Below are 72,089 nucleotides of genomic sequence, written 5' to 3' on the forward strand. Positions count from 1 at the left end.
TGGCTTTATTTCATCAGGTTTGAGCTCAAATCATCTTGTTGTTTGAATAAGACTCACAGTTGATGAACAGGCTGTGTTTTGCTGTCTCAGAGCTGACAGGGTTTCTATATGTACACTGATATTCTCCACCGTCTGATCTCTGCACTGGACTGATGGACACTGATCTGTTATCAGATGAGAAGATGATTCTGTTGCTAGGAGACAGAGGACTGTTATCTTTTATCCACTGCACAGAGATGATGCTGCCAGTTCCCTCAGAGATGACGTTAGCAGACGATTCTCCCTCTATTAATGATTCTTCTGGACCAATAAGCCTAACATTAGTTATAATTTCTGTGTGAACGAGAGAAAAACAAAGACACTGAATCTAAAAATTAATCTTTCACATTTAGTAAATACTGAATTTAATTCCACTTGTAAAAACAGTAAGAATTTGCTATGTTACATTAAAAAAATAACAATTATAATACTTGTTTAGCAACTTAGCAACTACGTTTATAAAAACACAGCAGCTTCATAATTCATATTTGAGGTCTGACTACACAGTCCAGAGAGGCAGCTGGTACAGAAGGCCCATCAACTATGATATACATTTCTATTTATTTTTGAATATGTGCACTTCATAGAAATATGTTTATTTCAGTTTCTATGTAAATTTTCATAATTTGTAACATATATTATTTATTTGAATGGATTTTAATAGTTGATAGAAGACTGAAAATCTCGATCCAAGTCAAAAGTAAAATAATAATAATAATAATGATAATAATAGCTAGTTTTATATTAATTAAAATAGTAAAACTTTTTCATGTAAATTATAAAGGAAGAAAGTTTCCAAGACCGTTTTAATGTCATTTCTACGGAGCCCCTATAAGAGCTCATGGTGGTGGAAAGATTTCGGGGTGGGTGAAAAAAAATTCGGTCTGGGAGGAAAAAATATTTTTCCAATCTTTTGCGTTCTCTCGCAAAACTTTGCAAAAAGGGAACGCAAAAGATTTGAAAAACATTTTTTTCACCCACCCCGAAATCTTTCCACCACCATGAGCTCTTAGGGGCTCCGTACATTTCCATGTTCCATGTTGTTTTTAAAGTTTAAATATAGCCTACATGGTTTTAATAAAAATCAACCCTTGGGAGCAGGGCCGGCTTTGCCGACAGGGGCGCCATCTGCTGGACGGGGCGCAAAATTGCAGAATTAAAAAAAAAAAAAAGTTAATTAAATGTATCGTATTATGAAAGCTGCGCACACGCTGTACACTTTTACTGTGCACTGTCCACACACTGCTTGTATTTGTCCATTTCTTTTACTAGATTATACAATCCTAAAAAGTCACTCTGACAGCTGTCAAACTCACGCGCGTTGCTCAGCAACCGGGAGTGGCGCAAAAACATCTGACAGCTGGTTTTAGCGCTTTAAATGATGGGGTAAAAGTTCCCCCCCTTGGCGGTTGTAGGCTATAAATGATCATATATAATCTTTTATAACTTTTTTTTAATAACTATGGAATAACTGTGAAGTTGCTTTTTCCTAAAGGGGGCTCTAAGATTTTTGCTTAATCGTACGTATTTTACGAGTTGCCAAATCGTATGAATTTGTAGGAATGACCTACACCTAACCCCGCCCCTAAACCCATCACTGGGGTTTAGACAAATCGTACTAAATCGTAAAAGTGAGGTCGTATGAATTCGTACGAATTAGCCACCTCGTAAAATACGTACGAATTGCCGTGAGATCGGGCTGGAAAACCACACAAATCAATGTAAATAACATCAGATATGTGCCTATCTTTACCTAAATCATTATTATTAGTAATATTACTGTTGTTGCTATTATTATTATTACATTCTCTTTAATACTTGCAATTGCTGTAGCCTACTCCCTTTCACAAATATATTTAATGAATTTGTAGGCCTACAATCATTAGGCCTATATAGTCTGTGGTAAATATACTAAAGCCTTTTTTAGCACACTCACCGAACACTTGTAGTGAAGTTTCTCCTGTAAGTGTCTCTCCAGCAGTAGTTAATACAGTCAGTCTGTAATTTCCAGAATCCTCCAGTCTCAGGTTCCGGAGCTCCAGAGCGAGAGTCTTTCTGTCAAAACTGACTCTGTCTCTGTATGCTGGGACTATTACAGCTGAATCAGGGGGTCCTGTCACTATAATAGTTGTTCCAAAATTCCACTGAATAGCCTCAATTAATGTGGATGGTGGGTTATCAGGAGCGAGCTTTACACTTCCTCCTACTGCTCCATTAGCCGGCTCAGAAAACAGCAGATCTTCACCTAAATATTGTCCTATGTTAAAGAAAGAAAGAAAGAAAGAAAGAAAGAAAGAAAGAAAGAAAGAAATATTTTTTTTTAGGTTTTTTTTTTTTAGTTTTGTAGTTGAAGTTTTAGTTGACAGATATATATATTTTACATATATTTTACACAATTAAAATATGCCCAACTAACTAGTTATTTTATACAGAACATAAATACCACACCAAAACCATAAACAATGTTTTTATATTTCTATAAAGGCTCACCAAAACACGACAATATCCACAGTGTCCAGTAAAAACCACGAGAAACCATGATCGATCTCTGATCTGTCAGGAGCTGCTGCTAAAATCATCTGAACTATTTAAACGACTGTTATATAATGTAGAGAGCTCACTGCGCCACCTAGTGCTCGATAATAACACAAGCCCAATAGTAATTGACCAGATTTATTCAAGTTGAAGAAATAATAAAGTATGGCTGACTCGATGGAAATGTAACATTATAGGCCTACTTAATTAGTTAGCGTTAGTTATGTTTTTCAACACTTATTTTAGCTGAACAACAAAAAGACTTTACAACAAAATATTAATATTGATATTAACTTATAGGCCTACTGGGGTCACCAAACGTGAGCAAATTCAAACAGTGTACAAGCCGGCATTTGACACAATTGTCCAACAAGTGTGACCAACACATACAAATGACTGGTATTACTATGCAACACTTGGTCCTCATAATGTAGAGAATACTTGGTACACACACACACACACAAAAACACACACTCTCTTTCACGAGTTTGCCTGCACATTCAGTCCTGCTAGAAAGGCCTAATGGTAAGCGAACTGGGCTTGCTGTCCTTAAAGGAGCAATAAATGCTATATATACAGTATAGCAGACATACAGTAGGTTGACTACAATATTTGGTGTATAATTTTGAATATCCTTGGTCACTCCATTTTTGCAAACCCTTGATCTTGTGAAAATCTTAAAATGTCAAACCAATCATATCAAATTTCTACTGTATAGATAAAGATTCTTTTAGATGTAATGTAATTTTTGAATGTTAAATCACAACAATAAAACCATTTTTGTGGAATCAATAAATTGTAGTCTAATATTTTTGTCTTGTTGATTAGAGTCATTAAATGTGAATTATTAGAAATGGATTATCACAAGTGACTCAAAACCAGAAACATAATGCAGCACCATTTTTCACCATCAATGCAGCTTAGGGAACCTAATTCTCAGCATTTCTGCTTTTCCTTCCTCTGTTTTAAAACAAATTCATCTACACGTTGTCAGGGTTGTAGGCAGCTGTTTTAATTTCCCTTTTTGTGATTGGGACTTTATGTGATTTTTTCTAGTGTTACGCAGCTTGTGTCATTATTCTATGGAAATGAAAGCTTATGATGGACTTACATAATGTGTTTATTCTTCTACTGCTGTCTTGCACCTCTGTGTTTACAGGTCAGTGAATTTTTACAGTTTTTTCATATTTTTGAAATTATGCAGTAAGTCTTGACTGCAAATAAAGGTAATAGCTATACGATCAAAACCCTTTGTGCAATGATTATAGTGCTAAATCTAGTTCAAACATAACTGTCATAACAGGGGTATTTATTTATATTACATCTAACATTTACAGACTGTCTTTACAAAGTTTGCTTTTTAAGATGGTGAAAATATGTTATTGATTTATTGATTTCAATCCTTTTTTTCCTTTTCATTTATTATTTATTCTGAATATCACTCTCACATTGATCTGAATTAATTTACATGTTGTTGTGGTTTTAATTGGCCAAGAACAAGACTGTTGAATAAACATAAAATTATAATTATATATTCCATTATATGTAATTAAGGAAATATATATTAGGCATAGGGAGAAAGCTGATTCTGCTAAACTCTTTCTGTACCTTACTTTATTTTATAAAGCATGTCCTATCATGCTGTCTTGAGAAATTTCCAGACTAACAGAATAAACTAATAAATCAAGCTTGATATTAGCAAACATATATTGTAATTAGATCCTTTTACAATCTTGGAATATTTTATATGATTAAAAAGGCTTGCCAGCTATGAAATGGTTGCTTAAATATACATATATATCTTTCTCTTTTTTCCAGTACTGCATGGACAGAAAGTTGTCACTGATCTTGAAGTTACTGGGTACCGGGGTCATGATGTCACACTGTTGTGTCAATATATCCGTGGAAACACAAAAGACAATATAGAACAAGTGCAGTGGACGTGGCAGAATGAGTCCAGTTCCAGTAAATATCAAATCATGGTCTTTCACATAAAGCATGGCCTTTCTATGCTTGAGACACCCCTGAAGGATAGAGTCAGCTTCAGTAAGAGCTCTCCTCCGATCGATGAGGCCTCCATCATCATCAAAGATGTGAAGAAGAGTGATCAGGGAGTTTACAGCTGTGACTTCACAACCTTCCCTAGCGGCAGTCATACAGGACAAACCACTCTTACAGTGTTAGATGGTACATAAATACAGCTCATTTAATTTGACCAAAGCATCTATAGAAACTGTTGCTGTTATTATAAGTAGAAGGCCTAGTAGTAAATTAGCCTGATAGTATAGTATTAAGCATTATAGGCTACTGTCGTTTATATATATATATATATGTGTGTGTGTGTGTGTGTGTGTGTGTGTGTTATATGACTTTTATAAATTATATAGGCTATATATCTTTTATGAATTATAATGCTGAGTCCATGCCATGCTGTAATTACTTTAATTATGAGATTCCAACTTGTAAAGACTGTTTATCGGTCTCATAAATACAACATGGGAACTGACTACTGCAGATTCACCAGAACAAACCCCTGAGTTAGGATAGGACAGGAATAAAACTGGAAAGTTTGGTGGGTGTATGTAAGTGCTACTAATAAAGCAAAGATTTCTTACTGAGAGCTGAAAAAAAAAAGAATAATAATATTTTAAATATAGATCTATATATTGTAACGGAAATCTCCAGATGCAAATAGATAGTAAAGTGCTATAAAATAAACAACTGAATGTGTATTCTTGTTTCCTTTCCACTAGTCTGAAACAACACTTCACAGAAGCCAAACAGAATCAAAAAGATTAAAATTGACCAGCACATAAAAAGGTTTTAGCCTGTAGAGTCTTGTGTTAATTAGCTTACATAATGAAGCATTAAGTTTAGTTATTTGCTATTGTATAAACAATGAAACAATTATAACCTTTTACCTACATTTTTAAGTTTTCTGAATAATAAAAATATTTGTTACTTGCTCCTGTTATAATGGTTCCTAAAAATAAGTCTGATTACTGTGATACATAATAGTGCACCTCTCCTTGACAAGCAGCACAGTTTAGGTATCACACTTGTTAGTATTACAAATGGTGTGGTATGACTTGCCAAATTTTGATACTTTGAGTCAGTGATTGCTGTTTCACCACTAGATTTCCTAAACTGCTGGTTTATTATGAGCTCCTCTTGCTGTCTGCAGGCCGTCCTCCTGTTCTGTCCACCGCTGAAGCTGTAGGGATTGTGACTGCTGTAGTGATCATCACTCTGATTATAGCTGTTGTGGGGTATTTATCCCTGCGAAACAGACGGTATGTGACTACAAAACATTTAGCAAATGCATCGAAATATGAAACAAATCATGCCAACAGCCAACTACCACAGCAAAAAAAAAACAATTACTCCTCAAATCCATTTCAAAGGTTCTCTAAGCTTTTCATAAAATTTATTTAAAATTGATTTCATATTAACCCAGCACTGTAGCTGTACATATATTAGAGGTAAACCAAGATAATGTGCCAGCATTAAGAAACACAACATACTCCATCATTATCTTTATCTTTTCCAAACATGAAACTAATAAAAAGGACATGATATTAAATACAGATTCAGTAAAACAATAGTAAAGTGAGTGAGCTGTAACTAATAAATTCATTATCATGTTCAGTATTCATCATAAAGTTATCACGAGATAAAAAAAACACCATTAACATTTCTCTTTTTATGTTTTGCTACACATGGCAGACGGGCTGGCAGTACTTTCACTTATTGTAAGTATAAATGTCATGCATGGGCTGTTTAAAATCTCCCTTTTTAAAGGAATCAGTGTGAAACTGAACATATTGCTAATGCTTGCATGATAAATTTATGTTTCTCATTTGTATATTGCTGTAGATAAAAGGTATCCTAAAAGACTAAATGTAAATAGGAACAGATTTTAAAATCAAATAATTAATCTTATACAAATATGAGGGTGCAGTTTTATGATCTGTAAGTACAAATTTCAAAATTGAGAGCGTGGCTTCAAAAACAATTGGTGAGTACAGATCATGGGGACAGACTTTTGACACGGGGTCGTATAGTGGTGCTCTTTACTTTCCTCCTTGCTCTTGGACTTTTATTAGGTCACACCTTTAGACTTTTAATTCCATTCCTCTTCTGTGAAACCATGTATCATGCTGCTATTTGACCTGTGTTTTTCCTCTTTACTAGACACAACTCAGAGCCCCAGTGACCTACAACAGGTGAGACTTCCTGCTGCTGAGAACAACTTCTTAACTGTGGGAGAAAAAAATGATTTAGTGAAAGATGCAATCAATCCTGAATCTCATAATTCATATATTTCACAAGTGTCAAACAGACCATGAGATTCAGTAAATGACTCAACTTCTCTTTACCTGTATTAGGATGTCACATATTCTGACGTCACACAGAAACCAGGCAAAGCTAACAGAAGCACCTCATCATCAGGGGACATTGAATACGCTGCGGTTTCCTTCAGTGGTTGGTCTGAATCAGCATCACTGCGAGCCTCAGCCAATCAGATGGCTTTAGGTTTCCACGAGGCAGAGCAGGACACTGTGTATGCACAGGTGAAAAAAGACTGATTTTGAGTACAAATGTCAGGTAACTACAGGTTTCTATTAATGAATGAGGTTTTGTACAGTAGAGAACTGAACAGGTTGAGCATTTATAGCAGCAGTCAATAAAACTCCAGCTTATAATAAACTCCAGCTTATAATAGTCGGCTTTTCCGATCCCACCCCCTTTCTCTCTCCCACTGTGCTTCCTGTCAAAACTTACTGTACTATCAAAATAAAAAAAGAAAAAATGCTTGAAAAAGTATGCTTGTTTTCAGTGTTGGGGGTAACGCATTACAAGTAACGCAAGTTACGTAATAATATTACTTTTTTCAAGTAACTAGTAAAGTAACGCATTACTTTTTCATTTACAAGAAAATATTTGAGTTACTTTTTTTTCCCATTTATTGACTGACAGTGCGCTGTGTGAACATGCTTTTAATGTAGTACTATACTAAGTGTGAATGTGCATTAATTCATCCCACTCGCAAAAAACAGATTTAGTATGTATCAAAATGAATTAAAATAGTGACATGCAAACTCAGAATATGATGCAAACCTGCAATAATTAAATATGTTAAATAACACAAATGTATCTAATCCCATTTGATTAATCAATGTGTTTGCTGCTGACCTCTGATGATCCAGTTCAACCATACTAATAAACAAACAACAATTGTGCTTCATTGTTTTTTTATTGCTGAAGAGTGTTGAACCTTCTTCTGCTGCGTTCTACTGTACAGACGTGAATTTACTTTTCCTTCAGCCTGACGTTTATTCATTACACTGTTTGGTGTGAAAGGGTTTTTACATTGTCTATAAATAGAACTTCTTATATTAAAAACAATCAAGCCCTCCTCATATTTAAAAAGTAACGCAAAAGTAACGTAACACATTACTTTCCATAAAAATTAGGGAGTAACGCAATATTGCAATGCATTACTTTTAAAAGTAACTTTCCCCAACACTGCTTGCTTTCTTTTTAGAGGTAGACTTGAGTCTGTATGCAGTCTATGCAGAAAGTTTTAGTACTTCTTAAAATTAAAGAAATGGGCTGATTTAAATACATTTCAATGCATACTCATTGTAAACAATTATTCCTAAGTGTCCCTTTATTTTCATCTGTTTGTGGGCTTTGATTAGATTTAGAAAAAATAAAATTGTCTGCAGAAAAACACAATCTAGTCTTTGCACAGCATAAGGGTTGACAATTAAAAAAAGGAAAGTAAAATAAAAAATGGAAAAATGCATGTTGAAGACAAGTTAACGTAGATTATTTTTTTATTCCAAAGGATATTCTTTGTCTATAGTTTTAACATAACATGATCACCTTGTTGGAAAAGCTCCTCAACCCCTAAAACTGACCCGCTGATAGATTCATTTAAAATACCCTCTGCAGCTTAAGATGTAATGTATTATTAATGTAAATAATAACCATCATTTTTTATGCAATAAACATTTGTATAGAAATATTTTTTTTAAATAATTCTAACAAAGAGGCTCTGTTTGGAATATCTGTTACTCTTCTATTTCCTTCTTTCCTCCATTACTCATTTTCAGTGCACTGATGTGTTTGAAAAATCTTTAAGCTTAACCACAACATCAAATGCCTGACTTTCTGTTTCTAAAAACACTGATCTGTGGTGAATGCAGACAAGCACGCATGTGCAAATTTGGGTTGAGGTATGTGGTGTGATTTCCAGCACTGTTTATGGACTCACAAGTTCTTGCAGACAAATCAAAGTCCACATTTTAATGAACACAGCTCCTCATTTCCAATAACATACATACAGAGTTGATCTCCTCGGTATCAATAAAGTATCTCTATTTTTAATTTCCAATTCAGACAACACAACCCCAGAATTAAATTACACAGACAGTGAATTTAAAAATAAGTATAGTACAGAAAAGTAAGAATATCTGTTTAGAATATCTTTTTAATTAACAAGTTTGTGTTTCATAGTGTCATTGTCCTCCATGTACATGTGTGCTCTCGTTCTGTCGTGTCTGGCTCTGATCTGTTTGTTATCATTGAGAGAATGACATCCAGAAGAGAGCGTGTCTGTGCTACTTCCTCTGTGACCTCTATCATAATATAGAAACCAAGTTCGGTCAGGGAAGGAAAGGCGAGTCTGTATCGCCGTCTGCCTCTGATTGCAAGCGGACGTCTGTGTGCTGCCTGAAGACCAGAATCACGGGGAAGTTTAATATCTCTGTGCTGCCTGTCGTGTAGCAGTTCTAAATCCAGACTGAGTAAATCTTTACTACCACATTTTCAAGGTTGCTTCAGACACAGTCAATGTTACAGTACATCGTTCAATAGTACAAAAGAATCATTGATGTGGCACATGGCTATCCAAAAGAAGAGGATAATTCTCTCGTACCAAATAAAAGATGGAAAGCGCATTTGTCTGTGATTTTGAACAAGAGGGTGAATATTGCAAAAATGTCACACTTCTGTCTCCCCCTTTTGTCAGTCCCTCTGTTCTCATTTCTGCTCTCCCATTAGGTCTGTGTTGTTGCTAGACTGAGGTGGTAGTAAAGTGCAGCCTTTTGCCGGCGGGGAGTGGCCTATCCTGCAAGGGCTCGGCCCGCCACCACCTTCGCTGTCCGTATTGGAGGATGAGTGTGAAGGGGGCGGGGCCAGGCGAGGCAGAGGGGCGGAGGAGGGAGGGATACGTGTGCAGGAGGTTGTGCGGAGACTCTGGATACGCCGGCACTCCTGGCAAATGCGCACGTGAGTGCAGCCCCGCGGCAGAGGCACTGTCACTGCGGGGGGACCCAGGGCCACTGTGGGGGTGCTGTTGGCACCTAACGGGTCTTCCAGGAGTCGCTGGGGGCCGGGACCCATGTCTGAGGGGCCTCCTCCTGGCCCTGAACTTCCTGTCAGGGGTCCGGTACCACTGTAGAGCTTTCCGTTGCTAAGGCGCATCTCTCGGACAAGGCGCAGGGGCCGCGGGGCCCCTAAAGTGATGCGGGTGGGGTGTCGAAGGGCCAGAGAGCTGGACAGGGGACGACGGCGGCGCAGACGAGAACTTTTCTTGCAGGAAACGGCGTTACGGAACTCTGTCAACATCTCCTGACATACAGACACCTGAACATTTACAAAAATATATTAAACGCTTGAACGAAGGAAGATTAGAATATATCACAGAAGTATATATCACAGCTATACACATATCACTATTTATCTATATACATAATATATAATTAAGATATATCTTAAAGGGGACATATCATGAAAATCTGACTTTTTCTGTGTTTAAGTGCTATAATCGGGTGCATCTATCAACCCAGAAAATGTGAAAAAGGACAACCCAGTAACTTTGTTTTGGTAAGCCTTTCTCTGCAAGCAATGAGCCGCTCAGATATCGCTCCCTAGTGACGTTGGACGGGGATCTTATTATATTACCACCCCTTAATCTGTATGTTTCCACCCACGGCACCGCCATGTTATTATCATCGCTAGAGCAGCTAGTGATATGTGTCAGCTACGTAAACATTATAGCTGTTCTGTTGTTGGTTGTAATAACATGTTTTCCATAAACTTCTGGCCTCTGAGCTACTGAGGACGTGGATTAATTTTATTCATGATGGGAATGTGTCCAAGAAATAGCTAAATTCGTATATGTTTGTGCAAATTGTCACGAGACTGCTTTGGAAACAAGGGTCATTAAAGCATCGCCTTTCTGAATATGTTTGTTAGTGTGCTGTATGGCTAATGTGGCTAAAGTTAGCTAGTATTCACAGAGACCTGAAATATATTGTTATTTATTTTTAAGAAGCAATAAATGTTCATTTATGAATTACACAGATGGTGAGAGTTTTCAGGTTAAAAATAAAAATAACAACATAGCTCTGGTCTCTGTGAATACAGTAAAGAGACAACATGCTAACAATCACTTTCAGAAAGGTGAGGTGCATGTCCTAAATATGAAGTTGGATCACAAACTATTAGTCATGATCTATCTTTGAGAATTTCTGTGGGACATTCTACATTTTTGTTACTGGAGTATCTGAAGCTAAAGGCCCTGCCCTCTTCTGGAAGGGAGGTGGGGAGCAGCAGCTCATTTGCATTTAAAGAGACACACACGAAAACAGGATCTTTCTGCTCGCACCCAAAAAGGGTAATTTTGAGCACGGTATAATAAATGATCTGTGGGTATTTTGAGCTCAAACTTCACAGACATATTCTGGGGACACCTGAAACTTAAATTACATCTTGTAAAAAGGGGCATAATGGGTCCCCTTTAATTATAATCTTAATAATTCCAAACCTTTGTATATATCACAGAAGTACATATTACAGATATATACACAAGTAGACATGCACACTATAACACAACCACTGAACTGGACTTTGACACACACTAAGGCGGGTTGCTTTGTAACCTACTGTAGAGTGACTGTGATATTGGCGGTCGCAGGAGAGAGGCCGTACCTCGTCTGTTTCAGCTGATCGGCGTGTGGACCACACAAACTCCATCACAGCCACAAACACAGCAATAATCAGTCCACAGATTAACACCACAAATATACCGCCAATGTTCTCCATCCCAAGACCTGCAACAGTGAATGAAACACTTTTAAACAATCTGTATCTATGAGGATATTTCATCACAGACATAGAATGTAATAAATATAATTTCCTAAAGTTGGCATGTAGTGGAAATGTCAAAATGTCATAACTGATCTTCCAGAAATGACAGACTTCTCTCTGGCTATGCATGCCAGACTTTTCCAATCATTTAGTCCACCTAAACCCATGCCCTTTCTTACAATTGACTCAAGCTCACATTCAGATCTGCCTCCATACATTCAACAACTGCTAGTTAGAACCAAGTCCCCACTCTAGAGTGGGTGTGTGAAATCCCTCCTGTGTTTTGGAACACAGTAGCTGGTTTCTAGCTGGTTATGAGTTGGTACATGCTGATAGTTTGTTTCTTGTCATCTTGGACCAGAAACAAACCAGCTACCAGCTGGTTTTTGGAACCACCAGCTGTTTTTTGGAACATTGTAGCTGGTTGACCAACTAACATGTTCTTTACAGCTACCGGTTCCAACTGAATTTTTCAGCAGGGATGAGAATGCGAGAAGAATATTGTGTTGAAGTGCAGGAGAGGTTCATGCCTTTGGCGCGGTGGTCTTCCTCTTTGGGACACTGCCCTCCCTCCCACCATCTTCTCTTCAGGATCTCCAACCTGTTATTCTCCTGCAACTGCAGAACTGCCAGACTTAGCTCATCTCTGAAAGGAGAACCTGTGAGACAGAATTATGCAGATGTCAGTGTTTTGTGATTAAGCATGAGGAAGTGTCAATGAGTTGTGCACATCATTGCACGTTTACTTCTGTAAAAAACAAGCCTGTCTGATGATAGTCAAATGAGTTCACAATTTGCTTATTTTACTGGTGATTTTATAGATTTTGAAAGTGATAAGGTTTGTTTTTTGGCAAAGATGTCATTTTTAAATGTTTTTATGGTTTAAAAACCTTGTGATTCACAGTGCTGCCACATTATTTGTGAGACTTCCATTGTACGTGTGTTAATGTGCTCGATTTTTACAGAATAAAGGATGAGTTGAGAACATTTTGCTGTGGTAATTATGTCCATCTCTCTCACCGAGAGGCATGCCGATTCCGTAACCCTTGGTGTCCAGCAGGCCTCCGATCTGGGTGAGGTTGCAGTTGAGGCTGCGATAGTACTCGTTCATGGTGCTCTCAAGCAGGAAGGCGTATTTAGAGTTCACGACTCGTGCAATGCCCTCCTCTGTGCTCTTCACAAAGACACTGGGCTGCTTAGAATACATGTAGTTCCACATCCGCTGATACGTCTGATAACGAGAGTTCTGACAGAGGGAAGGAGAGGATGTATCATCAGTGCATACATCATAAATAATTATATATATATATATATATATATATATATATATATTTATATATTTAACATGCAAAATAACAAAGAAAAAAGAAACAGTGACACGCACACAGATGGTAAAATCACTTGAGCAAACAAGACACTGAGAAGAAAATACATAGTCTGTAAGCCAAGGGTACTCTACAAGCAAGAAAATAAACAAGAGCGATACAAAAACCATCCAAATGCATATGCAAATATATGCCTGCTGGCACTTTCCATGAATATGGTACAAAACTGGGCCTGAAAAACTTTAAACATTTTTTATTTTTCAACAGATGTTCAGTGAAAGAAGTGCTTAAAGCATTAGTGGCATTGGAGTGTTTTTTGACTTGACACTTCTTAGATAAGTTATATAAACATAAACACTACAAATGACCCCCCCCCTAAAAAAACAATACAAAACAAAACAAAAAAACTGAAATTATAATTCAGTTTATTGTAGTTAAAACATATACACACACAATTGACACATATCATTCAGACCCTTTTTCACAGTGTCACAATTAAAAAAAAGTATTACATTTCCTAATTTTCACAAATACTGTACTCTTGAATGTCTTCACCAAGTTTGTCTGTTATGCAAGTAATTGTACTTTAATCTATAACTATAAACTAACATTTGGTCCAAAACTGATGATGACTTAATTTTGGCTAAATTTGCAAGCTAATTGTATATTAGCTGATTGCTAATTGTCTAAATTTGTAATTCATCCTTACTTATTTTCTAACATTGTAAATTTTGTCATTTAAAAAACAAAAATTACATAAATAAAGATCTATTTTCTACTTGGTTATCATTGATTCTGTTGTGTGTGCATTAATCTTTTAAGTTTGTTTTTACCTTGTAATTTAATGTAATGTCATAAAACTGTCCTAACTCGATCTTCGGATGAAACGACTCTCTCTGGTCATTTAGGCTGCTTAAACCCTGCCCATTCTTCAACTGCAAGCTCGTGTGAAGGAAATTTTAAATTTAATCGTAAAATCAGTTGATCATAAATGTTGACTGACACATATAGACAAAGACGAGATGGCTAGATGTCTGTCTGAAAATGAAGAGTTTATTTGCAGATAACTTAAAACAGATCAAAAAGCATGTTTTTTATTATGTTATCATGTTTTTATTGTGTTTTATTGTGTTAGTTAGCTGTTTTTTTTTTACTTATTTTTTAACCTATTCAAAATAACCCAACTACAGTTTGATTAAGATTAACTGGAATGCACAATGAAAAAACATGATTTCTGAGAATAGTTAAAAATTTAGTTATGTTTTTTTTGCAAATGAACTCTTCAAATATTAATAATCATATGGTTTTGTGATTTGGGGAACAAGAAATAGTAATCAGTAACAGAGGCAGGAGAATGATGTAATGTGACATAATGTTACTTTTGCTATGCACCTTTGTTATATAAACTCTTGTATTCTTTTGGTTGGGGGAATGTCTGTGATTGGAATGAGATCCTACCGGCCGTGATTAAAGCATATTAAAGCAAAGGCATTGTCTAGAGCAGGGATCCTCAAATCTGGCCCACGAGATCCACTTTCCTGCAGAGTTTAGCTGTAACCCTAATCAAGCACACCTGAGCATGCTAATCAATGTCTTCAGGATCATTAGAAAATCACAGACAGGTGAGTTTGATCAGGGTTGGTGCTAAACTATGCAGTGGATTGGCCCTCCAGAGTAAGATTTGTGGAACCCTGGTCTAGATTCTCTCTGGTTATTGCTGCACAGCAGGTGGGACTCTCTTAGGCTCTTATGTACTAAATTCTTAGCTGAATTGTCTGCTTAACATTTTCTGAAGTGTAGAGTATTTATGGAAAGTCCTTACTATTTATTATTCCCCTTTATCGCTCTCAAAACCCACAGCTGCCAACTCACTAACCCCTCCAGGCAGATGCTTCATAAGTGAACAATTACGTGCAAGCCAGCATGTGTTCTCTTTTGTGTGCGTATATTTGTGTGTATAAACGTAATATCATATGATATGTACCATAAAAAAGGTCATGGTGCTTCCTCCATGAATAGTGCCATACTGGATATTAGTTTGATCAGCCAGGTCATCGGGTGATTCGATTGGCACTTCCATTCTCTGCACTGTGAGAAACGCAGCCAGATTCGCTGTGTATGAGGAGACTATTATGAGAGTGAATGCCCACCTAAAAGAGAGAAGAGAGCGAGGACATAAACGATGGAAGCAGAAAGCAAAGAGCACATAGCTGTGCTGTGTAATGTGTCCATTGACTTAAAATGACCATCAACACATATGAAGCTCCAGCACACGCTCACACTCACCAGACCCCACTGACGCAGCGTGTAGAGAGGGCCCGGGGCATGATCTCTGACCCCTGCTGCATGAAGCCCCCCACAGGAAACCACAGGCTGTTTCCTAGCGTGTACTGATTTTCCAGCAGGTCTCCGCGCTCACGCAGACACGGGTGAGGGTTATACCATTCATACGGACTCAACCTGACAAATACACACAGAGAGATTTTGAGAAAAATCTTGCATTAAATAGTTATTTCCTCATTATACTACACAAATAAATCATTACATTTTGCTTGATTAATGTTTTAAAAAACTACTTGCCGATAGGGTAAGAAACCTAAACTTAACTGAAGATTTCATTAGCATCTCTGAAATAAAGTATTAATATCTTTTACAGTTTTACCGCTCAGATAAATTATTATTATTTTACAGAGCAAAAAAACCAAACACATTGATTAAGACAATGATTTTTAGCCGTGTTTGAGTATATGTGTGTGTAGGTGTGTGTACCTAGCAGAAAGAAAAAGCACACAGCTGACAGCGAGGTAAGCCAGCAGCATGAAGAGCCAAACAGCCGGTGAGAAAGGATCCAGGAAGGAGAAATAACCTGGCTTCCTGCCCTGAGAGACGGTGGAAGAGAAAAAGAGGTAAATGAATGCAGCTGAAGGAAGGAAGGTGGTAGAAATAAAAGCCAAAAGGAATTAGGTACACAATGAATATTCAATCTGATAATTACATATATGTAGCAATAGGAAATGCAGAACTGTATAATACATATTAAGGCATTTAGACAGATTTTATTGTACAGTATTGTCTATCTGTTTATCTATCTATCTGTCTATCTGTTTATTACCCTTAGTTTAACAGATTTTACACTGGGTATTATTCAGGACAGGACAAACAGAGAATATCACACTATTATCAAGTATTTGCAACAATGTAAACCCCCTCTCATCCCCTCTGTTCGTTCAAATGTATGTTTTATTCGTGCATGTTTTACTTCAGCCACAAGAGGGCGTTATTGATCAAAACAGCAAAGCAGAGTCACCAAAGATGGATTTTAGTACTCTTCCATGGAAAGTAGATCTTGCTGTTTAGTGTTTACCAAGTTAAAAGGTATAGGCAATATTACACTAACCAGTTTTCGTTTTCAGTAAGTGTGGGTCAGGGTTTGCTTATAAAACAGTTCATTTCTTTAAAAGGCCATTCATTATTCAAATTAATCACAGTTAATCACATCAATATTTGATGAGTAAAGCACAGAAATTAAGATACATTTCAAAGATGTTGTAAATGAATGAAGCATTGCATAGACTTTACAAAAAAAAAAAAAAAAAAAATTTAAAAAGGTATAGTTCACCCAAAAATTAAAATTATGTTCATTATTTTTGTTTTCTTTGCACACAAAAATGATTCTCATAGCTTCATAAAATTACGGCTGAACAAGTGATATCACATGGACTATTTTAACCATGTTCTCATGTTTCTGGTAGTTCTGCTGTTGTCTATGCAGGGTCAGAAAACTGACGATTTCATCAAAAATATCTTAATTTGTGTTCTGAATATGAGTGAAGTCTATACGGGTTTGGAACGACACGAGGGTGAGTAATTAATGACAGAATCTTCATTTTTGCGTGAGCTATCCCTTTAAACCTCAATATATCGTGTTGTGTTTTTTAACACAATATCATTGAACACAAGCCTATCACAATCTTACAGTCAACAGCAATACGTTTTCTTATCAAGTTTGTCCGAGGTAAGCTTAGGACTCATTTCCATAGGACATGTTTTTGTATTCCGTCTGCGTTATCTTTTAGTTGTTGATCTACGTAAATATCCAGATTGACGCTGTTGTGTTGATTCTGTGTGTCTGACTTACTATATGGACTCTGTAGAGAATACTGATGCCCAGGGTCATAAAGGGTTTTGAGAAGTCAATAACCTTCTCTCTCTCAGATGTGATGGTAAAAGCTGCAACAGCCAAATCAGCTTTCTGCTCCAAACAATGAAGGAGAACGAAGGATAGAGAAAGAGAGAACAACAAAACATTAAAGAGGGAGAGCATAAACTCTTGTAAAAGTCTTCTAGACACAATAAAAAGAAAATGACACAGAAAAGAACTGAACGCAACCATGTGTTTTTCAAAATTAATTCAGGAGGAAATTTATTAATGAGTATGACCACATACCCTGTTGATCAGCTCTCCCACCATGCCCGTCCATGAGCCGTTGGGTTCAGGTGCTCCATACAGGGCATCGTCTACCAGTTTGATGCGGTAGGTGAACTTAAGGATATCAGCCAGCTCTCTCAACATATCCACACAAAAACCCTCATACTGCTCATTCCCCTCAAACTCCTGGTAATTCACCTTTCTCATCATGTATGGGTTCTCCTGCACACACAAACACACAAACGTGAGTCATTCATTTTATACAGTAGTTTCAGGTCCATATCACATTTGTTTTACTGCATCATATAAAATATTAAACTCTATTAAACGAAGTTTAAAAAACAGCAGTGAATTTTTAATATTTTCACTACTTTGGTTTGAGCAGATGTTGCTTTATCATGTCTCCAGGTGACACACGTGAAAAACTTTCTAACATGTAAAACATTAATAAGAAACATTCCAGGTGTTTCAGTCAAACAAGTTTTTACTGGAAATCTTGTTTTATTTAATAATCAATATATAGTTTTCCTCATATCATGTAATTTGTAATAACACCTAAACGAACAAAAGCCGTTAATGAGTAAAAACGACAGGAAGAGACATCTTTTCTAACTGGAACACAACAGTACAAACATAAGCAAATTTTAGCAAGGTTTTTGATCAATTCGGTGATGTAGTTGGTTTTTCTCACTTTAAAACAAACTTGTTATGTGTTTTATTTTACATAAAATAGCATCATGATAGACATTCTGTTAACTATATGTCCATTGTGTAAGTTAAAATGAATTGTTTAAGTGGATATTATAGAGTTCAAAAGGTACTGTACACAGATGTGGTAAATATTGTGTGAACATAAGTGGGCTATATGGGTCTGCTGTGGTGCAGTTGGTCCTCACCAGTATAGTAGTGATGATGAGGCTCTTGTTAGCCAGAGTCTCAGACACGTTGATATCCAGACTGGTGGAGTTCATCAGCAGGGTGTTATTAGAGAACCAGATCCCAATCTAACACAGAGAAGGATGACAAATGGAGCAATCAAGATGTTGGCACTATTCAAAGTGTGTGTGTCTCTGTGTGTGTGTGAATCTACTTAACAAATCTGTACACAGAAGTGAGCTAAATCTGACAAAACCTTGTTTTAGTGATTCCTTTTTTAAATGCAAAAGTTTTCTCTTAGGGTTAGGATTAGGTTATATTATTTAAACTAACCTATATAAAAGCATTAGTTGTCTTTGGATATTCCCATTTAGAAGTAAATGTGTATGTGTTTGTGTGTCGTTAACCTCTTTGTGGCCTCCCCTGTGCTTCTCCAGGATGTGGAGGGTGTAATTGGTCCTCTGGCCTTTACTGTTGAACTCAACTCGACCTGTCAAACCATCATACTCCACCTGATCAAAACATGGGAACAGAGAGAGAAAGAGAATAGAAACAGTTATGTTACCTTAACAGTGGATGCTCTCTAATGCAGATAACAATGCTGGATGACTTTCAAGTGGTTGAATATATATTTACACACACACAAACACACACAGACTGACCATACGCAGGTAGTTCATGAGGCTGGTTCCGTGTTGCCAGATCTGAGGGGAGGTGCAGCTGAGAGGTTTGATGCCAATCTCCTGACTCCGGTTGAGTTCCTGCACTGCACTCACCACCACATGGACCGCATCAAACAGCAGGGCCGAAGACAGCTGAACACACACATACACAGTTTAGTGTGAGCAGTCTGTGTGTGATACATCGACAGGCTTCTGTATTGTGTTTTGTGTCTGTGTGAATCTCACCGCTGGTCCGGGGTACGGGTTAATGTCACAGCCCTCTCTCCAGGACAGGTTAAGGCTCCTGATAAACTCCAGGTAAAATGGGTGGGTGGTGTTAAACATTGAGAAGCCCACAATGTTTGACTGCTCATCCACTATATCATCTAACCATAGCAGCGGGAAGTCCTGCACACACACAGGAATTACATTATATAGCAGAAAACAGAGAACATCAGTCTGTGTGTAAGAAATAGAAATTTGAAAGAATATAGAGCTCAAAACAGAATAGTGACTAGTCCTGTGAAATACTACTGGTATATTAAGTGGTATTTGAGTAGTTAAGTATGGTTTGTTTGTAGACTGAATGAATGTTGAATGGTGCAGTTGAGTAGTGTGCATAAGACAAGCGATGTGTTAAACTGAACTATTAAATGTGTGTGAGTGTGAATGCATGCAAGGTTTGAGTAGCATGTAACTTGTTAAGATAGGCGAGTGATAAGATGGTTTTATAATAGGATGGTTTAAACTGGTTAGACTAGGGCCTAGAGTAGTGTTTGTAAGGTGAAAGTAACACTTTAGATTAGACTAGGAACTTGAGGTTTTAGTAAAGTATGTAAAGATCAGTGATCTGTTAGGTTAGACTAGTGACTTATAGATGTGTTTAAGGATTCCATAAAATGTTAAACTAGACCAGACGAAAGTTTTAGTAACGCATGTGATGTTTGAGTAGCGTAACTTGTTATAGTATACTAGTAATAAGGTGGTTCAGTAGTGGGTGAGGTCTGTGTAAAGTGGTTAGATTAATGATTAGAAGTTTTTCAGCAGTGTCCATAAATGGTTTAAGTATGTTACTGTAGGTAAGACTAGTGACCACAGTAGTGTTCGGTATTGTAACTATGGGTTTCAGTGGTTTGCATCAGGTTGGAGTTAAAACAGACTGTACAGTTCCTTAGTTGGTAATGTTTGAGTTAATTGGTTAGATAAAATTGTTAAATCAATGCATAAGGATTTCAGTATTGTGTACATTATGTGGTAACATGCTAGGTTAGACTAGTGACTGGAGTTATCAGTAGTGTATGCAATGCAGAGTTAGTTTAAAGTATGGATTAGTAATATGTGAATAATCGGTTATATTTACCAAAGGTTTCAGTAGTGTGCATTAGGTTTGAGTAATAAGTTAAATTAGAAATTAGAGTAGTGGATAGTATGTGGGATGAAAGTAAGATGTTAGGTTAGACTAGTAGAGTGTCTAAGAGTTCTGTAATGTGTTACGCTACACCAGTCACTAAATGCTTCAGCAGTGCTATAGCAGGTTTGAGTAACATGTAAATTGTTAGGTCAAACTAGTAATAATATGGTTTGATAGTGGTGTGCGTAAGGTTGAAATAACAAATTATACAAATTATATAGATTAGACTATACAGTTCATTAGTGGGTAATGTTTGAGTAAACTGGTAAGATAAAATGGTTAAATGAAAATATAGAGAATTCAGTATTGCTTTAACTAGTTAGGATGGCCTAGTGACTAGAGGTATCAGTGGTAGTTATGATTTCAGTAATGAGTTTGTTAAAGTAGGGACTACTAGTGCATGTAAATTATGAATAATCTGTTATATTTACTAGTGGTTGCAATAGTGTGCATCATGGCACATCAAGCCAACAGTCGGTCATCGTTAAGCGCCTACACAGTTGGCAGTTGACCGATTTCACAGAAAATCACGTGAAGTATTATGGGCACAGACTCTGATTTTTTAGATTCAGAATCGTTCCATCCAGTCAGAAAAGATCAAACATTTTATTTTGAGCTGATTTTAGAACACATTGTTTTCATCCTTCATGCACCTCCTAGCAACAAGGCACATGTTTCTGCGTAAGTTTGTTGCATTCAGAATGATTTGAAAGTCTGGTAGTGTTTTTTCGGCAAGTGTGTTTTAAACACAGTACGTCAGACTAATAACTAGACTTTTTAATAGTGTGTGTTGTTGTGTTTGTAGGTTACACGGTAGTATGTATTTAATGCAGTTCAAGCTGTGAAGGGGGTTGGCTTGAGAAGTGTGAGTGGGTTTGAGTAATAAAGATGAATTGTTAATACAGAAGATGGGGCTTCAGGCATGAATATATCTGCAGGAAAATAGGCCAAGAGCTCCTCCTCTATCTTACCATGGTTGTAAGGATGTACTTGTAAAACGCGGATGTCATTCCCAACTCTGACGCCTAAAAAGAAAGGCAAGAGGAACGAGACAATGAACACATTTCAATGTGTGCGAATGAGAGAGCTGCATGGAAAAGGAGAACATTGTATAATACAGTCCTTCAGCAGCATTATGATATTTAAAGCATCTATACATTAAAATGCAGGTATACTGAACAAAGCTGAATTACGGGGTGACGAGAGAACGAGAGATTGAAGTGGGCGAAGAAAGGAGAATGAATGAATATGAAATAAGCCAAAGCAACAGCATTTAGATAATGTGACTGTATGCTTACCTTTTTCAGTATAAGGTAAGATATAGATGCATTAGCATCAATAATTATTGTAGCTATTTTGTCATCACGAATCTCCTTCAGTAAAGGCGTGGGGTCAAGGTTGTCATCCAGCATCCTGATTGACAGCGTCTCTCGAGAGATCAGAAACCGCCTTATCAGCTCCTCCAGTCTCAGCAGACCTGCGGGGAACAAAGCGAGTTGTTGGCCGAAAGCATACGAACACTCAAACACCCGACTGGAATTGAAAGGGGCCAATCCGGGCTTCATGTAGTGTACCTGAGATGGCTTGTGTCTGAGGTTGTTTGTAAACAGCATGCATCTGTCCGTTTGCAATGCTGCTGTGAAGAAAGTGAGTCGGTGACAACACAAAGCCCAGTGAAAATGTAAATAACTAGCTGCGCTCTCAAGGGAGCCTGCATGCACAGAAAGAGCCAGTAAAGCCAGTGGCAAACTTTAATTAGCTTGAGGGAGGAGAGAAATCAATGCTCTCCACACTCTCATTCTCTCTCTCTTTCTCTCGCTCTCAATACCTCCCCTTTTTCTGTCTTTCTTTCACTGATTTCTCTCGTTCATTCTGATTTTCAGCCTCTCTGTTCGCTTCATTAAACTAAATTTGTCTCTTTTTTTGATATTTCACTTTCTTATTCCCACAGCTGTGTTATATAGTGAACCCAGATCTTTTGTTTTTCACCAGAGACCAGCGCTGTGACACACTGAAACAAACATTATCAGACCCAGACCAGCCTTGTGCTTAATGACTCATGTGTGACAGTGACTAGAGCTCTGTTCCAAAACCTAGCGAGCAGCCAGCATTGCAGGACATCATAGGCACGTTCCACACACAAAACCCATTTCAAAAGGTAGGCATTTTATTTATGAGATGCCTAAATTATAGCAGCAAGAAGGTAATCTCAGAATGCACTGCACCAAGTTCAAAGAAATGCATGCAGAATTGAGGTTTCATTTGAGTGTTTTAGTGAATAAATAAATCCAAGATGGTAGACTAGGCAAAATACTTATAGACTATTTTAATGCAATATTTGTGTGTACTATACTATAATTTTATGTTTACTGAGATGTGGTCACATAGTTTGTTAAACGTTTACAGTGGTGAACAAAAACTAAACCAATTATATATATTTGCTCCAAGAGGAAAAGAAAAATCCACAATAGTGTTGCCATGACATCACTTGCCATCACTCACTCAGCCATTAGTACTTATAAGTACTTATAAAGCACATATTCTGCGTGATCCCTAATCCTACCCAATTCCTATACCTATGAAAACTACCTTGCTAACTGTTAAATAACTGCAGCAAATTAGGAGTTTATTGAGGCAAAAGTTGTAGTTAATGGCTTGTTAATAGCGAGAACTGGACCTTAAAATAAAGTGTGACCCTGCTTTTCTGTTGTTTATCCATGTAAACATGCTACATGGTCATGGTCATGCTTGACCATTGCGCTTGTTCCTTGCACCTTTTGCAGCGACACATTGTTTTAAAATCATCTATAGAGTAGTTAAACTTTTAAAAAATGCATGTCCATATCTTGCACTTTTTTTTTTTCATTTCACTGGCCTGCATCTCATGTTTTTAAATCTGTATGAATCACTTCTTTGTATTCTACATATGCAAAGTATAGACAACAAGGCAGCTGGCTTAGTTTTGGAAGATATGTCTGCAGTAGATAAAAATAATGGTTAAATTCTGTTTAAAAGATTTGTAAAAAAAGAATGACTTAGAATGTGTTTACGCAGTTGTTTAGATGTTCCTTTCAGTCTGACAGACAAGAGGTCACCAGAGAAAAAACAGTTGAAGCTTACACAAAGTGTGTGGCATCAGATGACAGTTTCATAAATTAAAGGCAATGAGGTTTACCAGAGAATCTCCGCACACAACACACATGAAAACATTTGTCAAAACAGGCTTGAAAACTTGCTTTCTATCTGTTTAAAAAGAAGCGGCGAGCCTCTCTCCATCTCTTGCCACCATTTTAAATGAGCTTGATGAGTGGCAAGTTGCACCTACTCTGCTGCCATAGCAACCATAGTGCAGCCAACTGGGTCAGAGCTGAGCGTTATGTAGCGATGCCCTCTCTAACACACATGAACGTCCAAAAGCACAAACACACGCACAGCCACACACTCTGCATACGTGCTGGTGTCTCACACATTAACACGCGCTACATGGGGGAGATTTGTTCTTACGTAAACGTTATGTTGTCCAGTGACATGCTGTGTAATTGCCCAGCAGTATGTTTTATTGGCACAGCTACCTATTACAACAAAGTAATTGTTAGCACTTGCAGTAAGAAAGCACTGCAGTGTCATTATCAGAGTCTGTTCTCCAGAACTTCTGTAATTTCATCTCTCTCATCAGCCTTGAATACATATTGTAATTTGAGTGTTTGCTGAGAGAAAATGATTGATTGGGCGGATGGAGTTGAGGAAATCAATTTAAACGTTTTTTTTGGAACAGTGGAATTATTGTGCATCTCTTGAAAGATGCACCATCTTCTGAAGACTTCAACACTAACTTATAATTATTAAAGTATCCTATGCTAAAAAAGCATGTGTTGCTCTCCCTGTAGAATCATTTCACATATTCAAGCTTGAAGGAAGACCAGACCAGCTGATGAGCAGAGCAGAGGTCTCGGACTCACATTCGGCCTTGGAGCAGACCAGACTAGCCGATGGGTAACTGAAGGAGCGTAGGATGGCTCCGATGGCAAGGCTCAGATCCTCATTGCTAGGATACAGAGTCACAGATGCAAAACGCAGGTAAGGAAGCCGTGGAGTCTCTTCTGGACCAATTTTGACATGTGGAATCTGAGGGATTGAAGAACAAAAGGAAAGAGATTATGGTTAGCGAATATGCAAAAAAAAGTAAACATGGTATATTTAAATGAAGCTCACCTCCTTTTCCCCACAGATGTGACTGACTATGGAGCCAGAGGCAGGGCTGGATGCGGGGCCAATCACGGAGACCACGCCCTTCGGTAGGATCTGGCACACTAAAAAGTAAGACAAAAAAAGTAGTGCATTTCATTCCTCATAACCACTCAGTTTGCCTTTCTGAGTCACTGTATGCTGTACTGCTTGACTTCAAAAAAAATTTGTGTTGAGGGATGTGTGTGTGCGTGTGTGCACTTTTTAATGTATGACTCACTAGTATCTGTAGTCTCATACTGAGAGTCTTTCTGGAGTTCAAATATGTCGACCTCCACGCGAGCGCGGGCCGGGCCCTCCATCACACTGTTGATGTTCTCGCGTGCTAACGCTAAAGCTAACCGCTCCCCACGCCCACAGACAGAGCTGTCATCCAAAATTGCCGCTAACGGAGGAGAGAATGAGAGAGAGAGACAGACAGATCAGAAATATGGATACAAGTAATCTAAATGTAATTTATAAAATGGTTAGTTCCAGTCCTCTATTGTGATTGGTCAGCAGCTGTGTTTTATTCACGATAAAGCACAGCTACGACCGCTTCGGGGTATCACCAAAGTCCCTTTAAGGCAAGTCATGTCACTTGGCAGCCATCTTTGAAATGCCTCTCGGGCATGCAAGTGCAGCTCCTATCACTTTGAATGGGGAAACATCAAATTCTCCAAAACTGTTCACTATAAGCTTACGATTAAATTTCATATTTGAAATCACCAATGAAATCTGACAACAACTGTCTCATAAATGTGGATTATTTTGCTCAAATAGCATTAAAAAAAGCTTATTTCTTAGGCTAGACAGTGTGCCAGTGTGCATGCGTTCCTGTTTGAGCCTGTTTCATTCAGAGGGCGGGTCTTCCTACGATTAAGCGGCCATATTAAGTGTTGCATTTTTTCCCCATTCAAAACTATACGAGTGACATCTTGGGTAGTCTTTGGTATCACTCAAAACAGTGGTATCACTGCACAACACCATTAGCAACCACCCTTAGCAACATAGACAATAAATAATATAGCATCAAAACTGTTCCATGTATTATGCATTTTATCAAAATTAACTTTGTTATTTATTTAGTGAAGTATGAAAGACCCCTGCTGGCGTTATGTTGCATCATTCATCTTTAATTTTGAGACCTTGCCCTTCCCCCGCCAAAAAAACTCTTCTCCTGTGGGAGAAACAATGACGTGTTTCTGAAGTGAGGAGGGAATAATAAATTACTGTATTTATTAGTTTTCTGTTTAAGATATGATTCTGTATGTCCATATGTCCATTAATTTACACTGTAATGATGATTGTAAACTTGCACTGGTCTGGGAATCAGTCAGTTATAAACTAAAAGACGGAAAAGAGACGTTTTCTCATGCTGAGAGATAATAGAATATAAATGGCAGATATAGACAATATAAATGGCACAGCGGATGAGAAGAGTTCCTATTCTCTGTTTTTATTTGAGCTCCAAAGGATGAGGCATGTTACACCAGAACATTGTCTTGCCATTTACTGTTGCTGCCAGGAGCTATTTTTTAGCGGAACGACAGAATTAAACAAACTATCAATACATATCAATACATACATTTTTGGTTTTATTTTTTTTTTATTTTGTGGTAACAGTTTTATAAAAGCAATAATGTACTCAAGGTGTGCTGTTCTGTGAATAAGTCACAGCTGAAGGGGTTGAAGGCACTCCACGTGACTTATTCACAATACAACACGGCCTCTCGTACCTTATTGCTTACAATAACAACCCTTTAATATAGAGTCTATATAACATATATATAACAGTCTACCATGTCCAATAATAATAAAGTCAGTAATAAAGTAAATAATAAAGATCATTTATAATGATTCTGAATTTCCATAGCGTATCTAATAGGAACTTCTGTAATAAAGTAGTTATTATCATTGGTTCTGAAATGGTGAACCAAAAGCCCAGATTGTGTTGCAGGTAGATTCTGATAGATTTAGAGGTCAGCTGGAAAAAAATATTCTAAATGAAAATAATAAAATTCGACTATTTTCAGTTGAAAAAGATTTGTCGTCTATTCATTTTTTAGATGTATCGATATCTTAAATTAATAAAGTCATATCCACTTTCCTTTAAGCCAATTAAATAGACTAAGACAAATTTATGATACAGAAGAGGAATTTGATAAACAGTCTGAAATTCTTCGCCATCGTTTTGTTTCGAGATGATATCCTCTAAATCCATTTGGATTCAGGAAGCATTTGACAAAAGTAAAGAAATCAAGGAGAATTCAGTTATTAAAAAATGACCAAAGGAAAAAAACAATCACCTTCTGTTAATTACATTCTCACTTATACAAAGAAAAGTCATCAAATCAAATCTATTGAGAATAAATACTGGTTTATTTTAACTTCATGTCCCTTATTAAAAGAGGTTTTCAAATGTCTTCCAATGATCACTAATAAAATGTCTCACAATTTGGCAAATACGTTGATGAGACGTGGTATGAGATGACAAAAAAAGCATACATACAAGGTTGTTTTCCATGTCGAAATTGTGCCTCATGTTCTTCAGTGTTGCAATGCATATACTACATGTCTTTCCACAAAAAAAGTGTATCACAATAAATCTTGCATAACATGTTCTACTAAAAATTTTATTTATTTCCTTCAGTGCACTTGTCCATTGATGTATGTTAGAAAGACATCAAGGTCACTAACAGTAAGAGTAAGTGTATTCAAAGCTATTCGAAGACATGTTTTATTAACTGTACCCATGATATAGAACATGGGGGGGGCATTGGTTCAATGTTTATGAACGGCAGTTTTTGCCTGATGTATTATTGTTCCCATTATTTAATTCTTGATGTTTAAGTGGAGTCTGTGGATTGATTGATTAATTATAATCACCTGATGTATGTTGTCTGTTATATGTTCACTGAGAAAAAGAATTCTCACGCTGACAAGGGCAGATAGACGAAAAAATTTTATCTCCTGCTTTGATTCTAATAATAGACTTAATGACTGCAGACCAAACTTTATAATGCTTATCCACCATATGACAAAAGTCCACATGTGTGCGACTTACCCATCCGTACGGATGACAGAATGGGGGTCTGGCTCAGGGAAGAAGGCGGCATGGTAACCACGGTGACTAACAGGAAGCGGAAGTAAATCGACAGCAGGAGCGCTGGCAGTTCCGGCATCTTCTACCGCTCCTCATGGAGATGCCTTCTGCTGCCTATAGCACCCCCTAGATGAACACAGAAATGAGATGAACTTTTTTATACATGAGCACTTACAGATTTCAATCAGTTTTTGTCTAGACTACAAAAACATCTATTGTACATTTCCACCAAAGATACAGTTCACTGCACACACATTGACCTTTTGTGACAACTTGCCCCGGTAGTACACAAAACAATTAATCAAGAAACCAAAATATAAAAAGTAACATATAAAATATCAAACCATTGTTTTGTTTCGACCTGTATTCAGAAAGGCACGGAAAGCAAATAACTCGTTCTAATAAAATAACACAAGCCTCTAAACGGACATGGTAGCTGCTTGCTAGGGGTAGCCTGTTACATTACAGTACATAAGATTTCACTTACCACATAAACAGAGTAAAGAGAGATGATTGAGGACGATGGCGAATGATTTACAGATCCTGAGCACCACTGACAAGCATCTGATCTTGTAAAATGTGTGGTAAGTACTGCCACTCCATTGTATAAACCAGGGGTAGGCAACGTCGGTCCTGGAGTGCCGATGTCCTGCAGAGTTTAGCTCCAACCCTGAAAAAACCTCACCTGCCTGTAGCCCTTGTAATTCTGAAGACCTTGATTAGCTTGTTCAGGTGTGTTTGATTAGGGTTAGAGCTAAACTCTACAGGACAGCGGAACTCCAGGACCGACGATGCCTACCCCTTGTATAAACAGAGTACATGCGATCGCTAATCTCGAAAGTGAAAGTGAAACTAAAAAGCGATCATGCATTCGAAAGCAGTTTCAATGCCCAGCATTATAACTGCGCGAGAAAGTATTTAAATCTATATTTTCCCTGTGTTTCCTTCCTGCTGTGTGAGCTACTGAAATGAGCAGCACTGTCAAACAGCCAATCAGAGCAGAGCTCATCATTATTATTCATGACCCTTGCAAATAAGTTAAAAACAGACCATTTCATTCTAGGGACAGATCCTAAGGTTTTAAATAGACATGTAAAACCGTTTCTGGAGAATTTTTTCCCTTACCTAAGCCTCATACCTTATATGTAGATATCAGAGAATAATTTAAAATATTGTATCAATGAATTCTATGGCACCTTTAATATTTTTAGATATCATAGAATGTAGAATTGTGATATATTTTTTCAAGATTCTTGGATGAATATCAAATTCAAAAGAACAGCATTTATTTGAAACAAATCTTTTGTAACACAAATATCTTGTATGTTTGAAATACTGTCACTTTTTAATTAAACATTCAATTTAATGCATTCTTGCTAAACAAAAGTATTAATTTACAAAAAAATTAATAAAATTAAAATCTTACTGACCCGAATCTTTTGAACGGCAGTGTACTGTATGATGCTGTAACCCTGCGCCACGGTACTTTAAAGTTTACTGAAAAACACACTATACCGCTCAATTAGTTTTAGTGAAGTGAAGTGACATACAGCCAAGTATGGTGACCCATACTCAGAATTCGTGCTCTGTATTTATCCCATCCAAAGTGCACAGACACACCGTGAACACACACCCGGAGCAGTGGGCAGCCATTTATGCTGCGGCGCCCGGGGAGCAGTTGGGGGTTCGGTGCCTTGCTCAAGGGCACCTCAGTCGTGGTATTGAGGGTGGAGAGAGCGCTGGACATTCACTCCCCCCACCTACAATCCCTGCCGGCCCGAGACTCGAACCCGCAACCTTTGGATTACGAGTCCGACTTTCTAACCATTAGGCCACCACTTCCCCGCCTTCCCTTTTACTGCAACATTATGCATAGTTCGGTGTTATAATGGAGTGGACAGCGATGTGCGAAGCATCGTCACGAATTAGGGAATCATGACAGTTTGCTGACGCATGTCACAACCGTGTCACGCACGTCCCTAACAGCAGCACAGGGAAATCACACAGACATAAACACCTGATGTTCAGTACTTGATTCATACACACTCTCCCACACACACAACTCAAAGCAATCTCTGTGAACTCTGACCTTTACAGACCTAACAGGATTTATTTGACCACAGGGAAAAAATGATGGATGTACTTCTCTCTGTTTCATTGTTCATCTCTCCTCCCCCTCTTTCTTTCTTTCTCTCAGTCACTTTGGATGTGTCAGCAGGGCGCGAAAAGTGAGAAAGAGAGGAAATGAAAAGACAACATGTGTATACAGAATAGAGGAAGCCATTATTGTTCCACTGTAATTATTGCAGGCAAATACTAATGACCAGTGTCGCACATATAAATCTAAAGTTCACACCCGCTGTTTTGCATATGTGCACGCCTGAATGAAGCGATACTTGGCAGCCGGCAAGTAAACTGTAAAATCTAAATTATTTAGGGGAGAGGGTGGAAGCGCAAAAGAAAGAGGCGACCAGAAATGTGGAGAGGGGGACTGAAATAAAAAAGCAGGGTAACGAAAGGAGAACAAAGACTGAGAGAAAGAAAAAATAGAATGAAAGACAGAGAGAAAAGGAGACATTGAGAGAGAATATGCTTGAAGAGGGAGCCCTCGGGGAAAGGGAGGAGTAGATAGCAGGCGCTTCATTTGTTTCTTCTTCATCTTTGTAAGTAAGAAGTGAATCTGACAGTTATAATAATAGCAGAGTGATTCATTCTCCTTAATTGATTTGGATTGTGAAATGAGAGTGCTGGATGCAAGCATTGCCAGTACCGGTTGATACAGACACATTAAGATGTCACCAGGCTTCTGTGAGACGAAGAGGAAGCATTTTCCCTTCTTATCTTCGCCTTTTCCACTTGTGGAAAGATTCCAGAGCGGAGGCAGGAAAAGACACCCGTCATGTGTCCCTCCTGGCACTCCATGGGCCGAGAGCACAAGAGCTTAATAAAACCATCAAAAGCCCTCTTCATCAGGGGTCTGAAATCATCAGCGAATGCAAACACACACTGGCGTGCTGAGGGGCAATTGAATGAATTGCACTCAATGACGGTGCATTTTATTTGCACACGCTATCTGCGTGATTCACTAAAGTAAATACATAAATCTGTTCAAGCCCCAAATGCTCATACAGGCTTCTTGCGGGTCGGTTCAGAGTGCTCGGATGTGGAGGATGCAGCAAACTACTTCAATCTGTCACACTTTACTGAAACTGTAAAACAGCCCTCTCTACAACAACACTGTATCACTGTCAAAAAACTATTTATGTTAACCGAAATAAAAACAAAACTATATTCTCAGAAAAAAAAAACAGCTATAACTGAGGCAATACCAAAATATCTAACATATAGGTGCTTGTCCACTTTAGTAAATGTTGCTTTATGGTACTAACAGGCACATTTCAGATGTAAATAAAAGGTGTTCTTTTGAAATGGTGCTGCTGCAGTGAGAGCTACTATATCATTTTTTTTTTCTAAAAGTGTAGCATAACAAAATTGAAACTATACTAATATACATGTTCATGATTCCAGAGTTAAAAATAAAAATGGCTACAAATTAATGCTAGTTATATATATATATATATATATATATATACATAAAGTTTGAACTCTTCACAACTAGCCTGCTTTAAACATAAAACACTGTGACTAGTCAGAAATAAAACTATAATGTACTGAGAAATTTAACTTGGTTAACATCAGTTGGTACATTAGGTGGCCAACATTATTAGAACACTAGTATTTTCACCAGCTAGAAATGGTTTAAAGTCAGTTATTTCTATTTGCTGTAGTGTGTCAGTAGGAAATATCAGTTAACATTTCCAAACATTCATTTTGACATTAATTGTAATAATCCAGTGAGAGTTTTGTCTGACAACAGCCAGTGCTCCACACAGAGATCTGATCTGATCATCATCCAGTCTGTCTGGAATGACATGAAGAAACCGAACAGAGACTGACTAAATCCAGAAGAACTGTGGCAACGTCTTCAAGATGCTTCAAGAAACCTACCTGCAAAGCTACAGTACTGTTAAAGGTTTAGGCACTTGTGTAAAAATGCTGTAAAATGAGGATGCTGTCAAAAATAATGTCATAAATAGATTTTCTTTATCAATTAACTTCTATTAACTAAATTAAATCAACAATTGGTGTGAGAATCCTTTATGTTTAAAGCAGTTTTTGCCCTTGGTGCACTCAAGTAGCTTTGCAGGTCTCTTGAAGCATCTTGGAGACATTGCCACAATTCTTCTGGATTTGGTCTGTCGATAGCTCGATAGATAGATAAAGTATTTGATAGTGTAAGTATTCGCACATATGATCATTTTCCATCCCCATTTTCACTCTGTCAAAAACACATGACTGGTGAAGTTCACTGCATCCGATCTGCAGCAACGTTTGACGTGTTTTGTGATGGTCAAAGATAGCAAGCACTGTAATGGAGCCATACATGTTTGAGCTCAAAAACCAACTCAACCACAATGTTTGCAACAGTCTGTTTCAGCATGATAATTCATCAGGAGTGATCATATATTTCTAAACCTATTATTATAACTTGTTGTCAGACTGCTATAATTAATTGATATTTAGAAAAAATGGCAACATGTTGAGAATAATAAGAACAAAGTCCTTTGTGATGTTAGACGAACAAATGAAAAACATTCTAATTCAATCAGGCATGTCGTTAAAAATAAACGTCAGCCAATAGTTTGATCTTTTAGAAGGGAATGCATAGTTTTTTTAGGTGCTTGTCTACATCCAGGGACAAAACAATGTGGATGGTCTTAAAATCTTCCCCTCACAGCTGTATATTACTTGTGAGTGATGGACATACAGTACATGATTTTCCTTAAATCAAACGTTAAAAGGTTAATTCTGTTTATTATATAGAGTGACTGTATCTTTTTACAAGACTTGGAATAAACCCCTTGATTCATATGGATTTGTTTTATGATGCTTTTATGACTTTTTTGGATCTTCTAAGTTTTGGCTCCCCGGCCTTTCAATAGAGGGACAGAAACCTCTCAGATTTCCTTAACAATGTCTCTAATTTGTGATAATCAAAGTCTTATTGGTTTGGAACAGTATATGAGGGTGACAGATGATGACTTTTTTTTCATTTTTAGGGCATGTAGATGATAGTCATAACATCACAACTGGGGAGATTTCAAATCTTGTGTTTCAGAAGGATGGAAAACCAAAAACAAACTGGAGAAGTTAGCACTGAGGTATCATCCTGAGGCAGGATCTTTGTACCGCAAAGGAACTTTTTATACGTGTAATTATCAAAGACATTTATATTTACGCCCATTTAATGTAAATATGGTGCAGTGCAATTTAAGCACATTTAGAGCTCGGTTAAACTACACTGGCAGATGGTTAGGAAATAAGATGTGCGGTTTTGCTCTGAAATACCACATTCAGGCTTCTTGAGTCTTCTCTCAATGGGCAAATCAGTCAGAAACAGCTTGTCTCCCTAATTCTCTCCATCTCTTCTTCTGTCAGTTGATTCAGTGTACTTCTGCTCTCTGACAATCTTTTAGCGGCACGGCGCTTTGAGCCTCTTACTTTGTCCTTAACCCACCCTGTAACATACACACATGCGCTCTCTCACTTATACAAAGAGAAAATCCGCCAGCTTGACAGTCGATCCTTCCTTTTTCTTGCCTCCTTCTGATCCTAAATGTCCTTTTGCATTTCCACCAACCTCTCACAGTTTCACACACATTTCCATGCTTTTGAAACAGGGGGATGTTTCCGCTGTCCTTCTTGACAACATGGGTCACTGATGCTGTTCACATGTAACACACAAACACCAGTCCATGTGTGTTTTGACAGATCTGCTCTTCGACATTGGCAAGGCCTGCCCTGAGGTGCAGCACAAACATCTGTGTCAAATCCAGATTCATCACAGACACACGCACGCACACGGATGAACGGATGGATGAGTGATCGGCGCAGGCCTTGGACTTTGTTCACAGGATGCTGACTTACCTCACAGCAGAAAGCAATTCGTCTCTCTGCCCACTCACAGATAAACACCATGCAATTAAGAACCTAACAGTCGTGATCGCGCCAGTAACAAACCAGTGCTTTGGCAGGATTTGAAAGATGCAGGTGTGGTCGGTCGCTGCTGAATATTTGATGGCGTTTTAACACTTTTGGGCTGGTAAATTGTAAATACATGATAAGATATGAAGATGAAAGGCTTATACCGATGTGAAATCTTGTTCTTTGTGTCAGATGAATGATTTAACCGACCCTGCTGTGCCAACAGATTTAAATGAGAGCATTTCAGCTGTACGGCTCTTCAGCATTCCCTTTGGCAGAGTAAACAAACACGATGATTCCTCATGCATGACGTCTGCAGACGCTCTCGGGAGCCACGGCACTTTCAGGCTCCTGAGTTTATATGGGCGTGCAAGGTGCGGACCGCTGTAAATACATGTAAAGCGTAGCATAATGATAAAGGACACAGACGCAAACAACTGCGCTTTCAAGCCTGCAGATTACAAAACAATGTTAGCAAATCTGGTGATGAATATGCACACTTCATTACAAAACAAACACATACTGTAGGATCTAAAGAGCACATATCCATTCAAACCAAGTGGATGCTTGCCGTGGTAGAGCCATGTGGATTTCAGATACAACTTTTAACAAAAAAAAAAGTATTTTTGTTGTAGGTAAAAAAAAATTGTTTGTCTAAATTACTGTGGCATAAATCATAATGTGGTCACACTTCATTAGCTTCAAACTGAAAGTGCTGTCATCAGCTACCCACACTCTTGTCATTTCAAATTTTTAACTTTCAAACTTTTTCTCATGGAATATAATGATGTGGTTGTGCAATATCATGCATAAATAGAGAACAGTTACAGAACTGAAATTCAAATTTAAATTTAAAGAAGTACAATTAAAATGAACTGAAATTCAAAAAACTCCATAAAACGGCAATAGGGTATATATTGGTAAAGTGGGAAGCTTTTGAAAATTTTACTTTTCCTTGCACTAAAGACAAACTTTGAATAATGGTTTTGTCTTAAAGTTTAAAGAAGTTTATAAAAAGTCCTGAAGTTTGAAGTTATAGGCCAAAAACTGACTGATATGCTTGAAATGTCAATAACTTTTTACATAGAAATTAATGGACTATAGGTTGGAAGAACACATAATTACCCAGAATGTCATTATTTGTTAAATTAATCCGAAATGTAAATTGCACTTCTTTTAATTCCAATTCAACTCCATGTGGGATGTGGACAATTTCAATTCCAACTTATTAAAAATGAACCAATTCTTAAATTCAGAATTTTGCTGAACCACTGACTGTCAAGTGCAGTTTTATTTTTGTATGTTTAAGAAAAACTGTTAGGGCTGGATTATAATTTAACTACTTTCTTTGGTTATAATTTATCTTGCCGGGGGCACCAAGTGAGCCAGAACTGCCACTGGTCCCACCTCAAATGCATATCAAAAATAGGCACATGATGTGCCTTTCAGTATGTTAGAGCAGTAACTGTCAGTGTGTTTCAATGGATTACACTCAACCTTTACAATCACCAGTAATATTAAATCATATGAACTCTTTATTAGACATTAGGCTTTAGAGAAAAGCCCACTTATTGCTTGTTGAAGATTAAGTTAAATCGCAGCTCAACCAATGGTTTCTATGATACGTTGTGACATTCATTCTTTCTCTCCTGCTCTCTCTATCACACACACGCTCACACACATATTGACACCAACATTAAATGAGTCAATGATGACATTTGCTCTATCCGTCCCTTTCTCTCATAGCCAGATTATGCTGCCGTGGCAACAGGGTGAGATGGGAAGAAAGAGAGAATGCATCTGATATTTCAGGAAGTTAATGTTGGTTTTTCATCTTCTCCTTGTCTCTTACCTTTGAAGTTCATCAGTATGGAAATGGAACACAGTGAATTTTGATCTTTTCACTTGGCATAAAACCGAATATGATTACAGGGTTCTTTCCCATTGAGATTATTGTTTGAGCTCCTGACTCGCATTGATATGATGTTGCGGTTGATTCTCCATCTTATTCCATATTACTCTACCGAAAGTCCCTTAAGAGACTATGAATTCAATAATGCAGCGACTGTGTACAAGTGTAAAATAAGACAGATGCTATTTATGCTGTGCGTAAAAGAAGATGCGATTTAAAGCATCATTCACGAAACATTTGTGCCACTTTTGTATGTGGTATACCATTAATATGTTTTAATATTATTCACAAATCACCAGTAATCCAGTTAACCAGCCACAAAATTCAACAAAATAGCATTGCGGCTTGTCTATTTAAATTAAATCATTCTTTCAGACCAAACACGGCACCTTTCTGCGTAAATTAGGCTTATTATACATTGCGCCCACAAATTGCCTGCTGCAATTAACATCATGCTATTACCGCCCGAGTGATGTTTGTGTACATTTTCTATTGATCACAGAAGCAGTTATTCATGAAATGATGATCAAATGATGGAGATAAGCATTATAACCTGGCATATATCCAAATATCGCCTTACAAATTGTGTTCAGCCCCGATTTTGTGGGCGCTTATGCAGTTACCCAGTTTCTTCTAGTGAATCAGGCACTAAAACAATGCAGAGTGAATACCCCCCTCCTGAGAGAAAGTTAAAAATACTTTCAGTTTATTATCCAGACCTTCAGAAGTTCAGCTTTATCAAGTAAAGTAAATGTTTTGAGAACCAACAGATACGATGTGCACTAATTCCTCTAAATAACTTTTGACCTGTGAGAACTTGAATCTCTCTCTGCTGTACTCACAGACTGAGATACGCTAAACCCCGCGGGGGTCTCGTCTCAATTAGTCAACACCAAGCTTATCACCTTGTGCGCGCAGACTTTTAAAGCAACTTCACTGCTAAAACAGCTGTTTTAGACAGAATCAGGCCTGCAGGCTTCTTGCTAATTTCTTAGTATACACTGAGTATTCCTGGAGGTTCAGGGGGCAAACGCGTGGGACACCTGTTAGCAAGCACTACAGAATCTCATTAAATAAGCGACAGCCTGTTGAAATCCAGTTATCGAGCTCACTGAGGTCTAATTAAGCTTAACTAAACCAGCAGAATCCCAGGTAGAACTGAAGTTGACTTATTAAAGCCTGGATATAGTTCTGCAGATCTAACTCTCGAGATATTTACAGCTAAAATGTTTATCAGGCCACCAGCGATGTGTCATTATGGTAATGGGACATATGCTAAGAGGAAAAACCAAATAAGCGAAAAGACTTGGTATTTATGGAAGCACAAACATTTAATGTGAGATTAGCATGGCCTCGTTTCATAGCTCAGTGAGTCGGGACTAAGGGTTTGAACACATGCATAATGCATGTGTGTGTGTGTGTGTTGCCTTCCGAAAAAAGTTTCCACCATTCATAACAGATCAGAGGATGATCGCAGAAACTATTAACATACAAATTTCACAGTTTCTTTCTTTCATAGTGTTCAAGTGCCACAGCGAGACCCCTGGATTTTCTTTTCTTTGAAGTCAACAAATAATATTTTTTGTTTAGTATAATAGTTTTTGTGACCATTTCCACTATCTATCTTGCTCTAAGGATGAAAAACTCCATATTTTGCGACTGTGACTTTAAGAAACGCCCCCTTGACTTGAGAAATGAGAAACAGCACTGAGTTCTGCTGTGCTTCAGTCCTCATACACTGGCTTGCAGGTTTGCTGTTGTCAAATATAGTTTCTGACCGCCCCATCCATCAAAAACAGCCTCTGTGAAAAGCTATATTACATTGTTAAGTGAACCTTTCACTGTCTAAAAACTACCTGAAAAGTGCCGCACAAAATGTTAAGATCAAACTGAAATGATCAAGGATCTTGTCAAAAAGCTGCTCATTTCTAAGGTTGGGTTCCTTTAGCAGGATCTGCAGAGCAATAAGTGCTTAAACCTTTCTCTCATTTTACACTTATTTGTTAGTCTTTTTATTCCACTTTAATATCATCATGACTAGACATAGAAGACAGTGCCAAAATAAAATGACAGAATAAATGGTAATTTTAAATAAAAAATTTAATGTAAATAAGTAGATCACTCCTAAATGGATGAATTAATAGGGATATTTAAAAACATTTTTTAAAAATGTAGTGAAATAAAAATATATATAAATTAATATATTGACAAATAAATAAACCTATTTAAAACTACTTATGAAAACATTTTAAAATTTATTTTTCTAAAAATAATAATGTAAAAAATAATAAAGTAATACACACACACACACACACATAAATACAGTGTTTTTTAATAATATATATTATTAAAAAAATTAAATAATTTTTTTTTTTAATTGCCAAATGCTATTGGACAATTTACTCATTGGAACCAACTTGAGAACATAGGAATAAACATAAAAATAAACTTCAAACTCAAACATGTGCCACTCGAAGTTATAGATTGTCCAATTACTAAACTGATCATTTAGTCCTTACTCTTAGTCAACAATATGGCCATCCATATGGGCTTTTTTTCTTTTTTTTTTTTTAAATATTGAATGTGTTACAAATGTTAAATAAAATGCTAATAAATAAATAAATACAATTTATGGACTAGAGAGGACATTTTGAGCTCCAAAACTTACAGTATGTTTTCAATTCGCATCCATCTGTTTTATCTCAAAATATCCAGGGAAATCTGACGACCCCTAAAAAAACCCTGGATATAAAGCTCTGTAGAGACAGGACCAGATTCAAGACCCTTTTAATCAAACACACATGGTGGCATATAGGTGATTTATCGTGGGCCCCTCTCCTCACATTCATTGCGTTTAATCACACGGCCTTACAGCCAAGTATACAATCAATACTCATCACCTGACAGCGTATACACACACAATGCAGAGGATTACGTACAGCGAGAGGAAAATGAGAGCTCGCAAAGCTTCAGGAGAGACAGAAAAGAGTAAGCAGGAGGACAAAATGGGTGCTGTGCCACTGGTTAACCGAGTAATTAAGTGACAGGCGGGAATAAGAGTGTAAATCACATCCAGGAGGGAGAACGCGAATGAAAGCAGATAGAGATGAACGTGTGATAGAAAGAGTGAAGAGCGAGTTAGTGTGGAGAGATAGAGAGAGCAGGAGGGTGGAAGAGTGGGTGGAGATGGAGGAGTCTATATATATAACTGCAGGGTTATGGAATAAAAGTGAGAGATCATACTGTTGTGTTTGATTACTTAACTCGGACAGCCATGGTAACCAACTTAACAGCACATGAAAAGCACTTTAATGCGTGCACACATACATGAAATGGTTACCGACATGCTAACCAACACACAAGAGGACTCTTCCGAAGCCTGTGCCAACATAACACTATAAAAGAAGTAAGAGCAGCATCGCGCAAACATCTCTTTGTTTGCCACGCGTCCAAACCGGCAACAAAAATAACACAGACATCATAGTGCAGAAAAATCTATCAGCCTTTACCCCTCTCAAAAAGCTGAGAACAAACCTTCTTTCCCCAGCAGACCGATTCAACTCTCGCTCTCCCTCACCGGAGAATATTTATATAAGTATATGCAGCCGATTCAACTTACAGGAAGCGTATGTGTGTGGCGCACTCGAGATGTGTTATGGTGTGTGATTGTGTGTTTACTCATCCTGTGTAAATCAGCTGGAAGCGAATAAAAGCAGGGTAGTGATGCTCTGTGGGAACAGCATGGAAGGGTCACAGAAAGGATCTGATGCTTCTTTGTTTGTTAGTCTCTGGTGAGAGATGATAAACAATAAACAACCAGTGTCTGAGCGAACTCCACACTTCAGGCCCCAGCTGAGGACCACTATCCTGAGCTGCCTGCAGACCCAGGTAGCCGATACTGAGAAGAAAGCCGAGAATAAAATACATCCAAATGCAGGTAGTGAATGCTTACAGGAAACATTATTGAGAGACTGAACGCGGCAATGAAATCTGAAGAACATGGGTGAACAACGAGTTGGCTCTGTTTCTGTTATACCTCGATCCTACGGGAACTCAAACCCACAGACTCACGAATGCCAATGTAACATTAAAACAAAGAAAAAATACAGTGTATACAGCAGCACTGTTGATTTAAAGGGATAGTTCATCCTAAAATGAAAGTTTGGTCATAATTTACTCACCGTGAGTTCCGAAACTATATGACTTATTTATTTGAGAAATATCACATGCAATCGAAGTCAGTGTTGATTGGCTGCCATTGTTCTTCAACTGATAGTGTTCTACAAAAGAAAGAAAGTCATACAGGTTTAGAACAACATGGGTGAGAATATGATGACAGAATTTCCATTTTTAGATGAACTATCACTTAAAGGAACTTTTTTTTGAAAATAGGCTCATTTTCCAACTCCCCAAGAGTTAAACAGTTGAGTTTTACTGTTTTCGAATCCATTCAGCCGATCTCCGGGTCTGGCGGTAGCACTTTTAGAGTAGCTTAACATCTCACTCAAAAATGACCAAAGAGTTTCGATATTTCTCCTATTTAAAACTTGACTCTTCTGTAGTTACATCGTGTACTAAGACTGACGGAAAATAAAAACTTGATTTTCTAGGCCGATATGGCCAATCAAAGAAGGTGCAGCAGGTGCAATGATATTACACAGCGCCTGAAAGTAGTCCCCAGCTAGATAACTAGTTATGATATAGGTGGGGACTATTTTCAGGCGCTGTGTAATATCATTGCGCCTGCTGCACACATGGTACGGCAGCAAAGTTCCTTGATTCCAAACTTTGTGCTCTTGATCTCAGTCAATTCACTATGCAGAAAGTGAAACTGACGCCATATATTCTCTCAGAGTTGACAAGAGACAAATCTACTTCAGCATATGCTGATAACGGTATCGCTAACTGTTTTAATTTATTCCCTTAATATTTCTCTTGTGGCCCGTACATACAAAAATTAGAATAAACGTATTTCATGTTAAACAGGTTGTTTTTTGAAAGTAGGTGCTTGAATTCAAATCTTTTTATTTTGTTGATTTTATTAATGATGTAACAGCACGACCAGGCTCCCCCGTCACTCAACTCCCAAGATCTGCATCACCTGACTTCTAATCATGCACACCTGCACCTCGTCATCACCCTCATCACAGACACTTCATAAGCACTCACCCCAGCCACCACAGTTGTCCGATCTCGTTGCTACCAACTGGACTCTACTCTGAAGCTCTCCAGTCGATGAGTATTATCTCTGATTACTTACCTTGTGTACTAACCTACTGTTCTCCGTCCCATCCTCCTCTCTGTCTTCAGACCCGTCTGTGTGTGATCATCAGTCTGAGATCCGACTCCTCTTCAGTCACATTCCACCCGCCTGCAAGGCAAGAAGACCCGATTAGCACTGTCATCCAACACCCGCAAGATTCACGACAAAGAAGCTACTCACCTTGTCCCACGATCACCAGCACCCAAGTCCTGTAAATAAAGACACATTATTGCACCTACCTTTGAGTCCGTCTGCATCTGTGACAGAAGATCGGACCTGGACCGCTAACAACATGAGCACGCCTGATCCCTTTCAAGAGCTAGTCGACTCAGTGAAGAGGCTCCTCACACAAGCTACCACCTCTTCACCACCCACCGCTCCACCGAACCCACCAGCCATCAGCTCTCCTTCTCCTGTGATGTTTGCCAGTCCCATGGCCAGACCAGCGCCCTACTCTGGAGAACCTGAAGAATGCAATGGTTTCATTTTGCAGTGTAATCTCACTATCGATCTTCACCCACAAATGTTCACCTCAGATAAGTCCAAGATAGCGTTCATCATCGCCTCACTCACCGGTCCAGTGCTCAAATGGGCGGAAACTATTATGTCCCAAGCTGGTCCCGCTACTCATTCCTTCTCCCAATTTATGAGCCATTTTCGCGAAGTTTTCAGCCATTCACCAGGTGACTCCACGGTCGGCGAACAGCTGTATCGGCTGCGGCAGGGCTCTTTATCCACCCGTGAGTACTCCCTCAAGTTCCGTACCCTCGCGGCTGCGAGCGGATGGAACGAGCCCTCGCTTCTGACTGCCTTCCGCCAGGGCTTAAACCCCTCGGTACGCTTACAACTTGCAGCTTACGATGACAATTTCGGCCTGGAAAAATGTATCCAGCTGGCAGTACGCTGCTCAAACAGAATGCGAGCCTGCAGCCCTGAGTCCCACCAGACCCATTACCCCAGCACTCCATCCACTCTGCCCTCGTCTGGAAGTAACCCACCTGAGCCTATGATCACGGACTCCTATCACCTCACTCTCGTAGAACGCCGAAGACGTTTGCAAGGAGGTTTGTGCTTATATTGTGGAAGCAGCTCTCACCTCATCCTGGATTGCCCTCTTCGTCCCTCACGGCTGACGGTGAGTGGACTCCAACCTACCTTCCCGAAAATGAAACCTCTTACCACTCGGGCTCAACTAATCACCGACTCCTTGTCCCTGTCAGTCACCGTCCTCCTCGACACCGGCTCTTCGGGGAACTTCATCTCTGGTCTCCTCTGCAAGCAGCTCCAGCTCCAGACCACCAACACCGAGACAACTTACCAAATCGAAACCATAACAGGTAAAGCCCTTTCCCGTCGTCTTGTGAGACACTGTGTGGGTCCCTTACTACTACAAGTGGGCATCCTGCATCAGGAGGAAATTCATTTGCTGGTGTTAGAAGAGTCACGGGTGGATATCATCTTGGGTCTCCCCTGGTTCATTCAACATAACCCGACGTTGTCCTGGAGTACCGGTGAGGTTTTAAAATGGGGTAGTTGCTGTTTCCCAAGATGTTTCCCATCATTACCGTCGCCAACCTCTGAGACCCAAGTTTCTCTCCCACTCTACTCCACCTCCATAGAGAGCCCTGTCGCCCAGCAGTCTGTTGACATCCCAGCCGAATACAGCCAGTTTCAGGACGTCTTCTGCCCAAAAAGGGCTTCTCAGCTACCACCGCACCGGCCATGGGACTGTGCAATTGATCTGCTACCGGGTGAGTCAGTACCGCGGGGAAGGATTTATCCTTTGTCACTACCAGAGCAGAAGGCCATGGAGGAGTACATTGAGGAGGCGTTGCGACAAGGTTACATCACACCATCTACCTCCCCTGCTGCGTCCAGCTTTTTCTTCGTGGCCAAGAAGGATGGTGGCCTTCGTCCGTGCATCGACTACCGTAAGCTCAATGACATCACAGTCAAGTATCGGTACCCTCTTCCTCTTGTCCCTACGGCCCTGGAACAACTCCGCGACGCCACTATCTTTACCAAGCTGGACCTCCGCAGCGCATACACTCTCATTCGGATCCGAGAGGGAGACGAATGGAAGACCGCTTTTGTCACGCCCACTGGTCACTATGAATATAGGGTCATGCCCTATGGGCTCGTCAACGCTCCCTCGGTCTTCCAGGGATTCATGAATGAGGTGCTCCGGGAGTACCTCCATCGTTTCGTCATCGTCTACATCGACGACATTTTGATTTACTCCCTGAGCCTGGCCGAACACCGCCAACACGTTGCGGAGGTCCTTCAACAGCTGCGGAGGTTCCATCTCTACCTCAAGGCCGAAAAATGTACCTTTCACCAACCCCGCGTCCACTTCCTGGGCTATATTATAGAGAAGGGTGGTGTCCGCATGGACGGAAAGAAGGTGGAGGCCATCACCTCTTGGCCACAACCGAGTACCATCAAGGAGCTGCAGCGCTTTCTCGGGTTCTCAAACTTCTACCGTCGTTTCATTGCTCAGTACAGTACCATCACCAGCCCTCTCACAGACCTACTCAAAGGGGGAACCAAAACTCTTACATGGAACACCAACGCCACAACAGCTTTCCTGAACCTGAAGAAAGCCTTCACAACCGCACCACTCCTAGTTCACCCTGACCCGAATCTGCCATTCGTCGTGGAGGTAGATGCCTCCATCACAGGTGTTGGTGCGGTTTTGTCCCAGCAGCAGGGGACGCCTCCCAAGCTCCATCCATGTGCCTTCTTTTCCCGAAAACTCAGCCCGGCGGAGAGGAACTATGATATCGGGAATCGAGAACTGTTAGCTATCAAGCTCGCCTTGGAGGAATGGAGGCACTGGTTGGAGGGGGCCCTTCATCCCTTCCTGGTTCTGACGGACCACAAAAATCTTCAGTACTTGCGTGAGGCCAAACGGCTAAACCCCCGCCAAGCCAGATGGGCTCTATTCTTTACCCGGTTTAACTTCAAGATTTCCTATCGCCCAGGGCCCCGTAATTTGAAAGCAGACGCTCTCTCTCGAGTCCATGCCCCTGAGGAAGGTCCGGAGGAACCAGAGGGCATTCTGCCGACGGAGATGTTAATTAGTCCCATCCAATGGTCCTCCCCACCAGTCGCCTCAGAGAACCCTCCTGCCAATCCGCCGGGCTGCCCTCCAGATCGCCAGTATGTACCTAGAACTCAACGAACCCCGCTCATCTTCTCGTCTCATACCTCCCTCGGTACTGGCCACCCCGGGGCCAACGCCACCCTCTCGCTGCTACAAGATCGCTTCTGGTGGCCCAATATGGCCAGAGACGTGCGAAGGTTCGTTCAGGGCTGTCCGGACTGTGCCATCTCCAAAACCTCCCGTCATCTCCCCACTGGCAAACTCGTTCCACTTCCCACACCTAACCGCCCATGGTCACACCTAGGAGTGGATTTCATCACCGACCTGCCCGTCTCGGACACATTCACCTGCATCCTTGTCATCATAGATCGATTTTCCAAGTTCTGCCGCCTAATCCCGCTCACAGGCCTGCCCACGGCTCTTCAGACTGCAGAACTACTCTTCAATCACGTATTCCGCCACTATGGCATACCAGAAGATATAGTGTCCGATAGGGGACCCCAGTTCATATCACGTGTGTGGAAAGCCTTCTTCACTCTCCTAGGTGTGACCGTCAGCTTGACATCCGGCTACCATCCTCAGTCTAACGGACAGACTGAACGAAAAATTCAAGAAATCAGCCGTTTTCTAAGAACCTTCTGCCATAGCCACCAGAACTCTTGGAACCAGTTCTTGGGCTGGGCCGAGTACGCGCAGAACTCCCTACGCCAAAGCTCTACCGGTCTTACACCCTTCCAGTGTGTACTCGGCTACCAGCCCCCATTGTTCCCGTGGACGGGTATTCCCTCGGATGTTCCTGCAGTAGACCACTGGTTCCGGGAGAGCGAGAGGGTCTGGGACGCGGCACACCACCAGCTGCAGCAGGCAGTGCGCAGGCAGAAGATCCAAGCCGATGCCCGCCGCTCCGCCACACCCTCCTATCGCCCCGGACAAAAGGTATGGCTGTCCACTCGGGACATCCGCCTGCGCCTGCCTTGCCGGAAATTGAGTCCCAGATTCGTTGGCCCCTTTACCATCCTTGAGCAGATCAACCCAGTAACTTACAAACTTCAACTACCTCCTCAGTATAGAATTCACCCTGTGTTTCACGTATCACTGCTAAAACCCTTCTCCCCTTCTGTCTCCCCAGAGCCTGGTCCGGTCGAGGAACCCCCTCTCCCTCTCATCGTAGACGAAGGCGCCATCTACAGGGTACGAGAGATCCTACATTCCCGGCGCCGTGGTGGCAGGTTGGAGTACCTTGTCGATTGGGAGGGCTATGGCCCCGAGGAGCGCTCTTGGGTACCCAGAGAGGATGTTCTCGATCCAACCCTGCTTTCGGATTTCCATGCCGCTCACCCGGAGCTCCCAGCCCCACGTGGTCGGGGTAGGCCACCACGACGCCGGGGTCGGCCTTCAGGAGCAGGCCGTGGAGAGGGGGGTACTGTAACAGCACGACCAGGCTCCCCCGTCACTCAACTCCCAAGATCTGCATCACCTGACTTCTAATCATGCACACCTGCACCTCGTCATCACCCTCATCACAGACACTTCATAAGCACTCACCCCAGCCACCACAGTTGTCCGATCTCGTTGCTACCAACTGGACTCTACTCTGAAGCTCTCCAGTCGATGAGTATTATCTCTGATTACTTACCTTGTGTACTAACCTACTGTTCTCCGTCCCGTCCTCCTCTCTGTCTTCAGACTCGTCTGTGTGTGATCATCAGTCTGAGATCCGACTCCTCTTCAGTCACGTTCCACCCGCCTGCAAGGCAAGAAGACCCGATTAGCACTGTCATCCAACACCCGCAAGATTCACGACAAAGAAGCTACTCACCTTGTCCCACGATCACCAGCACCCAAGTCCTGTAAATAAAGACACATTATTGCACCTACCTTTGAGTCCGTCTGCATCTGTGACAAATGACTGCAGTGTTAATATTTGAATTGTAGCCGATAATTCATTGTATAATAGACCTGTTTTAAAATTCTTTTTTAATTGAAGAGTAAATACCCTTATCTTTTGTTATCCTCGCAGCACGTCAGTTATTTGGTAATTATTGCGGGGCATATTAATTTTAATTTAATAATAAATGTAACCTCATAATAATAACAATAATAATAATTGGCCTAATAAAAATAAGAATGTATCAGGCCTACATTAATTGGAAATTATATATTAATATTGCCAACAATTGATGTTTTTGACAATATCTCTGGCTATCGTTCAATACAAATATGTACACAATAACACCCCTAATTATGACGCTTGATTTATTATTTTGTTATTTTTAAAATAGCTATTTTTACTATTATTCATTTTATTTTTAGAGTTATATTTAATGGGTCACACTATGTGCAGTGAGAGCACCAAACCAAATCTCTAGGTGCTCGTATGAGAACCAGACCGAAAAACTTATGTGCATCCCTGCCTATTATGCTTTTTTGATTTTCTTCAGTGTGTAAAAACTGTAGCTGTTTGTGCATGTAAATGATGTGCGAAGTTACAAAGCACAAAGTCCATGCCAAAGCGAGTTAATCTCTCAAGCAGAACACACTTTCTCTCCAAAAGAAACTTGTTTGTAGTTGTGCCATTATTTCTGACTTAGCAATGTCACCATGTTACACATTTGCATAATGCCCGCCTGCTGGCTGCTTTGGCCCGCCCTCAAAGAACAGTTGGGTAAGTGATTTCTCTGTGTTGAGGAGACATAGCAAATCCCAATGGGATGTTACATTTCTGACACACACTAAGCGATTGCCCGATCACAACAGACTGGGAGAGCTGAACAATTAGAGCAGATTTTTTTTAAAAAGCAGGCTTTAAAGAAACAGTAACTAAAACAGAGAGATGCAGTGACAATGTGCAGTATGAGAAAAACAATGTTTTTTAAACTTTAAATCATGTAAATGTATTTAAGCAGACCCCAAAAATTAAGAACTTGTTAATGAGCATAATGTGGTCACTTAAAATACTTTCATATTATTTTTACATAAAGGTTTGCACATTCCATTTAATCAATAAAATAATTACTGTGTTAATTAATTGTGGGCAGCTTGATAATATTTGGAACAATTACTATGTACAAAAGCCTCCTTTAAACATACGTGTGTCAAGCCTATTTGAACGTGACAGTTTGCACAAGTATTCTCATTGAATCATGTGTAGTGCGCACACAATGTGAACACAATTCAATACCAGAAAAATATGTACACTTTATTTCAGAGTGCATACTGTACCACATTACAAGTACAATCTTAAATAAATAGTTCATAGCGAGGGGGTGCTGACTGATTTGTGTATCATCTGCAGAGTTTCTCCTCTTCACTGTCAACTAAAGCTGATCACTGGGGGTTGTAGGGCAATATTTCTGTAAAAAATACTTTGGAATAATATTTCTTGTGAATAGTGCCATACTAATACTTTTTTTTAGCAGGTTTCTACATCTAACATTACTCTAAGAGTGGACAGAAAAACTAAATATGCTGTGAACTTAAATAATGATAACCAAATAATAATTTAACAAATTTGCTTTAGTTCAATGTCAATATAAAAAAAAAAACAATTACTTCATTTACCAAGCAGCATGATGTCTTCGTAATATAATTTTATCTATTTTTCACAATATAAATGGGATTTTATATATGAAAATAAACAGCAGCCTTTATGCTTTAGAAATTAGTTCCCTCACAAAGCTATCACCATATTTCAAGTTTGAACCCTGTTGAGTTGCACAACGAACTTTTTGTTGGGTAGATTTTAGAAAATCTGGTATACTGATATACTAGCGCAAACCCATAGGTTGATCGGAATGTCCTCATGTAAAATGAACAAACTTTTTATCCTCAAAAGAGCCATATAGTCCACGCAAGAACACTATAGCTAAAATTGTACTTAAAGAGAGGGTCCTCTGCAGAATGTAAAGTGTTTAAAAAAACAAAGAAGAGTGTACTGTGTATACCATACCACATGACAAGTACCAATTAATATTTTAAGGCAGTAAACATACTTACCAAGAACCAATCAACTGCTTTCATGTACCGGACCACCATCACTTACTGCTGAACTCTGCATTCAGACAGAGGCCAGTCACATGGATGATGGCAATCAGCAGATGTCATCAAAACTACAGTAGCTCCTTTGTTGGGGTGCAGTTTGACTTTAAACTTAAAGCTTGAGCAATTATATCAAACAGCAGCCATACCAACCAAGAGTCACTGAAAAAACATGCTTGTGTCAACAATTTTCAAAAATGATATTATGTTGCTTCCTGCACATTTCGGTACACTTTCAAAATCAAATGTCTAGTGAATGACACTAAATACACATTTAGATTTATCCAAAACAGATAAATGTGATCCTGGCGTGTTTTGCTACAAGGATTGTGGCACGTATGGCGGCAGTTCAGAAATTAAATATCCAGTGAGTGCTGCTAAAAGGTTGATGCTCTATCATGTTAAAAATGACTGTACCACAATACACTAAACTCTACCCTAAGACCAACTGATAGCATTAACAAAACCAAAAGTGAGATAAAAATACATTTGCTGAAGGAACCATGCCATTTTAGCTTGCTTCTACAAGTCTTTGAGGACTTTATCGTGATTCTGCTTCACAACTGCAATGCTGCACCAGGTGAGCTACCAAGCAAGTTTACTAAAAGAGATTAGTAAACAAATCATGCACTATGCTTAAAGTGTTTTGAAGTCATAATATTGTGCAAGGAACAGATTTATTAATCAATAATCTGTCCCTTTAATCATGAGTTGTGTGAACAAAAAATAAATAAATGTTGGAGTTTTAGGGCCACTAGTGGTCATTTTAGCTATAAAGTATGTTGTTGGAGTTTTGCCCGGAATTAAAATGGGGCACAATCTTCCAATGCCGTGTTACAGTATGTTTGTAAAGGAGCTCTTAATAAGATTCTAACATGAAATGATTAACTGTTAAACTCTCTCCACCAGCTCAATGGCTTTCTGTTCTTGATCTACATCACTTTCATTTAAAGAAAAACCACACCTCAAAATTACACCATTTATCTCTGACCAAATGAATTCACTCATAATGATAAAATGTCACATGACCAAGAGTAATAAAGCCTGCAGGTGAAGCGGCCATTTTAATCTCTGGGAACGAGAGAGAGGGGAAGCAATGATGTGCCAGATTAGACTCATTACGAGAGGGAATGTGTTGATGGGCTGCAGAAATGGAGGATGAAGGGATGGGGATGCAAGAGCCACAGAAAAAAGAGGAGAGTCTTACATTTTTATGTATGCATTTGGCAGATGCATTCAGTCTATTAATTTTACACAATGTGTCAAGTTTTTAACCATGTATTTTTTTGTATTCATGTTGGTTTCATATGGTTTTGAAAAACCATTTCCAAACAAGTTTCAATTTAATGTCATGTTTAACCAATAATTATTCCATATTTTCTTTACACTTTGAAAGTACACACATTATAATCATTATTTTCAAAACCTTTTTCTATATAATATTTTCTATTAAATATTTCTATTCAAAATATTTTTCAAGTTATTTTCTAATTATCATAAATTACTTTTTTTTCTAACAAATAATAATAAAAAATATGCTAAACTTTTTAATAAGGATTTCTTTTCAAGAATGTCTATTCCTTTAGCATAAAAATTTGCATTTGTAACTGTGTGTCAAGGCAGGAAGGCACTGGAGACATCAGGAGGTTTCATAAGAAGTAACATTTAATCGTAAACTCAGGATAGCGGAAAATACACACTTTAAACGTAACTGAGATCGGACAAAGACTCCAACAAAACTGAATGCTTATAGAGAACAGGAAACAAAGGAGTAAATGAGATGATTAATAAACACAGGTGAACTAAATGATGATTAGACAAATGAACTAACGAGAACCGGAACAAAACCAAATAAGGGTAAACAGGAAACTAGAAGTGCAAACACGTAACAGGATTCAAGTGTAATATGAAATGCATTTTATTTATTTTTTTATGATAGACAAAAATAAATGTCACATCATTGACTCAGTCTACTTGTTATGTGAAACATTTTTTAAAAGTACTATTAATAAAAATGAACAGATAAAAATAACAGTTGGAAAAAATTAAAGTTGTCAGTTGGAAGATCTGTATATAACCAAAAAAAACAGCAATTGTACATTCAGTTCGAAAATTTCATTCAAAACAACATTTTCTATCCATGATTAATTCACTGTGTGCTTTCACATCAGCGCTATTGTTCATGAGCTTATTGGACAGTTTCAGAGCTGGTGGCTATTCAGTGGGCATAAATATCCAGTGACTAGACTGCATACGGATGGGCTGTTTTCCTCTCCGATCTGCTGTTAACAAGAACGTTTTCTTGCAATGTGGATCAAGTTAGCAATCCATCCTATTATATTCATTTAAATCTGACATGGACCCAGAGTACACTGAATCATAATAGGGATGGATGGAGGAAGCAATGAGTAAATTGAGATAATGAGAGCCAGAGACGTCTAGAGTGAAGGCCTTCCTTTTGTCTTTTAGGCAAACGGCTGCAGGGATACTAATGGTTGATCAAATCCAAATATGCCAGATAAAAATGATCTGTCCTACTTTTTCGCTAATGGATGAAAGAGAAAGAAAGAGGGAGAAGTCCTGACTCATGCCATATATGGTAAAGGACTCACTGAACTGATGTCCGGCAGAATGTTTCCCTTACAATAAAGCCTCTCTCAACACGACACTGCTAAAAGCTCTCCAAATCAATCCTACTTACAGATACTGAGGTGTTATTACTGGAGCGTATTTGTGTTAAAGTGTGTATATTTGCAGAAATGTATGTGAACTTGTTGGACTTATCTGGTTTTATCTGCATAAATTGGATATTACATTTTAAACAAAGTTACAACAGTCTACTTGAATGAATAACACAACCAATGATAGGTTTTCATGTCTTCATTGAGCACACCATGTAAACCCTAACCCTAACAAAGACATCAGACCAGCCATCAGCAGGTAATCTCTAGTCCATCCCTTTTACAAAAAACTATTTCTGTTCAGACTATGTCAATCTCTGGTGTAAATGTCTCTGTTCAGAGCATCAGGTTGAGGTCAGTACTCTGACTGGACAGACCCATTCTGGTGTTGATTTACTCCTGTGTTTGTCGTGATACATCACCTTCTGCAGAGCTTGTGAAATTCCTGCTTGGGAATTCAAACACTGCAGCTGAGAGAGTGCTGTGCTTCTTACATAGTGTAGCGTTTTCATTTTCTCCAAAAAAAAAACTTTGGTTTTATCCGTCCCCGAAATATTAGTAATGCTGAGGAACATCCACATGCTCTTTTGCAAATGTCAAACATGCAGCAATGTTTTATTTTTGGGCAGCGGTGGCTTCCTCTGTGAAGTCTTCCAATGAAAACCACTCTTTTTTAGTGTTGAACACATTATAGACACGTCAACAGAGAAGTTCAGGGTTCTTCTTATCACCATCGAGCATCCTGCACTGTAGTCCTGCAGTCATCTTCACAGGGCGCCCACTCCTAGAGAGAGCAGCAACAGTGCTTAACTTTCTCTATTTATAGATATCTTGTCTTACTGTGGAGTGGCGAAAATTTGTGTGTTTTATAGGACAGGGAAGCTCTGATCAATCTTGTATTAACTGGACTTCTCACTCCAGTTATGTATTCACAACTTTTGTGACCTTCACTGGGAATGTATACACAGTGAGTTCAATAAAGACATAAAAATGAAAAATATTGTTATTCATTTAAAGGTGCAAATCTAAAAGGTTTCACACAAGAAAATAAAATGGGATTACTTGAAGAGTCATCTGAATGGTGTACACTCACTCGATGCGAAGAGTGAAAATTAGACAATGGAACACATTTTTATCATGCTCAGAAAATGGGAGAATCAGTATTTGTATGGCTGAAGAAGGAGAAAAGGTCTGAAGTCAGAAGCTTGAAGACCAATGAATAAACATACACCATACACAAGGTGAAAAGAAATGATGATGGAGAAGTGATGCCCAAACTGCTGCTTTTTTTGTCAGACAGGAAAGTGAATTATTGTGTAGGCCACTCTCTAAAAACTTACTAGTAATAGTGTATTTACATAAAACTAGTGGTCAAGCCATGTATCGTCATGGCCAGTATACTGCCAATATACAATATTTGGCATTTTTAAATGAAAAGCATCAGCTGGTAAGTTTCTGTTTGACCGATAAGTGTCCAAAGCAAGGCTTTAATTTTGACAGCCCTAAGAAACCAGGGTATTATATTGGCTTATTGGCTTTCTATTGGCCAAGATATCAGCATCAATCTTCAAAAAATCTTTTAACAGTCAACCATTAGAACGGTATCCATGTAAACGATGCTTATCCATGTAAACAAAATTTTAAAAAATATTAAAAACTAAAGCACATAAACAACATCAATGCTACTGTAAAGGTCCGTTCACACCAAGAACTATAACTATAAAAATAACTATATTAGCGTCCACACCAGTGGACAATACTGTCTGTTTATTCTAAGCACACACTCGTCTGCAGCTTTAAATTTTTGAGCTTGTGGTTGCACTGGAAAAAAATCATTCTGAAAGTGATTCCAACAATATCATTTCTCTGTGCCTGTATCGTAGCTGTGGTGTGAACTCTGCTGTTCTTTAATATTGAAAATTATTTTTAGAATAATATTTTTATCGCTATCTTTATAGTTATCATCTTTTGTGTGAATAGGCCTTAACTCTAGCTAAAGAACTACTGAATGTACCTTTATGCAGACTGTATTTGTTTATAGTTGTGACTTACCTCTAAATCAGATCAAATTTTATGCTCAATTTATGCAGAAATTCAGGTAAATCCGACGGGTATTTTTTCCCGCAACTGTATATATCCTGTCATATCTATGATTCATCGGCACATCATGACACAACAACATTACTGCCTCCCAGCGTGAGTTTCTCGTTTCCAGAATGCTTCATTAATCATGAAAAAAAAACAGTATTACTACACCCTCAGAACTTGTCTAAAGCACGAATGTGCGATCCATTTTTATCACTTGCTATGAAATTTGTGTAATTTCCGGCATAAACTAGGTAAAATATGACAGAGAAAGAATATACGAATGTAGGGAAAGCTGAAAAATGGATTTCAGCCAGCCCTAGAAGTGATAACATGTAACAAGGTACACTTCAGCTTCTTCATGTGGAAAGAAAGAAAAGGATGGAGAGCGACGGACACAGAAATAGAGAGAGATATCAGAGTCGAGGGGGTCAGAACCACAAGAGCAGAAATAAAACTCTAGTGGGTGCGATTCAGCCCGAGGTGGGGGAACGAGAGAGCGGGAGAGCTGGAGAGAAGCACATGAAAGTATAGGCACACTCTCGGTTTGAGAAATGCATGCTGACAGAGGAAGAGAGTGTGAGAGAGCCACATGAAAGGCTGGAGTCACCTCTCTGTTTGAATAAGGTATGCTGACACTCCATCAAACCCTCCAACAGAAGTGACAGCGGACTGTAGAGGAACAGAACAAAGAGCAGCATGTATGGATGTGCCTTTATGTGCGTGTGTTTGTAAGAAGAAGCTACAAGCAAGTTTCTGTCCTGTTGCGTTCCATCTTACTACCAACCCTCTTTTTCGAATCCTGAAGTGATTAGACAGCACTTCCCATTTTCTTAATGAGAATATTAATTCTCCAAGAGAATGGTTACAGTTCAGATGGTGGAAAACGAAATGGGGAAAAAAAATAAATAAATTCACACAGGTATCTGGCAGCTACCAATTTAACATTTGTACACCGAGGTGTGTGTGTGTGTGTGTGTGTGTGTGTGTGTGCAGGAGGATTTGCTTAAGTACTGTGTAACTAAATGTTCCAGTAATGTAGGTTTTTGAATATGTATAATCTTTGAGTCCTCAGAGATAGCTCCGAGTTGTCTACGATTTTTAAAACGCTCATTCATAAACTGCTCAAATATTTACACTGCAGTCCTCTATTTTGGCTGAAGCAAGCAGGAGAAGTGTGAAAAATAGCCTGGAAAGGATTGAAGTTAACATTGTGTGAGTCAGAGGTTAGCGTGTTCTCGAGTTGTGAAAGACGTAATCACATAACAGTTACTCACAACTTTAAAGCCTCCTCCTACAGAAACATCTCACTGCGGCTGCTTCGTTATGAACACGAGGGTTTAATGTATCTAATACTTCACTTTGAAATGGGCCGGCAGATCAGTGGAGAGTACAGATGCTCTGTGAAATACAGAAATCAGGGTCATGCTTTTAAATACATGATTAAATGAACCAACTGAGATCTGTCTGGTGGGCGAGAGACATCAGGGACTATGAGAGTACGCGTGTAAGAACGATTGAGAGAAATAGGACATTTGTCTGTAGGGCCTATAGATGAAATGAACAGTTAAGTTTAACAATTAACGCCAAGGTTTTTTTTGGCCATACAATGAAGGCTATTGACTTCTGCTGGAGAATACACATTCTCATATGCATACAACCGTTCAAACATTTAGGGTCAGTAAGATTATTAAATGTTTTTGAAAGAAGAAAATGCTGCATTTATTTGATCAAAATACAGTTATATTATAAATATTAGTTATTTTACCATTTAAAATAACTATTTTAGTATGTTTTAAAATGTATTTGTTTCCTGTCATGGTACAGAAGCTATTACTCCAATCTTGATCTTTCAGAAGCTACTCTAATATGCTGATTTGGAGCTCAATAAACATGTCTTATTACTATCAATGTTGAAAACAGTTGTCCTGCTTAATAATTTTTTTCCAAGATTCTCTGATGAATAGAAAGTTTAAAATAACGTGTGACCCTGGACCACAAAACCAAGGGTCAAGTATTCGAAAATTGAGATTTATACATCATCTGAAAGCTGAATAAATAAGCTTTCCATTGATGTATGGTTTGTTAGGATCGGACAATATTTGGTCGAGACAACTATTTGAAAATCTCAAATTTGAGTGTGCAAAAAAATTGAAATTTTTCAGTTTTAATATATTTACGGTAGGAAATTTACAAAATATCTTCATGGAAAATGATCTTTACTTAACATCCTAATGATTTTTGGCATAAAAGAAAAAATTGATCTTTTTGACCCATATTGCTACAAATATAACCATGCAACTTATGACCGGTTTTGTGGTACAGGGTCACATTTATTTGCAATAGAAGTCTTCTGTAACATTATAAATGTCTTTACTGTCACTTCTGATCAATTTCATGTGTCCTTGCTGAATAAAATTGTTAAATTCTTTATTAAAAAAAGTCTTACTGACCCCAAATGTCTAAACAGTAGTATTCCGAAGCTACATATTTAAGGCCCAGCATTTTTAAAATACAGAAATAAACATAATACCTAGCAGAGAAACTCTTTATTAAATATTTAATCATATGAGTAGGCCTAATAATACTCTTAACTGATCGAACTTCTGTCATAACACTAACAAAAACAAATATTTAAATACATAAATATTTTACTAGTACCGCATGATTTTTATGCGTTTTTACAGTACCTGGTAAAATTAAAGATACAAATCATCTGTTTATGACCTGGGGTTTGTGTGATGCTGCTGGGCTTATAATACATATCAAATCTTGAATTTGAGTTCATTTGGGGTTCATTTTGGCATTTCAACCACATACACAGCACTTTTTTATTCATTTTCAGCTCAATTTTAATGAAGCACTAATCTAAATCAGCTCTTCTCTAGGAGACAGGGACTCGGAAGTGTCGCCGGAATCAATCATTTAATCTATAAGAGGGAAAGTGTTGTAAAATATTGTTAGTGTGGCTTTATGTCTCCCTGTTAGATCTATCTCTGAATGTGAGTGGGCATAGCCTCTGGTATGGCTGTCTTCAGTAAGCTAATTATACAGCAAACTAAATATTTAATGCCCATCAGTCTTTAATTAGCTACAATAACACGTGCAGTCAGCGCAAAATAACAGTGATGACTGAGATTCAGGCTGGCACCTGCCATGCAACGTGCCACCCAGAGAGCCCATCAACCACAGCAAAGCAGAGAGACAGACCCCCTACCATAGTACAACGACAGAGAGACAGCCCAGCGAGACAGAGCCTTGACTACAAGCAGAGAGAGAGAGATTTGTTCATGTTAGGGGGTAGTAGAGGCTCATTAAAAGAAGAGATCAGTCACAGTATAGCAGGAGAGAGAGAGTGATTGTCTTTACAGGCTAAGGTTGTTCATTTTGTTGGCCGTTGTGAATTGAATCATTTTTTCCTCATTGTTAACATATGTACATTCCTGTGCCACTTCTGCTGCTGCAGGCCTTCGGTTTTGCTCACTGTTAGAGGACGAGAGAACAAGCCTCACACACACACACACAGAGAGAGAGAGAGATTGTCCCCACAGACACTCCTCTCTCTTTCTCACTCTCTCTCTCTCACACACACACATACACACATAATGCCAGAGTCAGAGAAGGACACAAGGACACTGCTGCAACACACTAACATAGTTTTAAAAACACATACACATTTGTTTTCCTGTCATGGTGGGCAACAGTGTCATGCACCTTTTTTTGTGATGAGGGGGTCCTGGCTTACTTGGTGTCTTAGGCAAGATAAAACATGTCTAAAAAAAAGAAAAACACTAAAGTTATTGTTTATAGGTTATTCCGCTCTCAACAAGGCATTAATCAAAATCAAAACTTGATTATTCGCAAAGGAGGCATTAAATTGATCAACTGTGATAGCAAAGACGTTTATAATGTTACAAAATATTTCTATTTTCAATAAACACAGTGCTTTTTAACATTCCATCATCAAAGAATCCTGAAAAAAAAGTGAAAAACTGAAATCACGATTTCCACAAAAATATTAAGCAGCAATAATCAGCATCTTAGAATGATTTCTGAAGGATCATGTGACACTGAAGACTGGAGTAATGATGCAGAAAATGTAGCCTTGCCATCACAAGACGAAATTACATTTTAATACATATTTAAAAGAAAAGAAGGTTTAAATTGGAAATTGGAAAACATAATACTTCTTTTAAAAAAAAGGTAAAAATAATAATAATAAAATTAAATTTTAAACATTTTTAAATAATATTTGAATAATATTTATAAATTATTTGAAATATTCATTTAGACCAAATATGAAAGTCTAATTTCTACCACAGTGCTTTTAAGAAAACAACTTTTTAAAATTTTATTTGTATATATTTTTTAAGAAATTATTATTATTTTACCTATAACACAGCATTCAAAATCCATTTGGCTGATATCCACCCAAACATCTGAAGGGACATGTGCTTGTTTGAATTAGCATGACGCTTCTGATAGACTTCCCAGTGATTTCTACTGCTCCTGAGGTAATAATATTTCTGACCTCTACCCATCTACCAAACCCTCACACAACATTTTTACATTTTTTTTCAGACATTATTTATGCTTTATAATGTTGGGTTCCTCCTGGACACTGTTGGCTGCTCCCCACAATGCATGTGATTTCAGGTTTTACTATCCTTTTGGGACATCTGGTCCCACACACACACACACACACACACACACACACACATGGCACACTCGAGATCACTACACCATTCACCTTTCTTTGTGTCCCTTTAAACAGCTCATTCATACCCAGGTTTCATCGTGCTGTTCTCACAGTGCTCTCTACAGTCTCTTTTCATCACAATTCCTTTTGTTAAATATTTTACTCCTACTGCTCAACATTCTTTCACCCCCATCATCTCCCACTGTCCTCTGCTGAACACAGGTGAAGGACAGACAAATCAGGAGAGGAGGGCACACTGAATAAAGGGGTTCTGTTTTCCCTTCATCTTGATTTACTGCCTGTCTCTCTGTTACACCACAGTTTGGAGCCATGGGGCAACAACAACCTCCTCAATCTCAATAAATAGGGTCAGGAAAGAGAGAAAAATGGGCCCGGCGAGAGAGAGACAGAAATTTGTGAGAAATGTTGTGCAGCAAAAAAATTATTTATTAACCCTGAGAACATCAGGGGACACAACAGCATGATACAAAGAGAAATGATGAGTGGAGCTGGGAATGAGTAAAGGAAAAGAGGTACAGTATCACTCTATGGCTGCAGTGTAGGTATGTGCTGGTGAGGTGTGATGAGGTAATTTACGGGGTTACACTTCAATAAACCCTCTCACCAAACATGCAAATGGGATGTTGAAAAGAGCGAAGGAGAAAAGGGAGGAAAGCGGCAGGTGGGGAATGGAATACTGTGAATGAATGAAAACTGTTATTTTACAAAAAGCTCAAAGAACAATGGATGTGTGTTAGTTTTTTACTCCTCAGCTACAGTGTTAATGTGAGCAAACAGAAATTCACAAATTTCACAACAAAAAAAAGTAAAATTCACTAAACTTTAAGAAGAAGAAAGTGAATGGTAAATGTAATGTGAGGTATAGTTCTAGTTGTTGGTTCTGAAGTGCATTCAAAGGATACATAACCGCATGTACTATGAAATCTGACTAATTTGAACTGTAAAAGACTGCAAAAATACTAGAGTAAAAATCTGTTAATGGTAAGTTTCCTTACTATGTGTGAGGGAAAAACTGTAATTGATCCAAACTTACATTTCTTGTATGTTTACAGAATAAATGTATACCATTTTTGGAAGTAAAGTCATCTCATAATGTATAGGGAAAACTGTAAACACTTCACATGTAATGGTATTTTGTTCATATAATTGTGTTTCTTAATAGTTTTTGTTTTCATTTATGTACATTTGGGTTTTATGCTACAACTGAAGTCATTAAATTAATATTTATTGCATTTTTTCCATATGTACTATTACCATGACAACATTTTGTATTTGTGTGTAGGACACTGTGCATCTTCGATATATTAGTACGTACCTACACTTGTGATAAATGATTCATGCTTCACTTACATAACATTTGCCTACAAAGGTGCTGTAGGGAATCCACATACAACTGACACACTTTTATTAAAAAAATAAAATAAAATTAGAAACTTGAATAAAATATTTGTCACCGTCAATGCTTGACAAGAAATATTTAAGTTTTTTAAGTTCTGCCACATACAGAGAGCTCAACGCTACACTTCAAATGGTGATAATTAGTTTGTCCAAATGAATCAACTCCAGACATCACAAAACAAGTAATTAAATGTGACAACAAAATGTGTGAAAAAATGCCATGACAGCCAAACAATACAAAACATTTAGATTTATATATTCATGCTTAAACTGAATTATTTTGTTTAGAAAGTACTAAGTTTTCCCTCCTGAATTTACTGAGCCACAAAATCAGTTTCTCTGCAGAAAAATAAAAAAAAAAACAGATATAATGCGTGAGTGTGTGCAGGGAAGGTGATGGAAAGGAAGACAGATAAAGATAACAATGGTAGCTGAGGCATGTGATGAGGGGAGATGAATGCGAGGAGAGAGAAGAGAGAAAGCGTGCTGGAGGGGAAGAAACAGTAGAGCTGGAGATTGAAATTAGAGGATGAAGAGGTAGTTTATAATCAGTGCTTATATTACAGATAGATGTGCAGTATTAGTGCAGATCTGCATCTTCATAAAGACATTAAAATCTAGTGTTGTGGAGTTACTAAAGTGTCACTACAAACTATATTTTTCAGTAGTTTAGACAGTATAGTTAAAACACTGTAGTTTTTACAGTGCAAAGCTACCAACAATTTGCAAAGTAGGGTAACAAAATGCTACCACATTTCACAATGTTCTTAGAATTCATGTAAATGGATCAATCTAAAAAAATCCCAGATTTGGGTCACATCATTTTGTTTTCACAGTAAATATATATATATATATATATATATTATAAGTATGTAAGTATATATAAACTATATCATCTGAATTTTATTTACACTGTTAAGTAAATTTAATGTTGTTACATTTCTTTAGTCCGAGCCACTATGATTTCACAGAACTTCATTGATTTTTGTAGCCCAAAATGACTGAATTCATTGTTGCTTTTCTCAAAATTGTGGTGATATTTCTGACAGTTTTTTTTTTTTTTTGATTTGCAGTAAAAATCCTCTGATCACTATGTATTTATGAAATTAGTTTTAATGACATTAAGAGTAGTTAGTTACCTGCAATTGTTGTGTTTAATTACCAGTTTTAATGACATTAAGAATAGTTAGTTACCTGCAATTGTTGTGTTTAATTACCAGTTTTAATGACATTAAGAATAGTTTCCTGCAATTTTTCTTGTGTTTAATTACTAAAATCAATTGTGCTTCTTTCACTTTGTTTTACGCACTTAACGCGAAAAGATCACTTTACGTAGCCGTATCTCTCTCATACAGTTTACAAGTAAACAGGTCGGAAAGACAATAGGTTAATACAATAGTAGCAGGTTGTGAATGATTTGGAGAGATCACTTGGAAATTAAATATAACAATTAAATATTAGACACTTGTCCCTATATAGAACCTGATGGGTGTTGAAATCCTGGTGCTTTGTATGGCTGGCCAATCCCTGCTCATTTTACAATGGCATTCACTAAAATACAGCAGGACAGTTTAACATATCGATCAATTTGTTTGCACTCTGGATTTTGATGAGCTAATTTTGCTTTTCCCCATAACTTTTTTTGATGAAAAACTGCAGAAAGAAGACAAAAATCCAAGCTGCTGTACATAACGTGGCAACTGTTTGAATAGCATTAAATCTTGAACTGTTTCGTAGCTTATAGCTACATAGTCAAAAGTGTAGCATGACTGTAGTTTCACTACTTTGAGCAGCTTGGCAAGCTGTGGTTTCAAAGTATCTTCCCCAACACCAGATCTAAAATGAAGATGTCGGACTCTGGCTTTGACCCATCAAAACGAGCCCCACTACAGCTAAATCTGTCAAAACGCCACATTCTCTTTATAGCGTTCAATGCGGATACATCCAGCATCACACGGATTCAACTTGCACATATGAAATAAACCTTTGATGTGTGTAAAGCGGAGGAATAAGCTAAAGAAAATGACGAGAAAGAGGAAAAGGATAGCCTCACTTCCGGAAGCGGTCGCTGGCCTCTCTGTGTCATTAAAATGAATCCACCTTGCGTGCTAATGCCTCACAAGGATAAATAATTCAGCGCGGGCACACACTGATGGGCCAGGCTAATTAAAGAGCAGACCGGCGGTGAAACGTCGCCACCTCACACATTTGCACAACTTAACTCGGATTGTCGAACCCTGTGGTTGTGTCCGTAACGTGGCGTGACAGTTGTCTGGGCCTCACCAGGTGGCAAATGTCAATCGATGACGGAGGTCCCTGTGCAATCGTGACGCGCCCAGCTGTTTGCAATCAAACAACAGCATACCGTGAACGCCACAACCTGCTTATTAACCTGAGGGGAAAACCATCAGAACATGGTGTTCAGGAAGAGTCAACTCAAGCGTTTGTGACAGACGCCCAGACCGTTTAACTGCTTGAGTAATTTGATGGACAGCTAGACACACACGCACACAATTTTTCTGAAAGCTTATAAACACAGCGATGAAAGACCACTGTACTGTTAAAGGATTGTCAGTGGAGTGTTGACTGTACTTTAAGTGAAACAAAGATTATGAAACAACAGTGTGAATGGATTAACAACACCGCGGTCAGACACCGGAAAGAAAACACATGAGCTCATATAATTTCAAGGAGACTTAATCATGAGGAGACAGTGTACCCTGACCTTGCTGTGAGGCCGTAGGCTCTATGAAAGCTGTTAGAATACTGTGACATTTACTCAAGCAAAACCAAAGTAGTGCCTTGTATGAAGATGATTCCTCTCGCTCTGGGGAGGAATGATATTAACTGAATAGTTCACCCAAAATGATCGTTCTGTCATCATTTACTCACCCTCATGTCAAACCCGTATAACTTTCTTTCGTGGAACAAAAAATATAAATTTGAAGAATATTCTGGGCACTGTTCAATAATTAGAAACTAGAAATTTTGAATAATGTGCTGATTCTTATCCATTCAGTTACAATGATGGTATTCAAAAATGAAAATTCTTTAATTTACCTCACCCTCACACAATCCCACATGTCCCACAATCCGACCCCAGTTGATAAATCAATTTCTTCTGAAACTAAATGATTCTTGTATGTAGGAAAAACCACAAATATGATGATCATATGAATTACTGTTTAATTTGTGTGGTTTTTGATGCGTCGACTTTGGAGGTCCTGTATATTTGCATTGTACGGATTCACAGAGTTGGAATATTTTTCTAAAAATCTTTGTCTGTGTTCATTTGAAGAAAGAAAGTCTCATACATCTGGGACGGCATGAAGGGAGAATTTAATTTTTTGGCTGGAGTATCCCTTCAAGTCAGTGATCTTAAATAATTTACTCATCCCCATGTCATTCAAGATGTTCATGTTTCTTCAGTTGAAAAGAAATTAAGGTTTCTGAAGAAAACATTCCAGGATTTTTCTCCATATCGTGGACTTCAATGGGAGCCAACAGGTTTAGGGTCCAAATTGCAGTTTTCATTCAGCTTCAAAGGGCTCTACACGATCCTAGCCGAGGAATAAGGGTCTTATCTAGTGAAACAATAAAAAATTATTTATGTTCTTCTTAACCACAAATGCTCGTCTTGCACTAGCTCTGAGATGCGTTCACGACTTCATGTATTATAGTCACGACGGAAAGGTAATGCGTGACGCAGGTGGAAGTACCAACCCAGTTTGGAAGTACCAAGAAAAAAACCTTTTCAACTAAAGAAAGAAAGACATGAACATTTTGGATGACATGGGGGTAAATTATCAGGAAATTTTAATTCTAGAGTGAACTAATCCTTTAAGAACCAGATAAGTCTGATTTGTAAACAAATCATACAGATTGATCTTGTGAACTGGATCAAATGATTCATTAAAAAGATCTGATTCATACACTTTCATGAGACAGATTTAGGACATAGGTCAAGACTTGATACTCTTTTGGTGCTTTTTGACATTTTAGAGCTTGACAGTTCTCATCTAATGTTCTTATACTAAAAAACTGCATTCTACTGAAGAAACAGTTATATTTTTTATTTTGGGGTAAACTACTACTTCTACTACCTTAATAGATACAAACTGAGACCTGTGGACATAGTATCCAATGTAATATATTCCAGCAAACACATCTTAGCATGTGCCCATTTCTCCTGCTGCGTTACTTGAAAGCAAACACAGCTCATGTTTATTTATTAGACGCCAATGCAAGGCACTTCAAAGGACTGTCCAGTCAGAAGCTCCCTGAGACTACATTCACAGATCCTGCAAATTACTCCTGCCCCTGCCAGGCCCAAAACCACCTGCCAAGACAGTTACATTAGCTTTTCATTGTTTACCGTAGAGCCTTAAAAACATGTGCAAGGTGAAAACCGTCACATGCACAGGCCATATCAAGATTAGATACAACTGAGATGGATGGATAAACTAATAGACTCCCTCAGTCTAACACCCCAAATTGTGAATGTGTCCAATTTCCAGTGAGGAAAAAGTACAGAGGAGGTTGTGCTGGAATGTTGAGTGTGTTCCATCTGTGAGGTCTCAGGCTTTGCTCTTGATGGTTAATCAATAAGACATATTGCTTTTGGTCAAAAATGGGAGCTAGGTGAGCAACCACTAGACACTCTGTCCAACTAAGAAAGTCAGCTTGTGTAATTTAGCCATTCGATTCCACGATTGAACTAGTGAGCTTCCTCTTTGCCAACATAGGTAGCTCCCTTCTACTGCAGCATCTTAACTCAAATGGGATTGCCTTTTCCTCAAAGGACACACGCGATGCCCACTTTTACATGCCATGCCGAATGTATAGGGTCAAGTAAGAGTCTCTGCGACACACGAAAAACACACACACAAAAAAAAAACTTTAAAAATCTAGTTTAAAACACATATGCCACACATTTTATTTCCTAAGAAATAAAAAAGGTAAGCCAAATATTTTTTCAGAGTGTTTTCCCCACATGATATGCTCATCATCATAGAGGTATTATCAAGTAATGTATTTTTTAACAAAATATTTTTTTCAAACAAAACAATACAGCCAGACAACAAAATTGATATCATGTCTTGACTATTTGACCACCCTAGAATGCCGCATAATTAAATGCGGTCTCACTTTAAGGTCCAATTCCTGTTATTAACAAACTATTAACTATGACTTTTGCCTCAATAACTCCTAATTTGCTGCTTATTAATAATTACTAAGGTAGTTGTTATAGGTATTGGGTAGGATTAGGGATGTAGAATATGATGATGTAGAATAAATGCTTTATAAGTACAGCCAATATGTTAATAATAGGCATGCCAATAAGCAACTAGTTAATAGTGAAAATTGGCCCATATACTAAAGTGTTACCTTAAATGCCTTGGAATAGCCTTTGCAAAAGAAGAGCATCAATGATGTCTTAAAGTTTTGAAAAAAAGCTTCAATTTTTCTAATTCCTCAAAGCTTTACTGTATGATCCACTACCCCACAATTTATTTGCTTTTCAAGCCATTTCCTACACCTTCAACGGCCTTCCTCCAAGTGGCTTGTCTTGAGACAAGGGTGAGATGGTTGAGGCCTAACTGTGGAGATGTGAGAACCTGAGTTCTGTGTGCCTGAGTTCTATGAAGGAGGACTGCCATTGATTTTGCAGTGTGAAGGACTAATAAAGATGGATCTTTTTCAGAGCAGGTCTGAAATGAGGGCCTACAGGTAAGAGCCGCAGACAGGCACAGCCACTTGTTCTTAATGGAAGATTGATTTTAATTGTGACACCACCTGATTGGCCCAGTTCTAAACGAATGAAACAGGGAAAAAAGAGATGGAAATGAAAAGTAGAATGTGACCGATGTATTTTCTCTAAACCAAAAGCACTTCAAAAACATTACCATGACTCAGACTCTCACTTCAACATTACATTTTTCTTGAGGGGGTAAAAGGGTATCATTACTGTCATGAAGAAAGCTTCAAAAAGGTCTGAAATAACATCTGCAATCATTTTCTTTTTCCTTTCCAAAAATTTATTCTAAAAAATGTTGCAGTCCATTTTTTTTATTTTTTTTTGCTCATCTTTATTTGAACAACAACAAAAAAAAAAAAAAAAGGAGAAAGAATTTCAACTCTATCATGGAACCAAGCATGTTTCTTCTTTTATTTGAAGTGCACCCTTGACTTTTGACTGTGGCCCACTCAGACTTAAATATTAGATGCTAAATGGCTAAATGATCCTGAGTGTTGGAGGAAATGGGTTGTAATGAAAGAATTTGTGCACATGGCTCAGCAGAGCTTGAGGTTTTATTGTGCTTTCTGAATCAGATCAAACCACTTTCAGAAACTGATCACTTGTTGGGACTTAATAAATGTCTACCAATGCTTGAACAAAAAAAGACCGTGAAAAATACAGTGAGTGCCAGTAGATATACACACGAACACACACAGAGATTCTTGGACATTTCACTTATGAATCATAGACCTCCAGAGACAATCGAAAATGTCATTTAAACAGTTTTACAGACATACTGGAATATAATACAAACATTATTTTTGATTCCGAGTCTATTGTTGGTTTGAAACCATGTAATTTAGACACTTTTGATTTTGTGCATCATCCATCTGTATTTTTCCTTTTATATATTTCAAGTGTTATTCTTGGTATTCTCATCAATCAAACCAAGAATTTGTTTTATGCTTTACTCAGCACAGTGCGGCTCGGTACAGCACAATAATGCTCTAGAAACTAGTAAATATGCCATTTGCAAGCCACACCATTCATCACATTTTGCATACTCACGTGCAGCACAGCAGATTATCAAGTTGAGAACACACTGGGCTATAAGAAGGACATTAAAATGCATTCCCCAGTCCCCTTAAAAATCACTGAGCCAGTAGTTTTTTTAATCTCTTTTACACATGGACCCAAACACTTACGCACAAATACACCTGACAAGCTCTTATTTCAGATCAATACAATCGATCCTTCTGCCAGTGGACCAATGAATTGGAACTGATGTCATATTTGTGATGTCGACATTTTCGGTGAGGTCATGTCATTCTTGCCATTCAGCAACTGTCAATTCAGGGGGGTGGGGGCTCGTGAACTGTGCGCTTTTCCAAACAATACACAACTCGAACGAACCTTCAAGGGCTTGAAGAACAAACCACACTAAGCTCTATTCAGTGAAGATCCTGTGATTCTCTCTTCACTGCTGCCAGAAAGAGCTCTACTAGAGATCTCTCTGACATTACAAATAAAGCTGCTTTTTCATCCCCGCTCTTGAACCCTTCTCATGTCCTCCTGTGCGACAATCACAGTTTTATTTCCTCGTTTAGCCTTTCCAATTTCAGTGAATATTACTTTGCAGGAGGTTCTCCAAACAGGTAGAAATAAATCTGGTTTATATTGAGGGATATTCTGGCAGAACAATTACACAGACGCGTATCAGTCCAGGCAGGGCCTCATATTTGAGACACTGTGAAATCCTACTAGCTTTGTTTTTATTCCAAGTAGGCTACGATATCATTCCCATTCATCTTTTCTGCAGAAGCTGATAAGACCAGCATGATCTTCCTGTAGTATCTTATAATGGTGTGAACGTGCAAAGTAATGTGACTTAACTAATAACAACTGGCAGTTTATTACAGGATATGAAAGAGGATATTAAGGAGCTGCTTCCTACCGTTAACAAATCTGCAAAGGTTTATTGCTGAACGTTTAATTTTAGTGCTGTGCAAACTCTCGTAATGTTTTTGGACACCAGTGCCTCTCCCAATATGTGTAGCCCAGACAGAAGTAACAATAGTCCACTGCCATGGCAACAGTACAGGCTGATGTCAAAGCGGCAGCTGGCGTGTGCATTCAGACTCTGGATAGGTGACAGTAATATCAATTAAGCATCAAAAACTCCAAAGGCCAGAAAATACGCACATATGTGCACCAGAAACCGAAGATGGACATCAGTTGGATGGAGTTTGTCCAAAAGCTGTCGTTATTCACACAATAAATAGGAGTAAGACAGCAGGACAAAACAACATGCTATTCTATTAAAGCAGAGACACATCCATTATGTCAAAAAGGATTTGCTAAACCTGTGGAGAGCGGTCACACGCTGAGGAGATTACATAACGCCTCTAGTTTTCAGTTTCAAATATGATGTTAAAGCGATCGTTCACCCAAAAAATGAAAGTTCTGTTATTATTTACTCACCCACCATGTGATGCCAAAACAATATGATGTTGTTTTTGTGAAGCACAAAAAGAAGAACTTTCCAAGAATATCTTGATCACTATGTGCTTGTCACGCTTTTTTTCCACAGTTAAAGTGAATGTGGACTGAAGCTTTCAAGAAATTTAGAAAAATACTGCATAAGCACCATAAAAGCATCACAAATTTTATCTGAGCCATAGACTGCAGTGTTCCACCATATTGTGCAGTACAACTACGGACGAGTTCTGCCTCAAGGTCCTTCATCGCTTCCATTTGCTTCTTTCCTTTCTCTTCCTGTCTCTAGTCAATTGTCTAATCCAATAATAGCAAAATAAAATGCGCCCAAATACACTACCATTCCAAAGTTTTTTTTAAAGAAATTAATGGTTTTATTTAGCAAGAACGTATTAAATTGAATAGAAGTGACAGTAAAGACTTGCATTGTTATGACAAAATCTATTTCAAATAGATGCTATTCTTTTGAACATTCTATTCATCAAAAAGATCATACAAAATGTATCACAGATTCCAAATGCTTTCAACACTGATAATTAGAAGAAATGTTTCTGAAGGATCATGTGACACTGAAGACTGGAGCAATGGTGTTGAAAATTCAGCTTTGCCATCACAGGAATAAACTACATTTTAAAATAGATAGAAAAGCGTTATTAAATTGTAATAATATTTCACAATATTACTTTATTTTTGGATCAAATAAATACAGCCTTGGCGAGTTTAAGAGACTGACCTCAAATCTTTTAAACAATAGTGAATATTTCAAATCTCATACATATTCTGTGCACTGCAATCAATGACGACACATCTAACATCAAGCTTAGATGTTAGAAAATAACACTTCTTTTGGGTTGATCTATTAGCAACAAAGGAGTTTGAACACCACAAGGAGGGTGAGCAAATGACACACTGTTTATTTTTGGTGTGAACTGTTCCAGTAATTCAGATTCTGCTACACTTTTCTCACATTCCAATCTGGATCCCAAATGCGAACGAGAAGCTCAAATAGGTCTATTACATGCCTGCCTACAAAAACCCATAAATGCAGTCCATTTACTCAGAAGAGGATATTCAGGCCCGCAGAGCACCGTGGGAAGTGCGTACGGTGGGAGTGTGTGGTGATGTTATTCATAGTTCACTGGGCTGTTTAAGGGCACATCCCTACTCGCTTTCAGGTGATGGAGGGAGTCGGATCGTCCCAGTCCTCACACTATGAAGGTTACACAAGAGAAAACAAACAAACGAGTGGAACTTCATCTAATGGGCAGTGACAGAGTAAGGTGTAAAAAGCTCATATTGTCTGCGAAGCAAAAACACATGTACCATCAATTCAAGCATACCAGGTTACATGACCGGCAAAACAAACAACGAGCTTAAAGCCTTTTAAGCCTAAACAACTGTTACAGATTCATTCCAATTGCTCACTCATGCAACACACACACTCACACACACAGAAGGGGATAAAAATACTCACAGAATGAAGCGGACCTTGTCAGGAACAGGATGCCATGGATTTCTGTGGTAACAAGTGAACGCAGTCCTCCGGGGAATCACAACACGTCTTCTAGGATGACAGGTTGAAAGTCACAGAAATGGAGTGGTGTGGAGAGTCTCAAAGGAGAAGGTATTCCAGCTAGAAATGATCCATCTGAGAGCCCTTCACAAGCTGTGATTCTTATAATAATCCACTTTGATGGGACAAAAGTAGTTTTTTTTTTTTTTACAAAGCTCAAGCACTCAGAGGAAAAAGAACCCCACCAATGGGCACCAAAAATACGGTGAGAGAAAACTGAAGTGTCACTGTTTTTTATTTATTTATTTTTTGCTGCATTCGTCCCTCTCTCTCGAGCACGCTGTTAATGTTGACCCTCCCGGCTCCAACACAAAAATAGGAGGGAGCGGCAATAATGGCCAATTCTCAGAATTCTGCACTCCAAGAGACAATCACATGCTCCCACGTGCACATTTGCACATTAACGCACTCTCCTGCGCACACACAGAGGCTTCAGTTGTACATTGGCATCTAGCTGCCTCTTCCTGTCAGCCCTCGGCACAAACCCTCATCCATTGCTGCACGGGCCTTGCATCCACGCACATAAACACTCAAACCTAGTCAGCACTTTTACCCTGCTTTCCTCTGCCACCTCACTCTACCTTACACGTTATTGCTTTTAGTTTCACAGAGAATCGTTCCTCAGGCCCACCTGCCACATTTGATGAAGGGGAGCATTGATTTGAGCAAAGCAACTAGAATAGATTAAAAACATATAGTGGAAGATTTGAAGTCTCAGAGTCAAAATCCTCCAGAATAAGTTGAGCTCAAGTGTCTGGGAGGATGAACTGATTAAGGAGCCCAGTGCTCGGGTGGAGACATGGAGAACGGCTCACGCTCTGTTCTCCAGCACCCTCATCAATCCAGCTATCCCTCCAGTTCCCACGGCTCCTCCCTTCAGAACTTCAGAATGAGTTTTGGCACAGACACTCCCTCTATCCTCAGAATGGCACCTCTTGGAAGGAGGCAGATCGAGTTATGGCTGCTCTGAGGTCCGTGGAAGCAAACAATCTGTCGCCGCACTGAGAATTTCCTCATCAGAGTCTTGTGGCCTTGCGTTGCTTAAGACCTGAGGAAAACAGTGAGAAATATTCATGATCAATTATTCATTATGCTGTAGTACAGACGGCAACCTTCAATACTCATATGACTGTTCTACTACAAGGGAGTTTTGAAATACCATACCGATTTTTCTGATCTCATTATAGTACTTCCTGGCTCACATTATATATTCACAATAGTAATTCAGTCACACCATGCATTTCTATTACAGTGTATAACAGCGAGAGTACTGTGTCAATGTAATTAATGTAATGTTATTGAATGGATGTGCTCAAACGTGACAAGACCATTACATTGCAATCAATATCCAATCAAAACACAGCCTCATTATCATACAATAAAACCACTGAAGTACTGTATCATGACTGAACTGACATTAGCTGCTACTAATAATGTCTAACTATGAATGTCAGAGACAAATAGTCATGTGTAACACTATTTACTTGCTTAATGGATGTTCCTGCTTCATTGTCGCAGGTTAATACAAATAAAAATGTCTTTAATAAGTAATAACTTATAAATCTTTAAACAAAAAGAAACGTCTTTTGCTGTTGATGAGACTTAGGGCACACATGCTATTGGATATATTAATCAACAGCCAAGGCATTTGTTTAGAAAGTTAGCATTTTTAGCAATTTTCATGATACAATCAATTGCTGTTGGATAAACTGAATTCTCTCCCTATTCCTTTTTTCATTGACTATCATTTTTCAATCAAAAATATATGCCATGTTAGAAATTAAAAATGGTTTGGGAATGGACTTTCACTTAATTAAATTTGTTATATAAAATGGAAAGTATTGGCATGTTTAAATTAGGCAGAATATTTAACAGACAAACACACAATAGACAAGGGATTTGAAGCAGATTCATTTGGACCTGGTCAAGGGTTCTCAGACTGACTAACTGTAGATGGTCATGTCAAATAACAGACTCATCAGAGCGTAAAATTCTCTGGTGAGACGGACTGTTCTATAAATAAGAAAGGAGAAGGTAATTAAAGGTGGATCCCAGGCGTAGAGCTGTTCTTTCCAGATTCTTATTTCCATACAATTCTCCATGTCATGCTTTGATTAGGAGGGTGCCTCTCTCATCAGCAGGACTGATATGAAGGGGAGGGGGAGGAGAGGGGTTGAAAGGAGACAAAAAAAAAAAAAAAGAGTGATGAGAGACGGGAGAGGAAGCGACATGGACGGTGGCAGAGTGAGAATGAGATGTTAAAAAAGGACTGCATTAAAGAGATATGCTCAGTTAGAGAAAAAAGAGGACAGGAGAGGTCGCAGAGAGGTGTAGAGACAAAGAGGGAGAGACAGACAGAGACAGAGGGACAGCGAGAGGAGAGTAGAGACAGAATAAGAGAATAACTACTGTGGAGGTCATTTATGCAGCTCTCGAAGCAAAATTCATATTTGAGCAGCACACCCTCAGAAACCAATTACAGTTTAACCCTTAAAGTGCAGGAACATAAAGAAAAAATGCCATCTAACTAAACATTAGGAGTCAAATAATAGTTTTTTTTCTAGAATATAGATGTATTTATTTATATAATTAAACAGTATGCATCTCCAATGAAAATACCGTAAAACATATTAACATTTACCTCAAAGTCAGCGTTATTCTCAAAGCATGCTGCCTTGTTACTTAGTAGATAAAGATGATGTTATACTAAGAAACTTTACTTGAGTATTTGCAATGACTCATTTTCAATGGTTTAAAATATATATATATAAAAAGTGAACTCACTCTTCATTCCACATAACTGAGAGATACCTATTAGCAAATTTCAAGGGTAAAGGGACCCATTGTCTAGTGCCAATAGTGTATTGATGTAGAGAGCACAGCGCACACAGAAGTCAATTTCAAACCAAGCAGCTTTCTGTTGGTCAATGTGGCAAATTCATGAATTTCGTGTGGATTCCTATTGGTCTGATTGGATTTTGCTCTTGAAAATTCACTGTACAACTGTAAATGTGATCACACCTTTATGGGTGGGTTATTTTGATTTGGCCAGGAAGCAACCACTTAGCAACCACTCAGAACACCCTAGCAACCACATTACAATATGCAAACGCCTATTAAAATGGTCTCAGAAACCAAAAAGTGATGCCCTGGCAACCACCAAGGTTGTGGCAGTGAGTTTGGCGTGGGAAAATTATTATTTTTATTGATGTTTTAGCAAAATAAAAAAAACAACTGAACCTGGAAAATTCATGAAAGACTGA

At 38.5% G+C, this 72,089-nt stretch overlaps 2 protein-coding genes across 2 annotated transcripts; one reads left to right on the forward strand and one right to left on the reverse strand.

The window, feature by feature from the left end:
• Nucleotides 1–3,531: 3,531 nt before the first annotated feature.
• LOC306887040 (nectin 1a-like) lies at nt 3,532–7,817 on the forward strand. Its single transcript, XM_079444508.1, has 6 exons — nt 3,532–3,733; nt 4,393–4,761; nt 5,759–5,867; nt 6,301–6,326; nt 6,769–6,800; nt 6,963–7,817. Exons 1-6 carry the CDS (start codon nt 3,673–3,675, stop codon nt 7,161–7,163), a joined length of 798 nt encoding a protein of 265 aa, XP_079300634.1. The 5' UTR covers nt 3,532–3,672; the 3' UTR covers nt 7,164–7,817.
• A 1,807-nt stretch (nt 7,818–9,624) lies between these two features.
• On the reverse strand, nt 9,625–27,863 carry LOC306887135 (glutamate receptor ionotropic, kainate 5-like; the record flags this gene model as incomplete). The annotated part of the gene is made up of 19 exons (XM_079444677.1): nt 27,731–27,863; nt 24,905–25,069; nt 24,652–24,749; nt 24,399–24,564; nt 21,738–21,916; nt 21,411–21,464; nt 19,275–19,436; nt 19,029–19,181; nt 18,774–18,878; nt 18,387–18,494; nt 17,509–17,712; nt 17,200–17,313; nt 15,831–15,940; nt 15,348–15,521; nt 15,046–15,211; nt 12,757–12,982; nt 12,267–12,395; nt 11,533–11,699; nt 9,625–10,230 (listed from the first exon to the last, which is right to left on the reverse strand). The coding sequence occupies exons 1-19, from the start codon at nt 27,846–27,848 to the stop codon at nt 9,625–9,627; spliced, it is 3,204 nt and encodes a 1,067-aa protein (XP_079300803.1). The 5' UTR covers nt 27,849–27,863.
• Between the last annotated feature and the right edge of the window lie 44,226 nt (nt 27,864–72,089).

The sequence above is a fragment of the Barbus barbus genome, assembly GCF_936440315.1.
Source record: "Barbus barbus genome assembly, chromosome: 21".
In the NCBI taxonomy this organism is placed as follows: domain Eukaryota; kingdom Metazoa; phylum Chordata; class Actinopteri; order Cypriniformes; family Cyprinidae; genus Barbus; species Barbus barbus.

Excerpts from the sequence above, each read along its gene's own strand:
- LOC306887040 (XM_079444508.1), top strand. The coding sequence starts at position 3,673 with ATGATGGACTTACATAATGTGTTTATTCTTCTACTGCTGTCTTGCACC. Across the intron at positions 3,734-4,392 it reads TTGCACCTCTGTGTTTACAG|TACTGCATGGACAGAAAGTT; the intron begins GTCAGTGAATTT and ends TCTTTTTTCCAG. Across the intron at positions 6,327-6,768 it reads TGGCAGTACTTTCACTTATT|ACACAACTCAGAGCCCCAGT; the intron begins GTAAGTATAAAT and ends CCTCTTTACTAG.